This window comes from Procambarus clarkii, chromosome 22 (genome assembly GCF_040958095.1).
Source record: "Procambarus clarkii isolate CNS0578487 chromosome 22, FALCON_Pclarkii_2.0, whole genome shotgun sequence".
Lineage (NCBI taxonomy): Eukaryota > Metazoa > Arthropoda > Malacostraca > Decapoda > Cambaridae > Procambarus > Procambarus clarkii.
Genome location: NC_091171.1, coordinates 35,249,461 through 35,306,322, shown reverse-complemented (window position 1 = coordinate 35,306,322; position 56,862 = coordinate 35,249,461). Strand labels below are relative to the sequence as shown.

The window sequence follows — 56,862 nt, the reverse complement described above, 5'->3', positions numbered from 1 at the left end:
GCCTATTTCCTATCAGATCTACTTTTACAATTATGAATGAATCTACAACCTGCTCATTTTGTCAATTCCCCTTTTCCCCTCTATTCTTACCTGTTGTTGTTGTTGTTTTAGATTTAGCTACTCGGAACGAAATGCCCATGTATCACGGGCTATGGTGAGCCCGTAATTCTTACCTATAAGTTCTTGCCTATGAGTGACTGTTGGGAAGTGAGGTGTAGCTCTTATTTGCCCCGTCTTCCAGCCCTGTTGTACCTGATGCATTATTTGTTTATTTGTTTATTTGTGTATTTGTATTGTTTATTTGTAATCAATTGATTTATTTTTTCATACAAGAGTTCTTATATACATTCGTGTACAGCCACTAGCACGCAGTAGCGTTTCGGGCAGGTCCTTAATCCTAATTTTTCACACATACCTCGAGGGAAGCAGCCCGTTGCAGCTGTCTAACTCCCAGGTACCTATTTACTGCTTAGGTGAACAGGGCCATCAGGGTGAAAGGAAACTCTGCCCATTTGCTTCCGCCTCCTTCGGGGATCGAACCCGAACCCTTAGGACTACGAAACCCCAAACGCTGTCCACTCAGCCGTCAGGTCCCCAAATTTATAATTAAGTTATAATTTAAAGGTATAATGTTAGAATTTAGGCCCCAAAGTTATAATTTAACTATTCTGATGTACGATTTTTTTTCCGATTCTGGAGTTGTGGGGAGAGGTGGCTTCCACGACTTCTTCTCTCTGTATGTTGTCTTATGCAATGAATCTCGACCTATTTTTCTGAATCATATCTATGTCTATAAAAGAGTTTGCCTGTTTGTGTCTATCTGTCTGTCTGTCTGTCTGTCTGTCTGTCTGTCTGTCTGTCTGTCTGTCTGTCTGTCTGTCTGTCTGTCTGTCTGTCTGTCTGTCTGTCTGTCTGTCTGTCTGTCCTTGGAGGCCAGATGCCTCATCCAACTTTCTCAAGATGCATCGTGGGGTTTATGGGAGTGTCACAGTCGGGGTCCGCCCGAGTGCCACAGTAAGAAATATCGACATCAATAGAAATCCTTTCAATTTTCATGAATTCAAATAAAATCAGGAGTTATGTTTTCTGTAGTTTTAAATGCACACAACCGCTATTTACCTGTGCCGCCTTTCCATGGTTTACTCGAAAACGCATGACCGTGATCTCATTGGCGTTCCATCATTATATTTTCGGAGACAGAAGAGGAGGGGTGGAGAGAGAGAGAGAGAGAGAGAGAGAGAGAGAGAGAGAGAGAGAGAGAGAGAGAGAGAGAGAGAGAGAGAGAGAGAGAGAGAGAGAGAGAGATAGAGAGAGAGAGAGAGAGAGAGAGATAGAGAGAGAGAGAGAGAGAGAGAGAGAGAGAGAGAGAGAGAGAGAGAGAGAGAGAGAGAGAGAGAGAGAGAGAGAGAGAGAGAGAGAGAGAGAGAGATAGAGAGAGAGAGATAGAGAGAGAGAGAGAGAGAGAGAGAGAGAGAGAGAGAGAGAGAGAGAGAGAGAGAGAGAGAGAGAGAGAGAGAGAGAGAGAGAGAGAGAGAGAGAGAGAGAGAGAGAGAGAGAGAGAGAGAGAGAGAGAGAGAGAGAGAGAGAGAGAGAGAGAGAGAGAGAGTGTGTGTGTGTGTGTGTGAGAGAGAGAGAAAATGGGAAGAGAGCGGGGATGCGGAGGGAGATGGATGGAGAGATGGGAGCAGCGGAAGGGGAAGAAAGGTGAGAGGAGGAAGAGGTGGAGGAGATTGGGAAGATATGGGGAGGAATACACTCACGGGCGCCCCCACGTACTGCTATATTTTACACATACGCACACACACCCCTAAGATACAACCCACAACAGCTGTATAACCCCCCATGTACCTATATTATTATTATTGGATTAAAAAAAAGGCATCAGGTGAAAAGAATTTGCCCAAACGTTTCCGTCCTGCCGCGGGAATGACCCCTGCGATCGTCGGTTGTCAGCCGACGACTCAGCCCACTGGTCCACAGGACGTGCGGGTGTTGGTCACATCGTGTCTGGGTGGGAACCGGCGTAGGCTCATTTCTGCTTCTCAATTACATACTTCCAGTAGGCCTTTTCCTTGTAAACAAGGTGGCTTGAATTGATGTTCGGGTGGGTGGGGGGGGGGGAGGGGTCGGGGGAGTTCAGCCATATGTAAGGCGAGTAAATGATCACAGATGTTCACATTGAGGCCGACATGTTCATACTGATTTTCGTGACAATGGTTCATTTACGTTTGCCTCGGATAGTCAACTAATATGAAGGTTATTTACATGGGGCTTCAGTCCGTACTCTTATAAGGGTTCTCAAACTGGCCAATTTAGTGTGCATACTGTCGAAGGTGTGTCATATACTTTAATGTGTATGACACTGTTGACTAGAACAACCTCAACAGTGTTATACTGCACGGATTGCAGTACTGTGCAGTAGAACAACATTGCATCAATACAGCAACATACACCCCGGATGGCTCTAGAATGACACAAGACAGATGGATTCCTTCCCATATTCCTTCTAATGCATGACAGAACTGATGAGTTTGGTAAAGCATACACTCTTAAAGATGGATATGATCAACTTTGAGCATGCTGAGGGCAGCAATATAACAGGAACTGCAACAGGGCTCTTGTAGGTTTATAGCAAAGTGAAATTCACACCACTTATTCTATCCGTCAACATTCTAGTATGTAGTTCGAGCCACACGTCTATGGATCATTCATTAAGGTCAGCAGACTTCAAGACATGACTGCTGCAAGGCTCAGGGTCGGCTGCAAGTGCTGCTGGCAGTCTGCACCACCTGCTGCTGAAGTAGATGAGACCAAGTGTAAACTGTCAGTAGAACTATTCACACGTGTAATTGAACGTGGGCAAAAATATTGCAGCATTCTGAGCTAAATGTAACGAATGTTTAAAAAATATGTACGTGCTTCTCTCAAAAAAAGATCCACTGCCAGGAATCTCAGCCTTAGCCAGACTTCATAGTTTACAGTTACTCGGGAATATTGATTTCAACGTTTTATGCTGAATTTGAAATGATATTTTAGATTACTCATTATAATGAAGATAACAGTGACAGTTAACTGTTGATGTAGACTGTAATGGTTCTGTAACGTGGTCTAATTAAGGCATAACTTAATTCCTCGTTCTTGTGACTGTTTTGTCTCCCTGTTAGACCTTCGAATGCTAGAATGAATTCATTTTTGGTCTAGCTTCACGCAGGTCGGCGTTCAATCCCCGACCATCCAAGTTATTGGGCATAAATCCGTTTCCCCGTCCCATCCCGAATCCTTATCCTGACCCCCATCCAAGGGGGGTATATAGTCGTAATTGCTTGGCGCTTTCCCCTGATAATTCCCTTCCCTCCCCTTCCTCAGTATTGCCGTCGTAAAGTGGCTCGGATGTCACGCCACAACAAACTGTTGTCAGCGCTGTCATTCTTACTCTTCAAAAACCACCAGGAAGCCGGATTTTCTTGGCCTTTACGGCGCTGAACATTGTGGTGTTATTCTCCTCTCTCTCTATGCTGAGATGACAATAAAGGAAACTAGAATTTTTCACTTTTCAAAAGCATAGGAAACCATGAAAAATACGGACCCGATGTTGTAAATATTAACGAATGATAATTTGATAAAAAAAAACATCTGGTGTTTAGTTGAAATTCAAATTGGCTATTGTTTTTGTAACTTATTCATAACATTATATTTTAATTTTTTTATCATCGTAACTGTCAGAGCACATCTGATTATTTTATAGCTTATAGAGAACATCTGACATTTATGTAACTCATTAATAACGTTCAGAGGGTCATCTTTTTTTTTTTTTTTGCTTGGATATTCCTGCGCGGGCTCTAAGCCTATGGCTGGCCCACTAATTCTGATAATTTTTGCAGATGTCAAAAAACATTAATTTTTGCAACTGTCATAGAGCAAGATTGGAGTGTGTCCTTTTGTCTCTAGCTCTCCAGCATCGAGAACCTCACTGAACATTAAAAGGTGAGAGAGACGGTGATGCTGGATCCTCTCAGAGGGGGCAGTGGCAGCTGGACCGTCTCCTCCACCTGGCGCCCGTCCACCACCATCTGGAAGGTGACCAAGTCGTACTTCTGCTGGGGATCTGCCAGGGTGACCTGTGCTGTGACTCCGTCGGCCGTGTGGGAGGTGATGGTGACCAGAACGAGGCAGGGAATGTCAACACGCAGCTCCAGGGGACCCACGTCCCCGCACGAGGCTATGGTGGCACCTCCGCCAGATACCAGAGCCGCTCCTACAGTCTGTTGACGTCAACACATCCACCAGTCATATGAGCAACCAAGATATATATATTATCAACAAAGATTCTTCAAAGTAAGAATCAAAAGAAGGCTCCAAGCCTCGAAAACAATTTAGAAAGCCTTTTAAGTCTGACAGGAAAAAAAAAAACATTCATCTCTGCATATCAAAGAAAACCTGGAATATATTATGATAAATTAATTTTTGAGTATTCATCAATATTTATGAATTGCATTGCATCTATCCCAGGTTGGAGGTCATATTCTTGGGGCTAGCATCACCTAGTTTCCCACCGTGGTGGCCGGGTCGGCACTGAAACGAGTGCAGCGTGGCAGAGTGCCACAGCCGCCCATGTGAACCTGGAAATTCTTTTACTGACTTCACCTTTAAAACAGTTTTATGAAATTATTTTTCATATTACCATATAATAAAACATTAACACTAATTTCCTAAAAAAAAGAAAACAAAATTAAATTAACCTTTTCCCATAACAGGCAAATATATGTGATTATGATGTCATTAATCCAGGTCCTCCACCATCAATCCCGGCAAAGTGAGAAAGAGACAAAGAGACTAAACAGCAGACATAATGAGAGAGAGAAACAAACCAGGGCGACCTGGGCACTGCCGGATGCCTATTCCACTTATACTGCATTTTAATTATTTTATTGCAAATTAAAATAGCAATTTAACACTAATATTCACCGAGCAGGCTCCGATCACAGCCGTATACCAGATTTATCATATTAAACTAGTATATTAGTGTACTGCAGTTTATGTTGAGATATAGTTCTTGGGGCCCAGGTACTCGTGGAAGGAAGGAGGGTTGAAGGGTAAGGGGGAGAGACACAGAGACAGAGACAGAGAGAGGGTGGGGCGGTGTTCACTGTATTGTCACCGTTTATAGTGTATTCAAATAAGAATCACGTGGAGGTAAGGGAACCACAAGGAGGTAAAGGAGGGGGCACCACGCGTTACCTTGGAAGGGTGATGACAGACGACATGCAGGTCACTCGTCTGGGACATGATCTCGACGTCGGGGTCAGCAGCGAAGGCCTTGGTCCTGTTGAGGTCAGCGGCCGGTAACACAGCGTAGGCCAGAGTGTCCTGTGCTGGAGCAGGCCCGTGGTCCAGCCACGCCCTGGCAACCCACACAACTGCTTAGACTCGGAGGTGTGTACATACACGCATATTTTCACTGGCAGGAGCGAGCTTTAGCTCTTGGATGCCGCCTTTCCATCAATCAGTTGTCAAATGCAACAACTCTTTTACTTATTTCTCGATTATATCTGAGTGTATGTGTGTATTTAACTAGTTGAAGTTCTTGCAAGGGTCGAATTCCGGCTCTTTGGTCCCGCCTCAGTCAACTTTACTTTTTTGTTAAATGAACTTAAAAACTGTGTATACACTCTGTGTCTACCACATCACTTCCAAGTACATTCCATTTGTTAATAACTGCTCTGACACTGAACAAAATGGCCTCATTTAGGTATTCGGCATTTCCACCCCTTGTTCCCTTGTGCGTGTACCACCTGTGTTAAATAGTCTGTCTTTACACTATCAATTCCACTTCGAAATGTATGTATGTGTGTGTATTCACATAGTTGTATTCACCTAGTTGTGTTTGCGGGGGTTGAGCTCTGCTCTTTCGGCCCGCCTCTCAACTGCCAATCAATCAACTATTACTAACTACAAACTAACTACTTTTTTCACACACACACACACACACACACACACACACACACACACACACACACACACACACACACACACACACACACACATGGTGGTGGAGGCCAAGACCGTCAGTAGTTTCAAAGCGTTATATGACAAAGAGTGCTGGGAAGACGGGACACCACGAGCGTAGCTCTCATCCTGTAACTACACTTAGGTAATTACACTTAGGTAATTACACACACACACACACACACACACACACACACACACACACACACACACACACACCCAGGAAGCAGCCCGTAACAGCTGTCTAACTTTTGTTTCTGCCAGCGCCGGAATCGATCCAGAACCCTAGGATTACGAGTCCAGAGCGCTGTCCATTCAGCCCAGGTCCCTCGTGTTCTCTTGTTTTTGAAGTTGCTGGTTTCAGGAATTCCTCTTTGTCAACTTGGTCGATTACTGTTATTATTTTGTATGTGGTGATCATATCACCTCTTTTTCTTCTATCTTCTAATTTTGGCATGTTTCTAGTCTCTAGCCTCTCCTCGTAACTCTTGTGTTTCAGTTCCGGAAGCCAATTTGCAGCATGCATTTGCATGTGTGTGTGTGTACTCACCTAATTTTACTTACAGGGGTTGAGCTTCGGCTCTTTGATTCCGCCTTTCAACCGTCAATCAACTGGTGTACAGATTCCTGAGCCTAATAGGCGCTATCATATCTACATTTGAAACTGTGTATGGAGTCTGCCTCTTCCACATCACTGCCTAATGCATTCCATGTGTTAACTACTCTGACACTGAAAACATTCTTTCTTATGTCTCTGTGGTTCATTTAGGTACTCAGTTTCCCTTTATCTTCTAGTACCCCCCCCCCCCTGTATTAAATAAACGCTCTCTACCTGCCCTATCAATTCCTCTGAGAATCTTGTATGCGGTGATCATGTGTTTCTCAGCTAACTTTCCTGTTAGAAAGCTGATGCTAGTTTTTCCATCAGTAGAAAGTTAGGAAAGTTTCACTAACCAAACCTATCCTAACCTAAGCGATGTGAGGTTCAGCTCACGTAGTCTCTCCTCATAGCTCATACCCCTCAGCTCGGGTGGTGGCATACCTCTGACGTTTCTCCAGATTAGTCTTGTGTTTGACTTGATACGGACTCCATGATGGAGCTTCATATTCCAAGATTTATCTGACATGTGGTTTACAAATTTCTGAATGTTTCCTTACTCGAGTAAGTTCTTATGTTGGCCAACCTGGCAAATGCCGCTGATGAGATCCTCTTGATGTGGGCTTCAGGGGATAGGTCTGGCGTGATATCAACCCCCAGGTTTTTATCACTCTGATTTTTTAAGGATTTCAGCTCCCAAATGGTACCTTGTATCTGGTCTTCTGCTCCCTACACCTATCTCCATTACTTTACATTTGTTCAGGTTAAACTCTAATTGCCATTTGTTGGACCATTCCTTCAGTTTGTCCAGGTCATCTTGAAGCCTCATGCTGTCCCCCTCTGTCCTAATCCCCTCTCATAATTTTGGCATCATCACGAAACTTTGAGAGGAATTAGTCTATAACATCTGGAAGATCATTTACGTATATAAGAAACAGGATAGGTCCAAATACAGAGCCCTGTGGGCCTCACTGTTGACATCTCGCCATTACAGGTCTCGCCTGTCACAGTAGCTCTCTACATCCGGTTATTTAGGTACTTATCTAGTAGAGCACCCTACCAGTTACTCCTGCCTGTTTCCCTAATTTATGCTCCAACCTGTTACGGAGTACTGTGCCAAAGGGTTTCTAACAGTCCAAGAAAATGCAGTCTACGCACCCTTCTCTTTCTTCTTTAATCTTTGTCATCTGATCGTAGACCTACCAGTGTGTGTGTGTTTCCGCATATCTGAAGATAGCTTCAGCTACAAGATAGCTCCCAACCTGAGCTCCAGTTTAGCGTGAAACACTTACGTGAAGATGTTAATGTTGACATTCTTATTGGTGCGGGTCTCAGCGGAGGTGAGGAGGCTGTAGTGATCTTCGAGGAAGACGTAGCCGACGCTACGGTGGAAGAGCCAGGCCGGGGCGTCCTCCTGATGCTGGCCCTGCAGGAAGGTCTCCATCCCGCCGTCCTCACGCCCAATAACGTACTCCCCTGCGAAGCCCACCTGAGGGAACGACCGAGACCCAGAGGAGCTGTTAGACAAGATATGGAGAACCAAGTGAGGGGACGAAAATGGAAACCAGACTCAATACAATACCCCTCGGCACAGGTACACGTTATCTCCTCCTTGGCACGGAACCTGTCCTACCTCGGCATATGCTTTACCTGAGAGACTTTCAATAGGGAGAAACTGGTTGTTAGTACCCTTTAGTTTGAACAAGAAAACAGCGTGGTTACCCCGAATCAAATTATGCTAACCAAACTAGGTTAGTTTGGAACGTAATCAAAATGTATGTAGCACCATAAGACTTACTGGGCAGGTCAGGTTGTGCAAACTCTTAATCACATCTAGTCCAACCACTTGGGCTGGTTGGTAAAGCGACGGTCTCGCTTCGTGCAGGTCGGCGTTCAATCCCCGACCGTCCAAGTGGTTGGGCATCATTCCTTCCCCTACCGTCCCATCCCAAATCCTTATGGTGATCCCTTCCAAGTGCTATATAGGCATAATGGCTTGGAGCTTTCCCCTGATAGTTCAATTCAATTCAATTAATCACATCTACGTAAGCTAAACATTGTAGAAACACCACCACGGGCTCCTTGATAGTCCTCCGCGCTACCTTAACCCGTCAACACCTGGGCCGAGGTAAAGCAGGCATAACTAACCCAGCCTTAACCTCACCTGGGTCAAGGTGGTGATGACACTCTCCCCAGTAGCGTCCTCAGGGGTTAGTGTGAGAGCCGAGCCAACCACCACAACGACGTCTTCGAAGAAGAACCAAGACTTGAGCCAGTTAAGAGAGACGTGTGGACGGTCGTATACCATAGTGGTCAGCCCGACCCGCCCGTCCGTCACTCCTCCGGCAAACGTCGCGTTGTTGAAGAACCTCTCCGCATAGGAGACTTCCAATCTGTACTGTGACAAGCATATATGATTTCAATTTCACGACGAAACTTGAGACAAAATCAGAAAGTAGATGAATTGAGAATGGCAAACAAAAGGAAACAAAAGTATAAAGACCAATATAGACATTGTAAAAAAAATATTCTGATATTGACATTAGTGGAATTGAAATTTCCGACATTTCTGCATTGTTTGACCAAAGGTTAAAACTTAAAACAGACGCAGATTAAAAATCTAATTTGTAGGCATCAGTGAAATAGTTCATATAAATACATAACATTTTTGTAGATTCTATGTATGATTCTCCTATAGAAGCTGTATACATATGTGGAGCTATGCACCACACAGAGCCACACCTCACACCCAGCCACACCTCACACCCAGCCACACCTCACACCCAGCCACACCTCACATCCAGCCCCACCTCACATCTAGCCCAACCTCACACCCAGCCACACCTCACACCCAGCCACACCTCACACCCAGCCACACCTCACATCCAGCCACACCTCACACCCAGCCACACCTCACACCCAGCCACACCTCACACCCAGCCACACCTCACACCCAGCCACACCTCACACCAGCCACACCTCACACCAGCCCCACCTCACACCAGCCACACCTCACACCAGCCACACCTCACACCCAGCCACCTCACACCCAGCCACACCTCACACCCAGCCACACCTCACACCCAGCCACACCTCACACCAGCCACACCTCACACCCAGCCACACCTCACACACCAGCCACACCTCACACCAGCCACACCTCACACCCAGCCACACCTCACACCCTACCTGTGGTATATCAGTGGTGTAGAGGTTGGTAACGCCAGGGACCTTGGCCCAGTCATAAACAAGGAAGACTTCCTGATTCTTGGAGCCATATTCTTCGCTGTCCACGAGGACCGTCATGAACCCATCACCCTGTCAAAGACGTTTCATGACAGTTATGGTAACAGTTAAATGACTAATTAGGACTGAGGTTGATAAATGAGTTATAGGTTACTTAGCAAGCACAGGCTTTAAGAACGCATTCTAACGTATACGTGTATGTGCATATATATCAGACAACTAAGTACATATTTTGTATAACTTATCAATGGTCCAGCAGAGCCGCCACCAGTATTATTCAGTTTTCTTTGTTCATGGGATGAGGAGTGAATTTAGGACAAATGGTCTGGCCCTATAGGACCAGACTTGACTTTGATAGCTTGGTCCAACAAGCTGTTGCTTAGAACGGCCCGCAGGTCCTCATGTTCACAACAACCTGATTGGTCTAAGACTTCCAGCAGAAACTTAAATGTCTAATTGAGTCTTGAACAACTCTACAGTCGTTCTGGCAATGTTTCTTATCTTGGCTGGTAATATTCACAAAATATTAATTGATTGTGCCTATGACACCTCTACTCCTCAGTGGTTCTATTCTGAATTTTTTACCACATTGTTTGCTGCAGAATGTCATTTTCCTGTGGAAATTTGTTCTCTGGTCATCCAGTATATGTATATATTATGTATATATGTATATATTATGTGATACCTCTTTGCTTCCTTTCCAGAATACACGTTGAGAGCTCTGAGACGGTCCCAGTAGTTTTGGTGGTTTATCGTGTCTCTACTTATCTTATATGTTCTCTGCATTCCCTCTGTTTCAAAGATCTCTTATGCTCTGAAAGGAGAATTGAGTACAGAACAGTACTCAAGCACAAGTGATTTGAATAGTAGGAACATTTTGGTGGAATACCTCTGGGCTTGAAGGTTTTCATAATCCACACTTTTATCTTCTTGGCTGATGCTATATTTGCCGTGCTATATGTTCGTTAAACGATAGGTCGTCTGACTTGATTCCCAGAGCCTTTACACCTTCTTCTCCTTCACTGAGGAGGTCTGCATCTCGTTTAAGGTCTTTATTTGTACAATACCTAAGTATCTGGAACTTATCACTGTTAAACATCATGTTATTTTCTGTTGGCCAGTCGAAGACTGTTGATATCACCTTTAAGTTTTTCAATGTTTTCAGCAGAAGTAATGTTCAAGCTCATTCCTGCATCGTCTGGAAGAGATAACATGAAGCTTCGACGTATTTTGTTTATAACTGAGATAAGAATGAGAAAAACCAGTGAAGCAAGGACTGTGCCTTGAGATACAGAACTTTTCACTGTGATTGGCCTTAATTTTGTTTGTCTGATTGTTACATTTAGAACTGCGAGTTTGCAAGAGAAATATATAGTAGATATGATAGACACACTAGGTCGAGAGTCAGTACATTAGACAACCAACGTCTAGAAAGGCGAAGCCCAAGAGCTAATAGCTCAATTCTTCAGGTACAATAGTAAAATACTCCATTGTTTCATTTAATTAGGACGTGTATGTCCTTCTAGCCATTTGTCACCACTTTTTAAAGCATTGAAACAATCATTCATTTCCATCATTAGAAATTCGAACTCAAGTCTCAAAAGTGCGGGACTGTTGTCCTGCCAACCAGGTCCATGGGTGCTCAAACTAAAGAAGGATCTTAGAAGTACTTAACTGGTACCGAACAGATTTAAAACTTTCCTGGAGCACCATAACATATCTGGAGGTATTTCACCCATTCTTCCACGTCACACATAATTACCAACGCTGTTGTGGATTCCCTTTTTTATGTTTCATTCTGTTATCGTTCTTCAGAGAAAAGGACCCCCTGTTCTTTAGCTAAAATGTCTTTGTCTCGTGACCTTCCTGCTCTGACGCTAGAAAATAATGTGATTTACCTGAAGTAGCCATTGATATTCGAACCATCCAACCAAGTTTCTGGTCTAACTGTGCGGTTGGAGAGGATCCTGACGGAGGCCATAAAGTCCCTCCGCTGGTGCACCGTCAGGTCCGAGCTGGAAGGGAAAGGTTGGGATCGTAATTGAGCAGTGAAAAGACACTAAATTGTTATATATTCAATCCAAGGATCTCAAAAGCTCAACCGCCTAAACATACATCGGATAATACTAGTTTGTTTCTGGCGCTCACTTGAAGAAGTACTTGTGGCCGGAGAGGGCGTATGCCGGGTCCGGGATTGGGTGACTGTAGCGGTGAAGGACGGCCTGCACCTCCTGCTGGTGGCGTCCCAGCTCCAGCAGCAGGCTCCCCGTCTCCTCCACACCACCTTCCGTGGCGGCACTTGTCACCTCGTAGCCTCGGGGTTAATTTAATGATTATGTAATTAGCCGGAACTCGTGACACTTCAAGGTAAATGCATCACTAATACTACTGCACCCAGCAATTTCAGAACGTCGCAACGAAGTTACTATGACGTTACAACGTAAAAAAAATGTCTGGTTACTGCTGGTTCTTGGGTGAAGGGGTTTATAAATGTAATAATTTTACTTCCGAAAAAAAGTTTTTGTTCATACAGTACACACAAAAGCATACATAAAAGAAAATACTTTTTGTTATCCACTTGTCAAGCAGTAATGGAAATGGGTTTTGGAAATTATGTATATACACTGAGGCCGTATCCGGGATTTATGCATAACACAAAAAATAAGTAATTTTAAATAGTAGAAACTTTGACAAAGGACTGTTAACACTTTCTGAAATAATGGAGATATTTAAAATTAAAAACAAAAATTAAATTAAGAAGTAGGTATAAGCCGAAGACGGGTATACACACTCCTCCATCCATGAAGGACAGAAGAAAATTTATATATGTTGGTTAGCATTGTAAATGTGTGGCCACGTCTGTGGTAGAAAACAAAATCTCCACCACTGACCAGCATCAACACTTGAGTGAGAGGTGTTACCATTAGTGATGAAGCGGCCGAGGGTGGTGGGCTCGAAGGTGCTCCCCCTGAAGAGCCACTGCTCACACTCCAGGAAGGCGGCGAAGATTCCCTCGACAGTGTCGTCGTCGAAGTCCAGATCAGTCCCCGTGTACCAGGACATCAGCCGTGCGTCGTACTGTTGGGAGAGGAGACAGTGATGGAGGGAGATGTCATGCCAGTGATTGATAGAGAGGCCTTGGCAATGATTGATGGAGCAAGACTAGTAACTGTGTTACTCACCATAGACGTAAAATGCCTTGTATAGTGACTGTTGTGGTGCTTAGCTCAACAAACTATGAGGTTGAGTTCCGGAACCCATAATGTGCCTCTGTAACCCTTTCCACCACCACCCACGGGATGGATATGGGATGCATAATAAAGAAAGAAATTGAATTCGTGTTTGAGCCCTTACCCTGAGCATCTCTTTGCCGTAGTGACCGTTGTAGATGTTCCACAGAGTATGGTCGAGGTACCCGTTTTCTGTGGTGTGATTCCCCTTCTGGTTGTGTTGGTTGAGGCAACCGTCTGGTCTGAGGAGATATGAGATAGACTAAGAGCTGGAATATGAGGACTAAGGAACGGTACTAACTACATGTGGACCATCGGAGATCGAACGCCGACCCTCCAAGTAGTGAGGCCGTCGCTGTAAAGTAGTGGGCCTGGGGCACCTCAGGGCGAGAATCCTCATTATTAGTTAAGGATTTAACGATTTGTTGCTCGATTGATTACCTAACATTATTTTATGTTTGATTTATTGTTCCATTTGCTAACTTAGTGATGTAATGAATAGTCAATTGACTGATTGCATAGATAATGAATTGACTTAAAAGTTGATTACATGATTGATGAATTACATGATTGATTGATTACATGATTACATGATTGATGAATTACATGATTGATTGATTACATGATTACATGATCGCTACGCGTACTAGTAGCTGAACAAGAATGTAACAACTCTTGTATATATCTTAAAAAAAAAAAAGAATGAACGGTGAATGAAAAATGGGCCGATATATTGATTGAGTTGCCGAATAACTGGCTACAGGTATTCATGGCACGTTTCCCATTGTCGGGGGTTAGGCTTATCGAGGTTTCTCAGGCCTAGGCCAATCATTTTTCTTTCAAGAAACTACCCACAAGAGCCTGGCCTCACTTCCAGGTACCTGTTAACTGCTAGGTTCACCTCCTGAGCCCATTGCGTAATTCCAACATTTTCCACTACACAGCATGAAAGTTGCACAGCAGGTAGGAAGAGCAGGTAAAAAAGCTAATCAAACAATTGGAATAATCAAGTGTACCTTCGATTTCAAGGGAAAAACAATTTAGTGATTCAATTGTATAAATCTCTGGTGCTTCATGAACTAGAAGTAGTACATGAAACATTTAGATTACTGTATACAAGCTTGGAGACCTCATCTTCAGACAGATTTAACTTCTCTGGAGAAAGTGTAACACCGGGAAACTAAAATCATTCCAGGGCTAAGTCAACTCACGTATGAGGAACGTTTGAGGGCCACAGAGCTAACAACACTACAGGGCGGATTTTATTGAAAGGTTTAAGATACTGAACAAATTGGAGGATGTTGATCCGGAAAATTTCTTCGGAAGGTCAGATGTAACGCAAACAAGGAGCAACGGTTTCAAGCTCAACAGGAGGGGGTCCACTACAGTAGGGGTCGTAGGGGTCCAGGATGGGTATGGGGTCCACTACAACTAACAGGATGTGTATGGAGGCTACTACAACCCACAGGATGGGTATGGGGTCCACTACCCCCCCCACAGGATGGGTATGGGGTCCACTACCCCCCCACAGGATGTGTATGGGGGCTACTACAACCCACAGGATGGGTATGGGGTCCACTACCCCCCCCCCCCCCCCCCCACAGGATGGGTATGGGGTCCACAACTGCATAAGTGAGCTAAATTATCTCTAGTACATGAAGCAAACTCAAGAAAGTAAGCACCAGGCTACGGAACACTACACGGGGGGGCTTTGAGCCTACCTGAGACCCTCTTCATTCCAAGGCTGTCTGAGGGCCAGCTCACGGTGAAGGGCCTCAGACACCAGCTGGTGGACTTGAAGATACGTGCCCCGCAGGAGGCCCTCGACCTCGGCCAGCATCGCTCGCATGGCCAAGTTTCCTCCTGTAGAGACAAACAGGAACATGTTCACCTATTACAAATAAGAAATGACCAGGTAACATTATAGACGCGAGAATGATAGATTGTTTCAAGTATAAAAATGAGTTTCGGTGGATACATGTAGCCTCGTATGGGCCAATAGACCTTCTGCAAGAGTCTTCATATCTATGTTCTTATGCAAGTACTTATCTTATCTGTCTTTCAGATGCAATCCGATGAAGGTTTTCCGTTTAACTAGTTGAACTAAACCTTCCAACATCCCCCTCCCCCTCTCACCTCTGTCACGAACTCCCGCAACCCAACACACACATACACACATCATTATAAGCACGTCAACAAATTGGAAAAGGTACAAAGACATGCAACTAAATGGCTCCCAGAAGTGAAGGACAAGAGCTACGAGGAGAGGAAAGAGGGATTAAATATGTCAAAACTAGATGATAGAAGAAAAAGAGGCGATATGATCACTACGTACAAAATAGTAACGGGAATCGATAAAATTGATAAGGACAAATTCGTGAGACCTGGAATTTCAAGAACAAGAAGTCATAGATTTAAAGTAACTAAACAAAGCTGCCGAGGAAATGTAAGACAATTCACTTCAGCAAACAGAGTGGTAGACAGTTGGAACAAGTTAAGCGAGAACCGTCAGTAGTTTCAAAGCGTTAAACGACAAAGCGTATTGGGAAGACGGAACACCACTGGCGTAGCTCTCATCCTGTAACTACACTTTGGTAATTTCACACACACACACAGGAATTCATTAGGAACTGATATGATGGAGGCAGATTCCATACACAGTTTCAAATTTAGATACGATAGAGCCTAATAGGCTCGGGAACCTCTACACCAGTTGATTGACAGATGAGAGGTGGGACCAAAGAGCAGGAGCTCAACCTCAGCAAGCACAACTATGTAAGCACAACTAAGCGAATACACACAGACAGAAGGAAGCTTGAGAATCAGATGAGTCAGATGGATAAGTTTAGATTTAGGAAAGACTTAGGTAAAAACTGGTTCGGTAAACTGATTGTTGATTTGTGGAACCAATTACCGCGTAACATGGTGAAGGTGGGGTCCCTCCATTGTTTCAAGCGCGGGTTGGACATGTATATGAGTGGGATTTGGTGGTTATAGATAGGATCTGCCTCGCATGGGCCAATAGGCCTTCTGCAGTTACCTTTGTTCATATGTTCTAATGTTCTTATGTTAGAAAGTTTTCATGTAGCATAAGAGTAGTGGGGAAACGGAATGAACTAAAGAAGCAGGTTGTGGAAGCACACTACATTCATAATTTTACAAGTAGATATGATAGGGAAATAGCTGAGGAGTCATTGCTTCATACAACCGGCGGCTTGAAAGGCGGGATTCAAGAGCTAAAACTCGATTTTGCAGGCACAAACAGGCGAGTACACAAACAGACGCTGATATCCTGGCGAGACAAACACATGGGCAGAGTTTCGTTCACCTGATGCCCTTGCTCACCAAGCTGTGAATATGTTACTGTACGAGAGAGAAATATGGGGAAGATCAGGTGTCAGTACCTTGGACAGCCGACAATTAGAAAAGCGGGGTCCCCAGACAACAGCTGGAACCTCTAGGCAGGGTCCCGGTAGTACAGTCGGGTTCGTTCTTGACTCACAATCGAGAATTCCGGGTTCGAATCCTGGGAGGGACAAAAATGGTTGGGCACATTTCCTTTCACCTAATGCAACTGTTCATCTATCAGTGATATGGTTCTCAGGAGTTAGTCAGCTTCTTGTGGGGTTGCATCCTGGGCTGGGTCAGTAATTTGACCATGGGGGGGGCGGAACCTCGATAAAAGCTAAACGTGAATGAATACACTCTGGCTTCCTGTCCCCCGACACAGTGAATTATTGAAGTATAAATAAATACATAGCCACTTCAAGGAAAAATGGTGCCAGAATATTTATTACAGTCTACCAGAAAACATTTGACACATTTTCTTAAAGAAGACGTATGTATATAGAAAATGAAATAAGTTGCATGGGTAGCTACACAACTTTGCTTTACTCCCAGTTTTATTATTATAATAATTATAATAATAATAATAATAATAATTTTTATTTAGGCAAAGGTACATACATAAAGAGATTTTACAAAGTTTGTTGGCTTTATAGATAAGAGCTAGTACATACAATGCCTAAAGCCACTATTACGCAAAGCGTTTCGGGCAGAATTAATTCATTGTGTCGGGGAACAGGCAGCCAGAGTGTATTTATACACGTTAGGCTTATACCGATGTGCCCCTCTCCTTTCCCCTCCAAGGAGGTATTACTGACCCCGCACAGGAGTCAGTAATACCTAACCCACAACAAGCTGATTAACTCCTGAGTACCTACTTACAGCTAGGTGAACAGAGCAACAGGAAAATGATTGGAAATGATAGGAAATCCCCCCAAATTATTAGGCGATATGAAATGCCCCCAACCACTTCTGTCTCGCCCGGGATTCGAAAACGGAATTCTGGATTGTGAGTCGAGAACAAACCGAACTGACTGTACTACCGGAGAACTTCTGTTGACCAAGATAATCTTTTATTTAAAGAATTAATTTTAATTTTCAAACAATTAATCAAACGTTTTGCCACTCAATCACAGAGCAGTGTTGCACCACTTATTTCACTATACAGTTTAAGGAATACATTTAGATAACCCAATTGCCAGATAAAACAATGAACACAGAATGTTGTCGCTGGTGGCAATGATCAAGTCTTTCTTTTTGTCAGGAACAGGGAACCTGTTTGGTTCCTACAGGTCCCACTAGGCTAACTGGCCGACCTTAACCCCCAGGATGCAACCCACAACAGTTGACTAACTCTCAAATACGTATATTTATTTCTAGGGGAGTGGAGGCATCGGGTGAAAGGAAACGTGCCCAAACACCTTTGTCTTGCATCGGGAATTGAACGAGCTTTCGCTGAACCACTGTTAAAGGTATGCCTTTACCTACATAGTTTTTTCCTGGAACACGACCAGAAAAAACTATAGGTTAGTTTGTCCCCAGTTATTGCTGGGTGAACAAGGGGAGAGGAGCTATAACAGTTAAGGACTGGCACCCAGTCAATCCTTCCAATACAGGGTACGAACTCAGACGAAAGCACTCGCAAGGAGTCTGTCCAATGAAATAATTTTGTTGACCAAGATAATTATCCAGAAGAATACACAAATTGGTTAATTGCAAATAAAAATCACAAACAAATCTAAACAAATCACAGAACACGACCAAACAAATCACAAAACAACAAGTCAAGTGTCGTGCTGTGTATGTCATAGACACGGGTCTTACCTGCCATTTTCCCTGTGTGGTCACCAGCATCCCACACTGGTCCTGCTTGAGTATTGACCCAATATCTGAAAGGAGTTTTGTAGTTCACTTCCTGAGCCCACTGTGTACCCCTGTTACCTCTTCCACTCTCACCCACAGGATGGGTATGGGGTCCACTGTCACACACAGGATGGGTATGGGGTCCACTGTCACACACAGGATGGGTATGGGGTCCACTGTCACACACAGGATGGGTATGGGGTCCACTATCACACACAGGATGGGTATGGGGTCCACTATCACACACAGGATGGGTATGGGGTCCACGATCACACACAGGATGGGTATGGGGTCCACTGTCACACACAGGATGGGTATGGGGTCCACTATCACACACAGGATGGGTATGGGGTCCACTGTCACACACAGGATGGGTATGGGGCCCACTATCACACACAGGATGGGTATGGGGTCCACTATCATACACAGGATGGGTATGGGGTCCACTATCATACACAGGATGGGTATGGGGTCCACTATCACACTCAGGATGGGTATGGGGTCCACTATCATACACAGGATGGGTATGGGGTCCACTATCACACTCAGGATGGGTATGGGGTCCACTCTCACCCACAGGATGGGTATGGGGTCCACTGTCACACACAGGATGGGTATGGGGTCCACTATCACACACAGGATGGGTATGGGGTCCGCTATCACACACAGGATGGGTATGGGGTCCACTATCACACACAGGATGGGTATGGGGTCCTCTATCACACACAGGATGGGTATGGGGTCCGCTATCACACACAGGATGGGTATGGGGTCCGCTATCACACACAGGATGGGTATGGGGTCCACTATCACCCACAGGATGGGTATGGGGTCCGCTATCACACACAGGATGGGTATGGGGTCCACTATCACCCACAGGATGGGTATGGGGTCCACTGTCACACACAGGATGGGTATGGGGTCCACTATCACACACAGGATGGGTATGGGGTCCGCTATCACACACAGGATGGGTATGGGGTCCGCTATCACACACAGGATGGGTATGGGGTCCACTATCACCCACAGGATGGGTACGAGGTGCCTAATAAATGAACTAAGCTTACCTGAAAAACTATGTTTTTACTTTGTTGTCTCAAATTGATAAAAATGAAACGTTTCCTCAGTGGATAATAATCCTTTAGTATAATTCGTGCATTTTATAATATTTAACATCTGAATAATTACTTATAGTAGCTATTATTATTAACGTACAATAACGTACATGCGAATGTTATTATTGTTATTTATACATTGTGCAATTTATTAGTAATATATGCATACAAGTATACATCCACAAATATCCATAGATACATGCATTCACTCATCTTCAAAAGTGAGTTGAGAGGTGAAGGGAGTGTGATTGTCAGGAGGAAGAAAGTTGCAACAAGTCACAGGTATGTTTACTGACACTCCTGCTGGTACGGTGTCAAGGCTGACTGATCAGACACCTGTGCTGCTTGCCAGCGCTGACCGAACATCAGACACCTGTGCTGCTTGCCAGCGCTGACCGAACATCAGACACCTGTGCTGCTTGCCAGCGCTGACCGAACATCAGGCACCTGTCCTGTATGGCAGCTTATAAATGTTTAAATGGCTCCCCATCATGATGTCTCAACGAGGTCCTTCTCTTCCGTCCATCTTGCAGGGATTAATGTCGCTCATAATTACGAATCGAGATATATCCCTTCTTGCATATGTGATGCAGTCATATATCCATGACGTATTGGGTTCCCCTCATTTGCTCTTGGGCTCGAAGCCCTCCTGGCAGACACTTGAAAGATCTATGGAAGAAAAAAATTGAAAATCCTCAGGATGTCCCTGAGACACTAACCTGTCGAGGAAGGCGATGAGCAGGTCTGGGGGGAGGATGTCTCTGGCCAGCACCGCGCCCTCCCACATGTAGTCCGGCGTCCCTATCACATGACCCCACCAGTTGCTGTCTGAGGGAGACTGATGGTTAAGGCAGTGTTGGATAACACATCAGACGACGAATAGGGCAGTGTTGGATAACTGATCAGACAATGAATGAGGTAGTGTTGTATAACTGATTAGACGATGAGTAAAGTAGTGTTGTATAATTGGAGTGGTAATCCACGAGCTATTTACATTGCTCATACTTTTCTTCTTTTGTAAATACTTATTTACACCAGTGAATTACACCAGCGAGTATTGAAGTAAATACTTATTTACTCCAGTACACTGACCTGTGTTGGGAGGAGCGTCGTAGGTAATGAACGAGAAGCAGCTGATGACTTGGTCAGCGAGGTCCTCTCCTCGGAGGTATCGGTAGGCGAGGGCTCCCTGTCGACGACCGTGGGTCCTGAAGGAGTCCGAGGCGTCCTCCCCATACTGTAGGACACCACCCGGAACGTCACGGAGGGGGGCGGGAAGGTGTATGGGACGCGGGGAGAAGAGACGTCATGGCGTGACAGTCATGACGTGACAGTCATGACGTGACAGACATGACGTGACAGTCATCGCGTGACAGTCATCACACACACACATCATATATATACATATGGAAGAGAGCATGTCTGATTTTTCGAGACTGGAGGACAGACGGTTGAGGGTAGACTCACGTAACTTTCCATGGTGACTTGTGAGTGTACGACGAGTGTCATAGGGAGGGTGGAGGTCGATCCCCATACTAGGTTTTAAGTAGGACTGGTCAAGTATGTTTTCCTGTGACAAATTTTAAGTACGTTCTTTGGCGTCGATCCTCTCCGCCCTACCATTTTCAACACGCATTCCTTTCGTTGTTGATAATCACTCTTGCAATTGCGACCTGTACTATTGAAGTTTAAGAATAATGAGCGCCTTGAAGTTTTTTAACATGTGATTTTTGCAAATTCTCAATAACCATCGAGGCTTAATTATGAAAATCTTGTCAGTTTTATACTATTATTTTTATAATCACATTAAAACTCACTAAATTTATAGATCAAACGCCTTTATGAACATCATTGGGACACTGTTGACCGAGACTCCCTAAACACCTGTTGACCGAGACTCCCCAAACACCTGTTGACCGAGACTCCCCAAACACCTGTTGACCGAGACTCCCCAAACACCAGTCACACATACACACACACACACACACACACACACACACACACACACACACACACACACACACACACACACACACACACACACACACACACACACACAAGTCTAAAGTAAACAGATCAACGACTTTTGAATCTCCCGCCAAGACATACAGGAAATGTCATTGGAATGATAAGAGAAGCTTTCAAGATAAAATTTTACAAGATTGCCCTATATAACTTTTGCTCCAAAAATACTGTCAAAATGACTGAAGTTTCAAATTACGGAAAGATACGCCAAGAGGAGCGTGCGTAAAAGTTTGGGGGACGAACATGGAGGTCGGAGAAGGAGCCATCAGGCTGGAGGAGCGGAAGCAGACTGGCGGAACTAGCGTGACTGGTCTTGTTCATCGCTGAGTCAAACACGCGGCTCATCACTATTTCCACGTCGTCGCGGACTCCGCCTCCTGCAGCTACACACACCTGAAGGAGACAAGTGACACTCTTCAGGGGCCAGATTCACGAATCAGTTACGCAAGCACTTACGAACCTGTACATCTTTTCCCGATCTTTGGCGGTTTTGTTTACCCAAATTAAACAGTTAATGAGCTCCGAAGCACCAGGAGGCTGTTTATAATAATAACAACAGTTGATTGGGAAGTTTTCATGCTTGTAAACTGTTTAATAAATGTAACCAAAGCCGTCAAAGATTGAGGAAAGATGTACACGTTCGTAAGTACTTGCGTAACTGTTTCGTGAATCTGGCCCCAGGTTCTTTCTCAGGATGTGAGAAGCGTTAAACTTGAAGCCAAGCTTTTCCCTAATCAGAAGCGTTCGTCTGTATGCAGTTGTCTAGCTCAGAGGCTCTTGCCTAAATGCCCCGGGCAAAACTTTCCAAATGACGTTGATGCAACAGTGAAAAACAGTTCCAACGTTCTTAAGATGTTGTTTTTCTATGTATTGCCAGCAGGAAATATTTTTGTACACACTGGCCATTCAGTGCGTTTCCAACGTCAAGAATCAGTCGTACTAGAATGCCTTATCTTAACCTTCCACAGGACCCACGAACAGAAAACGGGACACAATGTCAGCTTCGCGAGCTACTACCAATTTTCTAGTACGACAGTATTCGGCCTTAGATAAAGTGTACGTCAGAATGCGACGTGCTATTAAGAGGACGGGTTGGCCCACTTGTGGTCGCGCACTTGAAACGTGACCATATTTTTTATTAATTTTTATTTTTTTATTAATTGGAGTCATTAAACGGCAAATAATACTCATTCCAAGTCATACTAAATAATATACTCTAGTTCAACTAAGAATCATCCTGCATATTATTTTCTGAATGACAATTAGAGGAAGGTGTCATTAGTGAAAATGGTCACAGGGATGAAAGGGTTAGGTACGAGAGGGAAGGTGGTGGAGAGGGAAGGTGGTGGAGAGGGAAGGTGGTGGAGAGGGAAGGTGGTGGAGAGGGAAGGTGGTGGAAAGGGAAGGTGGTGGAGAGGGAAGGTGGTGGAGAGGGAAGGTGGTGGAGAGGGAAGGTGGTGGAGAGGAAAGGTGGTGGAGAGGGAAGGTGGTGGAGAGGGAAGGTGGTGGAGAGGGAAGGTGGTGGAGAGGGAAGGTGGTGGAGAGGGAAGGTGGTGGAAAGGGAAGGTGGTGGAGAGGGAAGATAGGGGACCCACAGGTGCCCGCCTGGTGACGATGGTTACATAAATGAAGACTATTCAGTGAAGATAGTTACAGTGGTGCAGGTTGTGTGAAGTAAAGATGATGGCAATAATGCTGGTAGTTGGAGGTGAAGATAGTGATGATGGGTTTGTTATGAAGATATTTACAGTGATGAGGACAGTGTGTAGTGAAGATGGCCGTCCATCACCCGTGCACCACCGGGTACCCCTTCTAGTTTATTTATAAACTGAAGTCAACACAAGCTGAAGCGGCCATTAATATAACCAAAAATTACGATGTAATCAGTGTTGTCTATAGAAACCAGAGATGAGAATACAAACAACTAAGGCTTTAAACTAAGCTGAATACCTAAACTTACCTAGAGTTATAATACCTAGAGTTAATGACTTTCCACGTCATTAACTCTATCTTTGCAGTCCAGTTTCCTAAAGTCTGACCTTAATTCCATCTCCTTTGTGGGGGGTATTTGTGAATTTAACTAATTGGCAGTTGTCACCTTCAAGCAAACACCGGTCGAGCACCAGGTCATGTGTCTCAAACGTCAATCCTCGATCAATACCCTGAGCAAGAATATTCAGATTGTAAACTCTGTGACAAACCTTTAATGCATTCAATAGAACACTATATTCTTGAATGTGAAACCGTGAAAGATTTTAGACCTCCTGGCCTCTTGTACCACCAACTGTGTAGCTATTACATTGAATCTGGTGTACTGGACGACATCCTAACAATTGATCCAAATTTTGCTTGTCCATTTTAAAGAATGAAGAACAATTTTAGTTATATTATTTTTAAGCTGCGTCTCTTACGAATCCATCCCTGCCCTTGTGCACAATAGAAAGTTGTATTTACATATTCGTTCATTGAAACATTGATTACAACCATGATATATATTTGCTTCAGCCTACAATTCAGACCTATTGTCTTGTGTATGACCCTCTGTCCTGTGTGACAATGAATACCAGCATTATCCTCACTCTAATAAAACCTAATTGAATTCCTCAGATTAGGCGAAATTGTAATTAAATTTTGTCAATAAAGATGTTAATAATAATTAAGTACATTAGTATCGATGTACTAATAACAAAAACAGGAACCTCTTTAAGCACCAGCGTATACACTAAACCTACCAACATAGGACTATGCCTGAACGGTAAGAGTGAGTGCCCCCCAAAGATACAAAACCAGTGTTCTCAATCCCTGTATCGCTGTCTTCCAGGAGTAACTCCATTTTTCGGACATAGTCATCCTTATTCATAATAACTAGTGCATTTGACTTATCAGCCTTGTTAATATGAAATCAGTTATCATTTTTTAGATTTTTGAACGCATTTTATATAATGTTCAAGGGAGTGCATGTTTTCTCTTTCTCAAAGTTGACACATTGTGTGTGTATATTCGACATTCCGGTTTTGAGAGAGCTGCCAGAATCTATATCCCAGGCGCATTCTGGTCACTATAACATCACATTGACGAGTTTTTGTTCTATTAGTTCCATATATCAACGTCTCTTCACGATGTTTATCAGAACTGAAAGATTCTTGTATCGATCCCCGGACAGGTGGAAACATTCAGAAACTTTTTTTTACACCTTGATACCTCTGTTCACCTAGCAGTAAGTAGTCACCTGGGAGCCCTAGGTAACTGTTGTAGGTCCCATCCTGGGGAACGTCAATTAGCGACCCTAGCCCTAGGGAGACCTAGATAAGGTTAACAGGCATCCTGTCCCAGATAAAATGACACCAGATATATCGAAGATATTCACTATTGAGTGGCCAACTTTTCCTTAACAAAAAAATATTAAATTTGAGGGGGAAAAGTGCTAATGGAAAGCGGAACCAACGTACTGTATATGGCTTTACCCATCTCTTCACAGTCACAGGGGACACATCCCACTTACCAAAATAACGGCGTGTAAGCAGGTTAAGCTAGCTGTTCTCTGCGTCAGCCGCCCCATGTTGCCTGTGTGGCCGCACGCTCCAGTGTGTGTGGGGGGGTGTGGCGTGTGGAACACCTGCAGGAGATATGGTGAGCGAGTCGAGGAAGGTGGTGTTATCTGCCTGTCACCAGCTGGCTCGGTTCCTATGGTACAGAGTGCGTGCGTCTCCCTAGTCAAGGCTATCTTCAGTGGTTGAAGATGGGTGGTGGTGGTGAGGTGGTGAGGGGGGGGACAGGGAGGTTTGTGTGGGGGGGGGGGGGCTGGGAGATCTGTGGTAGAGGCTGAGAGGGGGGTGGGACTTGGGGCTATTCTGGGACCTGGAAGGGGGGTAAGTGAAGGGGGTTTGTGGTTTATCTGTACTTCAAAAAAAAAAAAAAATACATAGTTTTACATTATTTTACTTGTCACAAATTTTTGTTTAATATGAACTAGTGGTGATAGAGTTTACCGCCAATCCTCACGAAGCAGCAGTTGGGCTCCACGTGTCACCGATACAGTCATTTGGAGAGTATTTTTTTTTTACCTGCAGACATTAGTTACAGTTGAGTAAATAGTGATTAAGGGGAATGTCTATTTGATCGTCAAGGTCGCCATTCGGAGGCAGAGAGGGGCGGGTGGTGTTAATTTATGTTTTAGTTTATAATCTCTCTCTCTAATATATATATATATATATATATATATATATATATATATATATATATATATATATATATATATTAGAGAGAGAGCCCAGACAGCCAGGAGCACTATGCACCATGGCGTACCTGGTTCCTTAACCACCCGACCACCGTGACTGTACAAAAATCATTGGTAGCCGAGGATATATCCTCAACGACCCGACAGCACTTGGTGGTAAGCTTGGGCATAGATATTTCATCAAATTACCTTATATATATATATATATATATATATATATATATATATATATATATATATATATATATATATATATATATATTAGTATATTTTGGTAGCTGTCTTTCCTGTAGACATATATTATTAAATATGACCGAAAAAGTAAGATTAATAATTCTAACACGAATTTTCTCAATCTTTCGTACATTTCTTTTCACTGTTGGAGGTAAATCAAAAATCAATTCTCCAAAATTCATTTTTATTTCTAGTCTGACGCGACACGAGCGCGTTTCGTAAAACTTATTACATTTTCAAAGACTTTAGTTCACAAATACACAACTGAATAGAACTTACGCATCTCCGATTTTATATCTACATTTGAGTGAGGTGGAAGGGGTGATGTGGCATTAACACAAGACAGAACAAGAGGTGGCATTAATAGGGTATTAATTTCATCAACACAAGACAGAACAAGAGGTGGTATTAATAGGGTATTAATTTCATCAACACAAGACAGAACACGAAACAATGGGTATTGAACAGAAGTGTTTGTAGAAAGCCTATTGGTCCATATTTCTTGATGCTTCTATATTGGAGCGGAGTCTAGAGGAGTATATATTTTTGATTTACCTCCAACAGTGAAAAGAAATGTACGAAAGATTGAGAAAATTCGTGTTAGAATTATTAATCTTACTTTTTCGGTCATATTTAATAAAATATATATATATATATATATATATATATATATATATATATATATATATATATATATATATATATAAATATATATATATATATATATATATATATATATATATATATATATATATATATATATATATATATATACATATATAAACTGTAAACTCCACATCCCAGAAGGATTCGAACCCAGACAGCCAGGAGCACTATGCACCATGGCGTACCTGGTTCCTTAACCACTCGACCACCGTGACTGTACAAAAATCATTGGTAGCCGAGGATATATCCCCAACGACCCGATAGCACTTGGTGGTAAGCTTGGGCATAGATATTTCATCAAATTACCTTACTTTGTGGGGCCACGTGAAAAACACAAATGCGAACAAGCTTGAATAAGATTGTGATGCTCACGTAGCCCCACAAAGTGAGGTGATTTGATGAAATATATATGCCAAAAATAATCAACAGGTGCTGCAAACAATGGGAGGAACGATTCTAACCCCTCTGGGAGATCATTTACATATATCAGAAACAGTATAGGTCCAAGGACTGAACCCTGCGGGACTCCACTGGTGGCGTCTCACCAATCTGAGACCTCACCCCTCACAGTGACTCGCTGTCTACTGTTGCTTAGGTACTCCCTTATCCAATAGAGTACCTTCCCTTTCAGCTTTTTCACTAGCCTTTTGTGTAGTACTGTATCAAAGGCTTTCTGGCAATCCAGAAATATGCAGTTTGCCCACCCCTGTCTTTCTTGCCTGAGTTTTGTTGCCTGGTCGTAGAATTCAATTAATCCTGTAAGGCAGGACTTGCCATCCCTGAACCCATGTTGATGCTGTGTTGTAAAGTTCCTTCGCTCCAGATGTTCCACTAGCTTTTTTTGCATAATCTTCTCCATCAGCTTGCACGGTATGCAGGTTAGGGACACTGGCCTGTAGTTCAGTGCCACCTGTCTATCCCCCTTCTTGTATATCGGGACTACATTAGCCGTTTTCCATTTTTTTGGCAGTTCACTGTTGCCAGTGATTTATTATACACTATGGAGAGTGGCAGGCACAGTTCTTCTGCTCCTTTCTTTAGTATCCAAGAGGAGATTCCATCTGGGCCTATAGCCTTTGTCACATCCAACTCTAGTAAACTCTTCCTTACTTCCCCGCTGGTAATCTCAAACTCTTCCAGTGGTTCCTGGTTAACTACTACCTCTCTTATCTCTGGAACTTCTCTTTGCTCTCTCCACACACTTTTTTTTTGTGTGTACTCACCTAGTTGTACTCACCTAGTTGTACGCACCTAGTTGTGCTTGCGGGTGTTGAGCTCTAGCTCTTTGGTCCCGCCTCTCAACCGTCAATCAACAGGTGTACAGATTCCTGAGCCTATTGGGCTCTATCATATCTACACTTGAAACTGTGTATGGAGTCAGCCTCCACCACATCACTTCCTAATGCATTCCATTTGTCAACCACTCTGACACTAAAAAAGTTCTTTCTAATATCTCTGTGCGTGTTCCCCTTGTGTTAAATAGACTGTCTATATCTACCCTATCAATTCCCTTGAGAATCTTGAATGTGGTGATCATGTCCCCCACACACGCATGTGTGTGCGTGTGTGTGTTCACCTAGTTGTGTTTTGTGGGGGTTGAGCTTTGCTCTTTCGGCCCGCCTCTCAACTGTCAATGAACTGTTTTTTACTAATTACTTTTTTTTCCACACCACACACACACACACACACACACACCAGGAAGCAGCCCGTGACAGCTGACTAACTCCCAGGTACCTATTTACTGCTAGGTAAGAGGGGCATTCAGGGTGAAAGAAACTTTGCCCATTTGTTTCTGCCTCGTGCGGGAATCGAACCCGCGGCACAGAATTACGAGTCCTGCGTGCTATCCACCAGGCTGTGTGTGCGTGTGTGAGCGCGCGCGCGTATTTTATTGTAAAGTTCAATTCAGGAGTTAAATTTTAAAGGATGTTGATCATCACAGCCAACTCTTTACTCATTCTTGTAAATTAAAATTCTCAACTCCATCTCCAGCTCACGTTATGAAGATTAATCTCTATGTGATCCTTTGTTAGTCAGTTCTGACATCAAACAAAAACCAAATATGTGACTTCTCTATCATTATTTTAATGAAAAATTGTATTTTAACAGCACGAAGTTACCAACTCGATAGGCGCTGCTCGCAGGGGGTCCCACAGGCACTGCCTCGTAGGGGCCCCAACAGGCACTGCCTCGTAGAGGCCCCAACAGGCACTGCCTCGTAGGGGCCCCACAGGCCTTCCGTAGCTCACAATATTCTTAATATTGTAGTTTGTAATCGTTTAAGGCCATACCGCTGGGATGTATGGACAGTGATTTATCCCGCTTCTCGGTGTATATACCCAGTATACTGTAGTGCTGAATTATCCTTAGAACGGAGTAGCTGATACAGCTGGTTACATCCCAGTTTAATCCCAGATTTGTCTATAAATACAAAGCCAGTTTGACTAAATATATAAATTCGTGGAATGCAGCGCGGCATTTTTATTGCAATAAGTCATGCAGCGATTAATTTAATTAACGATTATAAAAACAGCAACATTTAATTAAATCGTTATCAGGCGACAAAAGGTCGCTGGTAACAGATTATGACAAAGCCTCTGCTGTTCTTAGCCGTTAGCTGGATATTTATTTGTATATACTCTAAACTTTATTGCTAACCTACCCCCACCCCTCCCTCCTCTCTCCTCAACCAACCAACGCTCACACACTTATTGGCAGCAGCAGCGATAAAGTTCGTGGGCCAACATTGTCTTGGGACCCACAAGTAAGTAATAACGAACCGCAAGAACGGTTCTGATATTCACAACTGAGCGAATATGTGTCTCTCTCTCTCTCTCTCTCTCTCTCTCTCTCTCTCTCTCTCTCTCTCTCTCTCTCTCTCTCTCTCTCTCTCTCTCTCTCTCTCTCTCTCTCTCTCTCTCTCTCTCTCTCTCTCTCTCTCTCTCTCTCCCTCTCTCTCTCTCTCTCTCTCTCTCATTCCTACCCAAATATACCTTCCTAATAATGTTTCACCATTCACTGATAATTCTTAAATACCATCACAGAAAATGTAACTATCGCACCTCTAACTCAAGGAAAAACAAAATCGTTCAGAACCTTCATTATAGAATATCAGTCGTAAGGTGTGAAGCACGGCAATGTTTTCTTGTATGCATTTATTCCTGATTTTTTATTAAAAGGTGAGGCTTCCAGACGCAGGGACGAGGTTTCCATGCGCAGGGACGAGGCTTCCATATGCAGGGACGAGGCTTCCAGACGCAGGGACGAGGCTTCCATACGCAGGGACGAGACTTCCATACGCAGGGACGAGGCTTCCAGACGCAGGGACGAGGCTTCCATACGCAGGGACGAGGCTTCCATACGCAGGGACGAGGCTTCCATATGCAGGGACGAGGCTTCCAGACGCAGGGACGAGGCTTCCATACACAGGGACGAGGCTTCCATATGCAGGGACGAGGCTTCCATACGCAGGGACGAGGCTTCCATACGCAGGGACGAGGCTTCCATACGCAGGGACGAGGCTTCCAGACGCAGAGACGAGGCTTCCAGACGCAGGGACGAGGCTTCCAGACGCAGGGGCGAGGCTTTCATTTAACAATTTAAAAGTTTTTGTTCCTGGATAATAAATGTTACTTTGCTAATTGCTTATGCCTAAAAAATACATGACTTGGCTGTTATTCGCCTCAAACGTGAGAAAACAAAAATATATAAAGCCGGACATTAACCGAGTCAGAAAACACACGAATCAAAACTAACAAGTATTACTAAAGTCATACACAATGATCACAAAACATATAGAAATGAGTAATTTTTAAAGATTTTCAATTATACTGTAAAATGCTTTCACGAGTGATGCCCCGAAGTGAATAGTCTTCCACCAGCTTCTTCGCTATACTGCCCTCGGGAGCGGCTTCCTCAGAGTTGAGTATACCCTGGTGGAAGACTCCTTCGGGCACGCTCTAGGTTCTCCTGGAATTGATCAAGATGATCATCAATGGTATGGGTTCCTCACCAGTCTCTCGACCTGATCTACATAGTTTCCAATCTTGTCATTGCTCGGTGAAGCCCCGAACCGCCGCAACGAAGACCTTCTACGCTACTTTCTCCTTTTTAGTGAGCTTCTTGGAGAAATTCCTTCCATTCCATGATCATCTTTTTTATCTGTCATCTGACAAAGACAAAGGTTTTGACCTTTACCTCAGAAAACTTTGGGAAGAAGTCTGGATTGAACTTGAAGGCTGCCGACTAGTTATCTAGAGCTGTGACAGAGTGTTAATATGGCCCAATTTCATGTACACTGAAAAGTGCATGAGCACTTTTCAGTGGCTCACCAGTGGCCTGTGGCTCCAACTTAACGTTGTTCCTTTCTACAGAGAACTCGGTCCACTGTGCCGGTCCGCCTGTGGTAGTGCGTCCCCGCTGCTGTCCCTGAAGCAACGGTAATAGGGAGACATGGTAATATCTCTTGAAGACCCATCACGATGCCACCATTTTCAAGTTTTCAATGACCTCCCAGCCAAACTCATCACACTCTAAGGCCTCCAACAAGGTCTCGATGCTTTTGTAATCCTCTTTGAGGCAAAGGCTTCTCGATGTGCTCTCAGTAAAGAGACGCCGCCCGTCAAAGTTTACAGGCGATTCCGACAGGCATCCAACAGACTGGTCACATTGTGGTAGAAGCACAGTCCAAGCTGACGGGTGACGGAGCCACAAAGAAAGCTTTGCGACTTCCTTTGATCTGCGACTTTCACACTTTCATCCAATAAGTGCCGCTGCTTGACACCCTAGACACCAAACACTCAGCACTGGATCTGGGGAGACCAAGATCATGTCTTTGAGGGAGTTTCGATTCGGAACAATGATCACAGTAGCAAAGTTTATGGGGAATAATAACCATTTTCAATGCTCTAGAGGCATTTAGGACACACTTGCTACCCAGGAAAACATACAAATAAATTATTGTGACAGGGTACACCCTTGGGCCTGAAGACTCCAGGCCCAAGGGTGAGGATTCCAAAAAGCGTGTACGAAGCCTCCACCCATGGTGACGAAGCCTCCACGCATGGTGACGAAGCCTCAACTCATGGTGACGAAGCCTTCATGCAATGTGACGAAGCCTCCATGCATGGTGACGAAACCTCCATGCATAGTGACGAAGCCTCCATGCATGGTGACGAAACCTCCATGCATGGTGACGAAACCTCCAGAGACGGCTAAGGTCAGTTTAAACTAACTAACTCACTCTACTCCCTCGATGAAAATATAAATTAAACTAACACGAAATTCAAGGACATGTTCCCCCCGTACTCCGAACACTTGACAACCCTGATAAAATATTGACCATTTAATGACGAAATATCGGTATTATTCATTAAATTTATATACCGCTTGGTGTAGACACATATAAACTTCTGTTAACTCTGCAGAATGTACCATTTTCTACAAGTGTTTTTGAGTTAATGCTCTACGTTAGTTATATAGAGGACTGAACAGTCTCACAGTAGTGGGTTCGAACCTTTACCAAGAACGGTGCTCTGGAGGGCTCTCCCAGCAGCCACCGTGACACGTCTGGCATGGTCAGGTATGGATAATTTATGAGGTGAAATTTGGTATAGTGATGTTGTGAATTAGAATTAGTACCAATTATGTGAATTACGGTGAATAAGATAAATTATTATGAACTGTGTAATGATGACAGTTAGTGCAACACTGTGCGAATAGTTAGTGAAGTAATGTGAATACCTGTACTGTGAACTGTGGGGGCCGTGTCACTTGCTAACTCACTACAGTAATAGTTTGCGAAACGCTGTGAATTATTAGGTTGCGAACTGCTAAACTGTTGTAAGTTGGTGACGAGTTGGTGACGATTGTGGCAATATAAATGTGAGTGAAGACTCCATAACTGACAACTGACAATACCCGTGATAGGGTGCACAGTGAATGACGACATAAATGAACTCACTTGTCGGCAAAACCTTTGAGAACAGTGACGTTTAAGTGTAGCGCTGCGCAAATACACTGTTGCAAAATCGAAACTGTATTTACCAGTTAAATGTACATATTGCAGGACCTATTGTTATTGTTGCAGTGCAAATACAAATGCAAATACGCAGTGCAAATACACTGTTGCAAAATCGAAAGTGTATTTACCAGTTAAATGTACATATTGCAGGACCTATTGTTATTGTTGCAACATTGACTTGAGGTTGAGTTTTAAAGTAAGACAAAATATACCCGACTGGAGTGTGTAGAGAAAATCTAATAACACGTTTAATCTTTTTGACCCCCACGCGCTTATTCAACACCAAAAAAAGTACCTTGATGAATTAAGAATTTTTTTTTTTTGTCTTGAAGTGGGTAATAGTATCGTGAGGGATGGAAGTTGAGTAAGAGTGCCTCAGAAACTAGGCCAGGTGCATCTGAAAAGAGTATATAGGAGGAAGATATTTGCTCTGTGTTATGCGAGTTGCTGTTTTTCTTTGTTTGGAAATTTGCAACTTTTTGTTGGCCGACTTTAAATTTTTCGTTTTATAATTAGTTTTGTCGCTGGTCAGGCAGCCTGTTTATATGTCTACCGTAGGCTTGTATCGTGGTCCTCCCCTCTAGGTCGAGCAACTAACCCTTTCCCCGGATGCAACTTCACAACAGTTACCTAAATCTCCGGTACCTCTTTACTGCTGGGTAAACTGGTGCATTAGATGAAAGGAAACGTGCCCAGTCATTTCTGTCTCACCCCAGATTCGATCCCAGGATTACCGATTTTTAGTTGTCTTTTATGGGGCAATATGTAGAATTTTTGGTCGATTTTAGTCCCTATGAACAGAGATAATGTATACTGAACCCTACATTCATACTGAACATTGAGAGAAGCACCCTCGATGAGATCGAAATCAAATGACAATTGTGCCGTGAAAACCACAAAATAATTCGGATTACGATGTGGCCAATAGCAACACTGGTGATGGAAACTGCACCATTGGTCGAGTACCACGCTGGGCTTCGATACTACAAGCGTAGCCAATGGGATTGTTTAATGAGTACTAGTTTTATGTTTTTTTTTGTGTGTGGGGGGGGGGGGGAGGGGGGTGGGGGGAGAAGAGGCTGTTATTTTTTGGGGTGAGGGGGGGGAGGCTATTACTTTTGTTCTGGCTGGACTATTTATATTTTTTCTTTGCCCAACAAAACAACAATACACATCGCCAAACAAAACACTACAAGTCGCCAACGTTGTGTTTTGATTGCAGATTGTTAATTAGTTTGACGATTTTAAATGTCTTATATAGCAAATTTTATATTTTTATCCCTGCAAGATTAATAAGCTTTCAGAAACGTACCTTCGATGAGATTAAGACAATTTTATGTGTGTGAAAATAGAAAATAGTAAACCTAACTTAGCAATCACGCAACAATACTTATTTTAAAACGAAATTTTACTGAAACAACTTCGCAGTTTTGTTCTAGTAATTCTTTAGTGCAGTTTGAGTGGAAATTAAGACACTATATCGTTTAAGAGGATTATGTATGGTATTTATGCCACTCTCACGACCGCATTACCCCACAACCATCCCGAGGGAGGTAGTGGTTACACAGGCACATAATGCCCTCAGACCCTGAGGCCCATGATGGCTAAGCCCCTGGGTACCCCAGGAGCGCGAGGCCAGCCCCAGTGCCCTGGTTCGTCTTCACTGGGAGGATATGCCACACCACCAGTGACTTCTGCTTTATTTCGCTCCCAGCAAGCAAAATATACCAGAAGGATGAAATATATTTCTTCCCATCAAGCAAACGTAAACCAGTAATTTGGAAGAGGTGACTAATGCTGTCCAAAATGACTTTACTTGCTGCAGCTGTATGTGTTGTCCAACAGCGCCAGGGTGGGTTGGCCAACTGCCCACAGTCTCCATCAACAAGTGTAAAGTGCCTAGAGCAACAGCACAGAATTCAGAGTGAATCCTCCCCGATTATAGGTCGTGTCTGACTCAGCCTGGTGAGGCAGGGAGTCACAGAATCGGTTCCATCAAAGTTTGCTGATGAGTGCTGGTATAATTGGGATCCCATTAATGGGGACGACAGATTTATATACGCGGGGAAGATTTACTAATTCAACATGTATCTCTCAGGCAGACGACGAGTCACAATATCGCGGCTGAAGAGATGACGGCCAGGATGTATTACTACCACAACACGACACCTGATTGGGGTACCTGTGGGTTTCCGAGTCGTCGCCGGGAGTGTTCGAAGAGGCGCCTCCTCAGCCGTTGGAAGGTCTGAACGTCAGGGCGTGACCGCTTGCTACCTGCCTCAGCTTCTGGCAAAACGACGTCATATCATATGTATAACCAGACGTCGTATGTATAACCCGACGTCGTATGTATAACCCGACGTCGTATGTATAACCCGACGTCGTATGTATGACCCGACGTCGTATGTATAGCTGAGAGACTACCAGGCACTCAGAGGCCACAAGGGGTAAATCACGAATTCCTCCCCCTCTACCATGCTAAATATTCCAGGCTGGCATTTAGTTAGCAGTGCAAAGAGGCGCTCCTGGATGATAAAAGATCACCCTCGCGAATTTCCTAATACTATAGAGTTATGCATTAGCCATTCCTACGTCATGCATTTCTGCCGCATGAACTAGCCATACATCTACGATCACGCACATCTCCTGTGCCAGATTAGTACGGCGGGCTCACCATAGCCCGTGCTGCTAGGAACATTTTGTTCCAAGCAGCTGAATCTAAAACAACATCATCCACGATTCCAGAGGCCATCACAAAACAGTTTCCGCCTTTCTGAAAGGTAGCGAGGACCATATCACATATCGACTATGGACCCTATTTTCTTAGGCACCTCGTCTAAGCTACCCCGAGTATCTTTACCAGTAATGCTATCTCAATACTTTGGTTACAGCCGAACACTTTGTCTCATCTACCTGTGAGTTAAATGGCTGTCAGAACAGAACACAGGAATGCCGTTTAAAAACAACACTTCCTCCTGGCAGGGGAAGGGGGGGGGGGGGGTAAAATTGGGATCCACAGCTTCCAAGTGGAAGTGCTCTAGATATTAGCAAGTGGGTGTGACCTCCGGTGATAAGTGTGTTACCAAGTCACACTCAGAAACACCTCACCCAGTGCTGAGAATGTCCCAGTGGTTAGTGCAACTAACGATAAACTAATTTTTCTTAACAGGAATTAGCAAACACATTCAGGAGCTCATTCAAACTAATAATTCTTAGTCACGACGAATTGGTAAACATTAATCTGCTGGTCCAACAACAGCTGAAAAGCTGTAGCATTAATGACTCGTTTTACACTTACGCAAAATTGCTTGCCATTTGCGGACATTTATATTCACGAAATTAATTAATGGACAATACGTTTTACGAGGAATGTTCACGTCCAGTGTTGAGGCGCTGTACGGTGGTGACTGCGAGTGATGTCCCGTGACTTCAGGACCCTCGCTCATTGAGCACAAAACACCACCCGAACTCTCAGCTCATGCAGCACGTACAATGTATGTCTGAAGTAGCTTGTAATATTAAATGGAATAAAACTTTTGCCAATGATAATAACTATTGTATCAAATTTGTGTGGATCCTATCCCATGTTTGAGTTGGAAAACATGACTTTGTAGATCGATTGGCCAATGAGGCTTGCAGGAAAGAAAACATTGATTATGACTATGGACTATCTAATGCAATTATTAGAAACATGAATTAAAATAAATTACTTCAGATTTAGAAGAACTAAGAAATGCCCAGAGACCTGAAAGCTGCAGTATTAAAAGTTATGACAACTTTTGTAATAATAGGTATTTGTATGGTCAGCACAGTAACAGGACCAGACCATGTGATGTAGTCATTGGGTGAATTCGCCTTGGCTATAGGCACATCTGGCAAGTTAGTGAGGCTGAGCCACTACCAGAATATTCAGATTGCAAACTCTGTGACAAACCTTTAATGGTAAAGCTTTAAACCGCTAGAACAATTTATAATATTGCTGAATGTGAAATCGTAAAAAAATTTAGACCTCCTTTCCTATTGTACCACCAATTGTGTAACTATTTTATTGAATCTGGTGTACTGGACGACATCCTAACAACTTATCTAAAACTTGCTTGTCCATTTTAAAGAATGAAGAACAATTTTATTTATATTACTTCTAAGCTGCATCTCTTATGAACCCTTCCCTGCCCTTGTGTGGCAGTGCACAATATAAAGTTGTTTTTACAGATTCTTTCATTAAAATATTGATTGTAACCATGATATGTATGTGCTTCAGCCTACAATTTAGATCTATTGTCTTGTGTATGACCCTCTGTCCTGTGTGACAGTGAATACCAGTATTATCCTCATTTTAATAAGACAATTAAAATCCACAGATTAGGAAAAATTGTAATTAAATTTTGTCAGTTAAGATGTTAATAAAATAATAATAAACGATGGTTCACGTGAAGTCGGTATCTTGACATGCTCAACGAAATCTAATATGTAAACATGTTAGCCACAAGAGTGGCTACTTGTATTGCCAGCAGTCTCAGATCATATGTAGTGCACATGCAAGGTGTCATCAAATGGGAAAAGACCTCTCTTCCGAAAACAGCGCGAAGCTCCAAAACCATTGTTACGGGTTTATTTTTATGCTACATACTAGCTTGGGTGTCATCAGCTAGACAAAACTGGTGATTGCTCTTAAATATCTGGGGAAGAACACTATGTCAATTTTAATTCGTCAAGCGTCACACATATCAGAATCAGTAGACTTGTGGTATTGACAACGGCCTCACCCATAACGCTGTGATCGGATCAATTGTACGTTAATTAGTGATCATTTTACCAGCTTCACTTCATTCGCCATAAATGTCAAACTGCAACGCTTTGAACGTAGCATAATCAATTTCCTTGAACAGTAGCAGGTCAGGTACATCTCCGACTCACGCCATAAGAACTCTGCTGAATTTTTACCATCATTGTTGCTCAAGCCTCTCGTGTTCTTAATTAATTAATTTAAGAATATCCTCATAATGCACCCAAAGGCTGCCAGTGCAAGCTACTGATCACATGTCCCTGTATGACTAACCAGCTTGCGAGATGGGCAATTCTTAATACAATATTTTAGTATCACTACATATAATCTATGGCAGCTGCGTAAATGCAGATGTATTAAAATACCGCAAATAAAAAATAATAAAAAGTGGAATACGAGGTAGTAATCGCCTGTAGCTAGAATTATAAAAATGATATTTTTGCCCAGTGATGACTTGGACAAAGGCCATATTAGAGAGATTAGCCTATCTACTGATAGCTTTGAAGCCTTTTGTCTAACATTTAGGACATTATTTGCAGGTCTCTCTCAACTCTTTAGTACCCAATCACTTGGGCTGGGCGGTAGAGCCACGGTCTCGCTTCATGCAGGTCGGCGTTCAATCACCGACCGTTCAAGTGGTTGGGCACCATTCCTCTCCCTTCCCCGTCCCATCCCAAATCCTTATCCTGCCCCTTCCCAGTACTATATAGTCGTAATGGCTTGGCGCTCTCCCCCTGATAGTTCCCTTCCCCTCAACCCTTTAGTCTAGTCGTCATATATAGACCTGCAAATGCTACAACTAAGATTCTCATATATTGACGAGATTGTGTTGTGGTTCTCAGCCTGTTGTGAAATCTAGTTCAGTAATTTTCACTCATCTTTCAAGTACAAGAGATCATTTATAAGGGCACAGTTTTTCCTTGTAGGGAGGTAGGTATTGCATCGAAAACTGTCAGCATTATAGCTATTACTATAGTTTTTTAGTTTAATTTTTATTTGCTCAGTATAAGGTATATGTAACTTGACATATGCTCAGTATAAGGTATATGTAACTTGACATTTGCTCAGTATAAGGCATATGTAACTTGACATTTACTCAGTATAAGGTATATGTAACTGACATTTGCTCAGTATAAAGTATATGTAACTTGACATTTACTCAGTATAAGGTATATGTAACTTGACATTTGCTCAGTATAAGGTATATGTAACTTGACATTTGCTCAGTATAAAGTATATGTAACTTGACATTTACTCAGTATAAGGTATATGTAACTTGACATTTGCTTAATATAAGGTATATGTAACTTGATATTTGCTCAATGTAAGGTATATGTAACTTGACATTTGCTCAATATAAGGTATATGTAACTTGACATTTGCTCAGTATAAGGTATATATATAACTTGACATTTGCTCAGTATTAGGTATATGTAACTTGACATTTGCTCAGTATTAGGTATATGTAACTTGACATATGGTGTTATATTTCTAACTGCAATGAACTGAGTTTTATCATCGTTAATGTGTGCAATTGGCTTATGTATAAATACTTATGTACTTTAATAATTAGCGGAGCTAACAAAATATACAAGATAATAAATACATTATAATAAATTATATCTATAATTCTTTCGTTTACCCTTCAGATTACTGAGCCTTTAACCTCCTGCGATAATTTTCCAAAGAAAACCGAACTTGAGCAGCTTGTGGGAGACTACTATATATTGTGTTCTCTTCTTCAACTGATACATATTTATAAAAAAAATGTCAAAATTAGAGTAATTCGACCGACATATGAAATGAAACTGACAGGATGATTCATCAAGCATTTACACAATTAGTTACGAAACCCTCCGTCAATCATAGCGGCATTATTACAGTTATTAAGTAGTTAATGAGCGTAGAAACATCACAACCCAAAGCTAATGTTGTTAAAAAATAATTAACTGGGCCTCTAACCTTCAGGTGGAACTATTTACCTTGCTGCTTGCACTGAAATGTGTACAAGTCTACAGACTTGTACACATTAATTGTAAGTGACTCTTGATCATCCTTAATTGCTCTCAACTCTTGATCATACTTAATTGCTCTCTTTAAGACATAACTGTAACATGCTCGTGTCTAAAGCTGGACACAAATACAACAAAAATTATTAATGATGGTAACAGAGTCCATTTCATGTAGTCTCCATCTCATGTTGGCCTAAAAATGCCGATAGAGCTGATGAGTTTGCCAAAGAATCTGCCTTTAGAGAATAAATTGAGTATAACCTTGGATTGTCAATAAGTAGTCTGAGAGCAATAGTTCACCAAGAACTTCAACAAAATCTTCAAATTCAAAGATCTAAGGCAAAGTGAATTTGACACCAGTAATTCCATCTATCATCATACTATCATGCAAGAGGAGCCACACATCTATGTATCATGCAATAAATTCAGCAGACTTCTAGATGTTACTACTGCTCGGCTTAGACTCGGTTACAAGTATCTCTGGAAATTCACATTATCTGTTGATGTAGACCTGACCAAATGTAAACTGTGTCAACAAAATTATCCGCAAACCCTCCTTCACTATGTGATGGAGTGCGAATAGATACGTGAATTCAGAGACAATTCTATAACTAATGTTCCAAGGATGTGTAAATATTTAATTCAAAATGATCTGCTGCCAGAAGTCTTGGCCAAATATCCCCAGTTTGCTAACTGTAGGTAGTAACTTAGTGATTGTAACCTATCCATCACTGCCCACTGGATGGGGGGCGGTGTGCAGGACAAACATATCAATTGTGACACTAGCTCTCCACATATGTCAGCTGCTTAATTTAGAAACAGTACGATCTCGAGCCCATTGATAAGGTAACGATGTGTATTGAATTTTGTAATTACCCCATTAAGACTGTAACTTGCTTCGCTAAATGAATTGTGGGGTTCAGTCCCCGAGGCAATTATGTGCCACTGTAACCCTTTCCACTACAGCCCACAAGAGAGGAATGGGGTGCATAATAAATTAACTAAACTAAAAACTAAAAAACAACCTCCTGCTGCTTCAGGAGCCCATAAACTATTTAGTAAATGTTTGAGGAATGATGTACATGTTTCGTAAGTGGTAGCGCAAAATGCTTGACGAATTCTGACTTGACGCACGACGGACTAAAAACGTCGATGTCACTTTCACGTCACATACGAGGATTCGTTTGTCACAGCCACGTTAGTGACTTCAACTCCGCCATAACTAGAGATGGACACGACACAAGATTGTTCGACCGCACAGGAGAAATATGAACGACAACAATCTGGCAACCCCCCGGAGCCCGCGGGGGTGGAGCCCTGCACATATATACCCGCGCGCCCACAGCTTGGACGGTCAGTGTCTCTAACCTGTGCCTGGCTGACAGTGGTCCGTGTGCTGCTCTCTATGTCCGGGGGGATTACTTGGCCAAGTTTTATATTTGGATTTACATTAGAAATAAAAATCTGAACTTCCTGCGAATAATACCATATGCAGTACAGACATAGGCAAGAAAATGTGGATTTTTTAAAACACTCTATCAAGGTAATGCTAGATTATATATATATATATATATATATATATATATATATATATATATATATATATATATATATATATATATATATATATATATATAGTGTGTGTAAGAGGGTAAGGAGATGAAAATCCAATTTAAGTTTAAAAATATTAAAAAAGTGATTATATACTCTGGTGGTTTAATATTGGTGCGAAATTATTTTAATTTTTAGGGAAAATTTTCACAATAAAATAAGTTAATTGGCTAATGGAGAAACTGAGTGACTTTGCCAGTACCAAATTATTATTAGAGTAAATAATAAAGCATCCTGTCATAGCTTACCAACGGTGGGGGACCAGGAGCTGAAATTTGCCCTGTAACTACATATAGGTGAGTATATTGCCTGAGGTAAACTCACATTCAAAAAACTTGTGTGAAAAATGAATATAATCACGACTCGGAACGACTTAAATACTTTCTTAGCATGGGACCAAACTTGCTCAAACAAATTTAATAAACAAGTCATGTACAGAGGCGTGTTGCATAGGCTTGTAGGCTGAACCCAGTATCCTTAGGTCGTACTGGCTTACAGATTAAACCCAGCATCGTCAGGTCGTACCGGCTTACAGTTTAAACCCAGCATCATCAAGTCGTACCGGCTTACAGATCAAACCCAGTATCATCAGGTCGTACAGGTTTACAGATTAAACCCAGCATCATCAGGTCGTACAGGTTTACAGATTAAACCCAGCATCATCAGGTCGTACAGGTTTACAGATTAAACCCAGCATCATCAGGTCGTAGCGGCTTACAGATCAAACCCAGCATCATCAGGTCGTACCAGCTTACAGATCAAACCCAGCATCATCAGGTCGTACCGGCTTACAGATCAAACCCATCATCATCAGGTCGTACCGGCTTAAACATCAAACCCAGCATCATCAAGTCGTACCGGCTTACAGATCAAACCCAGCATCATCAGGTCGTACCGGCTTACAGATTAAACCCAGCATCAATAGGTCGTACCAGCTTACAGATCAAACCCAGCATCATCAGGTCGTACCGGCTTAGAGATCAAACCCATCATCATCAGGTCGTACCGGCTTAAACATCAAACCCAGCATCATCAGGTCGTACCGGCTTAAACATCAAACTCAGCATCATCAAGTCGTACCGGCTTACAGATCAAACCCAGCATCATCAGGTCGTACCGGCTTACAGATCAAACCCAGCATCATCAGGTCGTACCGGCTTACAGATTAAACCCAGCATCATCAGGTCGTACCGGCTTAAACATCAAACCCAGCATCATCAGGTCGTACCGGCTTAAACATCAAACCCAGCATCATCAAGTCGTACCGGCTTACAGATCAAACCCAGCATCATCAGGTCGTACCGGCTTACAGATTAAACCCAGCATCATCAGGTCGTACCGGCTTACTGATCAAACCTAGCATCATCAGGTCGTACCGGCTTACTGATCAAACCCAGCATCATCAGGTCGTACCGGCTTAGAGATCAAACCCATCATCATCAGGTCGTACCGGCTTAAACATCAAACCCAGCATCATCAAGTCGTACCGGCTTACAGATCAAACCCAGCATCATCAGGTCGTACCGGCTTACAGATCAAACCCAGTATCATCAGGTCGTACCGGCTTAAACATCAAACCCAGCATCATCAGGCTTACAGATCAAACCCAGCATCATCAGGTCGTACCGGCTTACAGATCAAACCATCATTTGGTGGCACAGGCTTACAAATAACCACATTAATAGGTATACTTGAATTTATCGCTCTCAAATGGTAAATACGTGGAATAATTATATTGGCGAGAATCCTGTAGGGAATCTTTGCTAACCTGATTAGTCGTCGAATTCAAGATCTTTGTTCCTCAGCCTGCCTGTCTTAGCCGAACCACTCGGCTTCCACACGCTGTTAAAATGCTATGTATATTTATAATCTGATTGATAGATATACCAGTTTAAAAAAGGTGTTGGGAGCATAGCAACAATGTGGACTTTTCGTATATAAGTAAAAAAAAAAAGCTGAATTAAATTCATTAATGATAATAATAATAATATTACGATCAGGTTAATTTGAAATATTATTTTTTTATAGTATACCGGAGAAAGTTAACAAAGCTACAACACCCTGGTTTAGAACAAGTGAGCATCAGACTCCCTCTTTGTCGTTATTTGAACAACATCTGTCCAAAGTTAAAATCTTTGCTTATACAATAATCAGAATTACGACTGCTCCCAGTTAAGCAATTTATTTAAAGACTCATTTAAAGAGTTTAAGCTCGATGTTGGTTTGCTTCGTGTTTTTCATATGATAGTAGTATACCCCCCATGATGTATATATATATATATATATATATATATATATATATATATATATATATATATATATATATATATATATATATATATATTATATATATCATTGAATATGACCGCATATTCTGTGTTTATTATTTTCTGGTTTAGGGCTTCTATCCCTCTAACTATTTTCTTAGCATCAGGGCTTAATGGAAATAGGAGTTCTCCAAAACTCATTTTCGTACTTTTGAGGTGAAGAAAAGAAGTGATTTACTATAGAGTGTATTACACTTATTTATATAATTTGCACAACGTTTCGAACCTCCATGGTTCATTCTCAAGTGAACAGATCTTACAATACTAGTTGATTTTATACCCGCACTGGGTCAGGTGATAATACAATAAAGGTGAAAACATGGGTGGATACATAAGGGATAAATGTGAGGTGAAACATAGAGGCTGCAGAAGGCTTATTGGCTTTTGGGCCAATAAGCCTTCTGCAGCCTCTATGTTTCCTGCCCAGACAGGTACAAGAGGAGTGTTGTTAACGCATATGTCGACCGTGCTCTCAGCCACAGCTCAGAATGGAAGCAAGTCGACGAAGAACTCTGTAGGGTAAGGCAGGTCCTAGTCAACAACGGCTTCTCCAATGGTTTCGTCGAAGACATCATAAGAAGGAAAGTGAAACGCCATGCAACCTCTGAAGAGACAACTAACACAACACCTATACCCCCTATTAGACTATTTTACAGGAACTTCTTTTCCACAGCTCATAAAACGGAGGAAAGGGTCCTGAAAGATATTGTTAATAGAAACGTTATCCCTACAGACAAAAATCAGAGGATTCAACTGACGATTTACTATAAAACCAGAAAAACGGCCAGCCTACTCATGAGAAACTCTCCAGACACAAAACAGAACGCTTTAAAAGAGACTAACGTCGTCTATGCCTTCAAATGCCCTCTTGGGGACTGTAAGCTCCAAAAAACCCAGTATATAGGCAAGACAACAACATCTCTTTCTAGGCGTTTAACGATGCATAAGCAACAGGGCTCCATTAAGGAACATATAATCTCTTCCCACAACCAAACCATCGCCAGAGAAATCCTAGTAAACAACAAAGAAATCATCGATAGATACAGCGATAGCAGGCGGCTTGACGTTTGCGAGGCACTACACATCAGGAAGTCAACACCAGCAATCAACAGCCAATTAATGCACAACTATATTCTACCCACCTCAAGACTCCGCTCCAATATAGAAGCATCAAGAAATATGGACCAATAGGCTTTCTACAATCACTTCTATTCAATACCCATTGTTTCGTGTTCTGTCTTGTGTTGATGAAATTAATACCCTATTAATGCCACCTCTTGTTCTGTCTTGTGTTGATGAAATTAATACCCTATTAATGCCACCTCACCCCATCCACCTCACTCAAATGTAGATATAAACGAAATCGGAGATGCGTAAGTTCTATTCAGTTGTGTATTTGTAAACTAAAGTCTTTGAAAATGGAATAAGTTTTACGAAACGCGCTCGTGTCGCGTCAGACTAGAAATAAAAATGAATTTTGGAGTACTGATTTTTGATTTACCTCCAACAGTGAAAAGAAATGTACGAAAGATTGAGAAAATTCGTGTTAGAATTATTAATCTTACTTTTTCGGTCATATTTAATAATATATGTCTACAGGAAAGACTGCTACCAAAATATACTAATATATAATATATATATATATATATATATATATATATATATATATATATATATATATATATATATATATATATATATATATATATATTACTTGCAATTATTAGACATATGCATAGTTATTCTTTCCCGTCACTCCCTGCAAACTGAAACGGAACAACAGCATTCAAAACATGAAATCGACACTTTATAGGCACATTAGTTACAAAGTTACAAAGAAAGGAGAGCAGTAATATACTCCAAGGATAATACCCACAAATCCTTTAACCATTGGCTTCAACTTTAAGACCAGAGATTTTTCTTCGGATGTTTCTATATCGCTTTATTAAAGCACTTCCCAAAATCTTAAACGGTGTATTATTTATTTTTAGACCAAATTAGTGGTTTTAAAAAAAGCATTAAAAACAAAGGAACAAATAAAGTATCTGATATAATATCCCTCGTTTTCTTACATAGCATTTTATTCTATTCGGAGCATAATATGGCTGACAATATCTTTTAATATAGCTTATCCTCTTATAGCTTATATAAGATAGCTTATCTTATCCTGATCCTAAGATAGAGACCATGCACCTCACACCTACAGGAAAAGAGCAGCTGAAATGGCCAGCCTTAAACAACATATACGGAAAAAATCAAATATAATTTATTATAAATTTTAATTTATTTTTAAATTTATTATAAATTTATAAATTTAAAATGTATAAATTTATTAAAACTTGTTGATTTTTTGAGGGAGATAATGATGACGCTTTTAATGGTGGTAATATGAATAATTTAATATTAAAGAAAATATCTAAAGGCAAGAACAATTATTATTAGCTATGATACGCTGTCCCACTCGCGGCTGAGTGGACAGCGCTCGGGAGTCGTAATCCAAAGGGCCTGGGTTCGATCACACACACGCTGGACACCTGTGTAGGAGATGAGGGAGGACGGCAGGTGGGAGGAGACCCGAGTGTGACCGGATGAGCGGTCGAGGGGGAGTCTGAGGGACGTGGAGAGAAGTCTGAGGGACGTGGAGAGAAGTCTGAGGGACGTGGAGAGAAGTCTGAGGGACGTGGAGAGAAGTCTGAGGGACGTGGAGAGGGAGTCTGAGGGACGTGGAGAGAAGTCTGGGGGACGTGGAGAGAAGTCTGAGGGACGTGGAGAGAAGTCTGAGGGACGTAGAGAGAAGTCTGAGGGACGTGGAGAGAAGTCTGAGGGACGTGGAGAGAAGTCTGAGGGACGTGGAGAGAAGTCTGAGGGACGTGGAGAGGGAGTCTGAGGGACGTGGAGAGAAGTCTGAGGGACGTGGAAAGAAGTCTGAGGGACGTGGAGAGAAGTCTGAGGGACGTGGAGAGAAGTGTGAGGGACGTGGAGAGAAGTCTGAGGGACGTGGAGAGAAGTCTGAGGGACGTGGAGAGAAGTCTGAGGGACGTGGAGAGAAGTCTGAGGGACGTGGAGAGAAGTCTGAGGGACGTGGAGAGAAGTCTGAGGGACGTGGAGAGAAGTCTGAGGGACGTTGAGAGGGAGTCTGAGGGACGTGGAGAGAAGTCTGAGGGACGTGGAGAGAAGTCTGAGGGACGTGGAGAGAAGTCTGAGGGACGTGGAGAGAAGTCTGAGGGACGTTGAGAGGGAGTCTGAGGGACGTGGAGAGAAGTCTGAGGGACGTGGAGAGAAGTCTGAGGGACGTGGAGAGAAGTCTGAGGGACGTGGAGAGAAGTCTGAGGGACGTGGAGAGAAGTCTGAGGGACGTGGAGAGAAGTCTGAGGGACGTGGAGAGAAGTCTGGGGGACGTGGAGAGAAGTCTGAGGGACGTGGAGAGAAGTCTGAGGGACGTGGAGAGAAGTCTGGGGGACGTGGAGAGAAGTCTGAGGGACGTGGAGAGAAGTCTGAGGGACGTGGAGAGAAGTCTGAGGGACGTGGAGAGAAGTCTGAGGGACGTGGAGAGAAGTCTGAGGGACGTGGAGAGAAGTCTGAGGGACGTTGAGAGGGAGTCTGAGGGACGTGGAGAGAAGTCTGAGGGACGTGGAGAGAAGTCTGAGGGACGTGGAGAGAAGTCTGAGGGACGTGGAGAGAAGTCTGAGGGACGTGGAGAGAAGTCTGAGGGACGTGGAGAGAAGTCTGAGGGACGTGGAGAGAAGTCTGAGGGACGTGGAGAGAAGTCTGAGGGACGTGGAGAGAAGTGTGAGGGACGTGGAGAGAAGTCTGAGGGACGTGGAGAGAAGTCTGAGGGACGTGGAGAGAAGTCTGAGGGACATGGAGAGAAGTCTGAGGGACGTGGAGAGAAGTCTGAGGGACGTGGAGAGAAGTCTGAGGGACGTGGAGAGAAGTCTGAGGGACGTGGAGAGAAGTCTGAGGGACGTGGAGAGAAGTGTGAGGGACGTGGAGAGAAGTCTGAGGGACGTGGAGAGAAGTGTGAGGGACGTGGAGAGAAGTCTGAGGGACGTGGAGAGAAGTCTGAGGGACGTGGAGAGAAGTCTGAGGGACGTGGAGAGAAGTCTGAGGGACGTGGAGAGAAGTCTGAGGGACGTGGAGAGAAGTCTGAGGGACGTGGAGAGAAGTCTGAGGGACGTGGAGAGAAGTCTGAGGGACGTGGAGAGAAGTCTGAGGGACGTTGAGAGGAAGTCTGAGGGACGTGGAGAGAAGTCTGAGGGACGTGGAGAGAAGTCTGAGGGACGTGGAGAGAAGTCTGAGGGACGTGGAGAGAAGTCTGAGGGACGTGGAGAGAAGTCTGAGGGACGTGGAGAGAAGTCTGAGGGACGTGGAGAGAAGTCTGAGGGACGTGGAGAGAAGTCTGAGGGACGTGGAGAGAAGTCTGAGGGACGTGGAGAGAAGTCTGAGGACGTGGAGAGAAGTCTGAGGGACGTGGAGAGAAGCCTGAGGGACGTGGAGAGAAGTCTGAGGGACGTGGAGAGAAGTCTGAGGGACGTGGAGAGAAGTCTGAGGGACGTGGAGAGAAGTCTGAGGGACGTGGAGTCATTATCTCATTAATTTAGTTCAGAAATCTTATTTGTTTTGCAGTTTGATTTTTTCGCTTACGAGTGTGTATGTGTACTCACCTAGTTGTACTCACCTAGTTGTACTCATCTAGTTGTACTCACCTAGTTGTACTCATCTAGTTGTACTCACCTAGTTGTACTCACCTAGTTGTACTCACCTAGTTGTACTCACCTAGTTGTACTCACCTAGTTGTACTCACCTAGTTGTACTCACCTAGTTGTACTCACCTAGTTGTACTCACCTAGTTGTACTCACCTAGTTGTACTCACCTAGTTGTACTCACCTAGTTGTACTCATCTAGTTGTACTCACCTAGTTGTACTCACCTAGTTGTACTCACCTAGTTGTACTCACCTAGTTGTACTCACCTAGTTGTACTCACCTAGTTGTACTCACCTAGTTGTACTCATCTAGTTGTACTCATCTAGTTGTACTCACCTAGTTGTACTCACCTAGTTGTACTCACCTAGTTGTACTCACCTAGTTGTACTCACCTAGTTGTACTCACCTAGTTGTACTCACCTAGTTGTACTCACCTAGTTGTACTCATCTAGTTGTACTCACCTAGTTGTACTCATCTAGTTGTACTCACCTAGTTGTACTCACCTAGTTGTACTCACCTAGTTGTACTCATCTAGTTGTACTCACCTAGTTGTACTCACCTAGTTGTACTCATCTAGTTGTACTCACCTAGTTGTACTCACCTAGTTGTACTCATCTAGTTGTACTCACCTAGTTGTACTCACCTAGTTGTACTCATCTAGTTGTACTCACCTAGTTGTACTCATCTAGTTGTACTCACCTAGTTGTACTCATCTAGTTGTACGCACCTAGTTGTACTCATCTAGTTGTACTCACCTAGTTGTACTCATTTAGTTGTACTCACCTAGTTGTACTCATCTAGTTGTACTCACCTAGTTGTACTCATCTAGTTGTACTCACCTAGTTGTACTCATCTAGTTGTACTCATCTAGTTGTGCTCATCTAGTTGTGTTTGCGGGGGTTGAGCTCTGGCTCTTTCGTTCCTCCCCCCCCCCCCAAAAAAAATAGCCCAGATGTACTAAAAATCACAGAGGATCATAAAATTGAGGTAATATCCCGATTTCTGTTCGTGGGTCCTTTGTTAGGTTAGGTTCGGGCAGCTTAATACATCAATTTAGTGACATTGGGAATGATTGAAATGATTTTGAAATGGTTATCGATTGTTGGGGATGGGAAGCCTGCTTGGATTATCGTGAGCACTCTAGGTCTCCGGCCGACCTTTCCTCGAATGCAACCCACAACAGTTTTGTAAATCTAAGGAACATATTTACTAGACGTACTCGCCCAAATGCATCGTCGTGCTCAGGGATCGTACCAGAGACCATTCAGTTGTCAAGTCGACCACGCTGACCACTACACTATGTAGCAGATACACACACTGCAAAACACCCAAAGTCTTGAGAGGTCACCCCAAGACGCTGGGGCGACCTGTTATACTCAAATTCTGTCAGTTGAAATGTAACCAATCACAGGCAAGTAGGCCTCTGACGTCATGCCAGACAGAGGAGCATCAAGCATGCTCCCAGCAGCCTCAGTTATCCTCACAGACCCAGAGTAGGTGGACCTCGGCTGGCCAGTTATACACCTGTTTGCCTCACTCAATAAATATATACAGAAGCGACTACTGTGTCTACATTCAACCCGAACAAGGCAAACGAATACTGGTAGCAGCAGTGGGATCCAGAAATTTTTTTCTGGAAGCAAAAGTTCCAGTACCCAGCATCGCCTCGTGTTCCAGCCAAAACCGCCGCCACCGCCACCGCCATAAGCCGCCATCCTGCCACCCACGCATCAAATATTGTGCCAGACCGGGGTCCTGCCATCAACCACTACTCCAGGCTAACGTTTTAGAAGTAAGGGTCAATATTTTCCTGTGAGAACGCTCACTCATCAGTGAGGAGGAAGGAAGCTTCCCGCGCCAGCCATTTTTGAACCTCGCGCCACCACGTGGGAACCACCTATTACACCCACCACCACCACCACCGCCACCCAAGCTGACAGTATCAAGCTTCGTGAGGGTGCAAGCTACTGCAATCGTCGTCAGCCATCGTCGCAAGTATCAACTGGTTATTCCATCGTCGCAATATTGTCGTCGTCAGAATTTATCTTCGTGCCTCTAGCCTGAACAGTGTGGGGTCCCTGAGTCTCGCGCCACCGCCGCCAGGAGCGCTGCCGTCGCATCCAGTTTGTAAACACGCCTCACATGGGCCTCTTCCGATCTTCACGACGCTTCTCCTACTTTGGCTACTGGTGATCCTCATAAATTACAACCCTGAGATAAGTAATTGCTAGTTGAGAACAACGTGCCAAGTGTTAAAAAGTGACTTATGTAATAATTCCCATAATATCCTGTGAATTAACCATTCAGTGACTTGTTAAATATTGGAGCCGGTTTAGTACTCCAGAGGCCCACAGTTTCTCTGAGACATTTCAATATTCCCTGCATATGATTCCATTATTCATTAATTGTTACTAGTGTCATTACTGAATTCAAAGGTGAGAGAAGTAAGAAATAATTGTTCTAGCAGTTTATTTTTGCATAAAAGAAATTTGTTTTTGAGATTTCCATAGACAATAGAACATAGAAATTTTTTTTTATATTTCTCCAGACCTAACTTGAAATTTATCCTTTAAGCATTTTATTTTAAACTTTTACCATAGGAGTTATATACATTCCTGTGTCCAGTTTATGTGCTACATCCATATTTCTTGCATTGCCACTTGTTGTGTTGAATCTTTTTAATGAAATTTTGCAATTGCATTTCCCAGTTTTTATTCTAAATTGCTGTGCTTAGTCTGGTTTAATTAATTTACATACATCTAATTCCAGTCATTTTTTAATGAAAGATTGCTAAATTTAGTTTACAATTTGCTTGTTCTTAATTATTTTCTTGCCTAGCCCAATTTAATAATTTTATTTCTGCCATTTTTACTTTAGCCAAGTTGATATTTTTTTGTGTTTATTTTTGTGTATACTATTTCTGATGCCAGGTGCACTTAATTATAATCTGCGTTCAAATATTACTTCCACGGCTGTGACAATGCCTACCACTGTTGAAACCCCTTCAGAATCAATGGGAACAGTTGCTCGTCCCAATGGCCAGAGATCAGCTCAGGAAATGGCTATTCCTCTTTTTGCTGGGGAATCGCGTTTATTAGAATCATGGTTTAGTAAGGTTGAAGCGAAAACAGTTGCACGTTTTTCTAAGCCTACTGATGCCGAATACTTAGCAATTGCACGGTCAGCCGTGGACACAACCAAAGGTGATGCACGTTTTGTTGTTGATGAGAAAGCCATTGTTAGCCTCCAGTCTTGGCCTGAATTTAAGGATTTCTTTCGCCGTCGCTTTGTTAATAAAGGAGACCTTGACCCATATAGGTTAGTCAAGAAAATTGCCAATGCCACCATGCAGCCTGGTGAATCGTTTAATGCGTTTACTAGCCGTCTCGATCAGTATCTGTATGCCTTAGTTTCTGCTATGAATAATTCAACTTGGTTAGATAAAGACAATAATCTGTCCCCTGAGGCTATGGCCAAAATGATAGCATTTGGTACTTTAATGCATTTTGCCCCCGAGCATACAAAACCAATCGTTGAGCAACAAAATTTTGGTGTTAAACATGAAATTGGTGAAGTATTTGAGGCTATTAACAATGCCGCAGATAAACTAGCTCCCCGAAGTGCTCAACTGTTGCCACCCTCTGATGCTGTAAATGTAGTTACAAGTTCTCAGCATCCTCCCACAAATTCTCAAAACTCTTGGTCGCAGAAGCGTACCCATGCTCGTAGCCCCAGTCAAATTCGCCGCCTCATAAAATGCCGAAACGCCATAGTCCACAACTATCCACTCCCTCATGTTGGCATTGTGGTAAGAGTAACCACCTTGCAAGGGACTGTTGGTCCGCCCCTAGATCATCACCTCCTAGACAATTCTCTCGGCCCCCTCATCAATCTAATCATTCTAGGCTTCCATATTGCACGTACCATAAACAAGTTGGTCACCACACTGCGGATTGTAGAGCTAGGCAAAGGACATCTCCACCTCGTAACTCCCATGGTCAGTCTTGGCGAGGCTCACAGCGTCCAAGACATTATCAGAACTCTCGTAATTACAACTCCCAGCCCAGCTATAATGCAACTTCAAATTATAATGCTCAGTCACAGAATGCTGGAGCTCAGAATGTTCACTCCATGTCGTCGGGAAACCCCCAAGGCCATCCGCTAACCAATTCAAGCTAGCCAATCCTAGTGCCCTCCCTGTGTATTCAGTAGCTACCCAAAATAGATTTGGACACTTGACAGAGGAGGACACTGACTCTAGACCAGTTGTAGATGTTGACGGATCCACAGTAAATTTGACACAAACAAGACACAGATATCCCAGACAACATAAGTCAAAAATAGTAACTTGTCCAGTCTCAAGTGATGGTCCCCTTGTATCAGCCATTGTACATGGTAGAGTAGTGAAGCTAGGGACAGCCCCGAGGAAATGTTGTCAGTTAGTTGTTCCAGCTGTCTTGGTACCAACTGTGTTAAAAATTATCCATGATGCTCCTGCAAGTGCACATCCAGGAAAGGATCGTACACTCCAACAAGGTCGATTGAAATATTTTTGGCCAAAAATGGCTAAGGAGATTGCTCATTATGTTGACAGATGTTTAACTTGTTTACAGCACAAGGGACATGTTTCAGGACCTAATCCAATTCAGGTGTACCCAGCAACTAAAGCTCCTTGGGAACGAATATCGATGGATTTATTGACAAATTTTGCGGAAACAGAGAAAGGGAACAAACATTTGCTTGTAATGGTCGATAATTTTTCACGGTTTTGCGAACTAGTTCCTATCCCGAACAAAACAGCAGAAACCATAGCCAGCGCATTCCATGACCAAATAATTTGTAGATATAGTATGCCTAAAGTAATCCTTTCAGATAATGGTCCAGAATTCAGTAATAGTATTCTAACTAGCTTGTGTGATTTATATAACATCAAAAAATGTAGCATCATGCCTTATCATCCGGCAAGTAATGGACTAGCTGAACGTACTAACAGGAAAGTGTTAGATGCCTTGAGAGTCACGTTGAATTTTGATAACAACAATTGGGATGATTTTATACCCTTAATTCAGTGTGCTATAAATTCTTCAATTAATGTTTCTACTGGTGACACACCTCACGCTATTCTTTATGGTACAGATAAGATCCTCCCTAATGAATTGATTAACGTACCTCCTACTCCCTTATATAACGTAGATGATTTTGTTCAAGTGAAGCGTAGACAAATGCAATTAGTATTCAAGAAAATACGAGAACAACTGTCCAAAGCAACAGCCGAGTTCACTCTAGCAAGGAATGCACGAGCTAAACCCAATAAAATAACTATTGGATCTGTAGTAATGATACTTAACCAACACAGGTCTGGTCCTATGTACAAGTTAACTAAGAAATTTTTGGGTCCATATAAGGTAATCGAGCTTATTAAAGGTAACAAATACAGACTTAAGAACTTGTTAACAGGAGAGTATATAAATGAACATTTAGACCACATGAAGTTAGCTAAAATGACTGTTGACGAGACTGATGAGGAAGATGACAATGAACTTACCCAGACAGATACTCCTACTCGGACACCACCTTCTGTGGTTGACAGACCACTTGATGTTCAGCAACCCCATACTAGCAATTATAATCTTAGATCTAGACCTCTCGTTTCAACCGTGCACTCACCACACGTCCATTGGCTAGATGTTAACGAGGATATCTCTCAAGATGATAGTTTGTCACATGAAGTTTCATCTGTTCCGGACCTTCAGTCAGAGCCAGAGTTGTATAGTGCTCTGGATGAGCTAGGTGTAGATATCCGCAGAATTTATAATTGAATGCACTCTGTAGTTATTCTGTTTGTTTTGAAAAAAAAAAAAAAAAAAACTCAATTGCAGTATTTCTACCACATGTGTCTTATTATTACCATTATATATAATGTATAGTTTTTCTCAACTTTATTTTGTTATGAATTAGATGCCATTGTTAAGTCTACTACCATTTGTATTTTTACAGTGCTTGTCATAAGAGTTATTATTGTTCTAGCAACCACATTGAGGCCAGTGAATCCTGACTGCTATCACGCAGATGTTAGTCTTCTTGATCCAGGTCTTGTATATGCTTGTAAATATATTGCACATTATATATATTGTACATTGGTCTTGTAAATATATTGTATATTTCGAAAAAAAAAAAAAAAAAAAAATTATCTATCTTGAAATTCAATTGTGGTTGTTAGGTCAGAACTTTGTTCCATTAATGTAATAATTGTTTAATTTTGTATGGTTTTCAAGCACATGCCATTGACACATGTTAATAATTTTGTTTAGGCAATACCTTGAGTTGTATTGTTCATATCTGATCAGTAGACATACACATGTTCTTAATACTCTGGTTTAATCAAAGAATTGTTACCATGATTTTCACCTATTATGATGAATTTTTTTTTTGGTGCATATATGCCGAGTTGTTTGTATTACGCACACCTGATCTTCTTTCAATGTTTTATTATGCAAATTTCACATGTAAGCCATTATTGAATGCCACCGAGGTCCTTTCAGTATTATTGTAACTATATAGCTAGCCAGAGCTTGTCGACAAGGGACGTCGACTTGGTAGCGTGTCCGAGCGGTGTTATACTCAAATTCTGTCAGTTGAAATGTAACCAATCACAGGCAAGTAGGCCTCTGACGTCATGCCAGACAGAGGAGCATCAAGCATGCTCCCAGCAGCCTCAGTTATCCTCACAGACCCAGAGTAGGTGGACCTCGGCTGGCCAGTTATACACCTGTTTGCCTCACTCAATAAATATATACAGAAGCGACTACTGTGTCTACATTCAACCCGAACAAGGCAAACGAATAGACCTCCCATTACATATAGCATATCGTGGTCCAGTGGGTTAAGGTGCGGGTCTGGGGTGATCCAGGACGATCGATCGATCCCAATCCTACTCCAATGATTTACGCTTAGACATAGGAGTTTGGGCGGAAATGTATAGGAACCGCCAGTATGAGGCGGCTCCAATACAGCTCCTCGCATTGGCGGCTCCTATACAGCTCCTCGTTTTGGTGGCTCCTATATTATATATATATATATATATATATATATAGATAGAGAGAGAGAGAGAGAGAGAGAGAGAGAGAGAGAGAGAGAGATAGAGAGAGAGAGAGAGAGAAAGAGAGAGAGATATTTATAAGATAAGGAGAAATCCTTTAACCATGATGACTGTGTAGCAGTATCTATAACAGAATTATTATGATGATTTTTTGCCGGTTTGTAAACTTGAAATATGTAGTTATTTAGTCATGTTAGCTTGTGGACCTGTAGTCACCTATTTGTACTCACCTGTTTGTGCTTGCAGGATCGAGCATTGACTCTTGGATCCCGCCTTTCCAGCCATCGATTGTTTACAGCAATGACTCCTGTCCCATTTCCCTATCATAACTAATTTTAAAAGTATGAATAGAGTTTGCTTCCACAACCTGTTCCCCAAGTGCATTCCATTTTTCCACTACTCTCACGCTAAAAGAAAACTTCCTAACATCTCTGTGACTCATCTGAGTTTTCCAGCTTCCACCCATTCTCCTCGTTCTGTTATTATTACGTGTGAACATTTCATCTATTTCCACTTTGTCAATTCCCCTGAGTATTTTATATGTCACTATCATATTTCCTCTCTCCCTTCTTTTCTCTAGTGTCGTAAGGTTCAGTTCCTTCAGACGCTCTTCATATCCCATCCCTCGTAACTCTGGGAAAAGCCTCGTCGCAAACCTCTGAACCTTCTCCAGTTTCCTTATGTGTTTCTTCAGGTGGGGGCTCCATGATGGTGCGGCTGTGTACTCACCTAATTGTACTCACCTAATTGTGCTTGCGGGGGTTGAGCTCTGGCTCTTTGGTCCCGCCTCTCAACCGTCAATCAACTGGTGTACAGATTCCTGAGCCTATTGGGCTCTATCATATCTACATTTGAAACTGTGAATGGAGTCAGCCTCCACCACATCACTTCCTAATGCATTCCATTTGCTAACTACTCTGACACTGAAAAAGTTCTTTCTAACGTCTCTGTGGCTCATTTGGGTACTCAGCTTCCACCTGTGTCCCCTTGTTCGCGTCCCACCAGTGTTGAAAAGTTCATCCTTGTTTACCCGGTCGATTCCCCTGAGGATTTTGTAGGTTGTGATCATGTCCCCCCTTACTCTTCTGTCTTCCAGTGTCGTGAGGTGCATTTCCCGCAGCCTTTCCTCATAACTCATGCCTCTTAGTTCTGGGACTAGTCTAGTAGCATACCTTTGGACTTTTTCCAGCTTCGTCTTGTGCTTGACAAGGTACGGGCTCCATGCTGGGGCCGCATACTCCAGGATTGGTCTTACATATGTGGTGCACAAGATTCTGAATGATTCCTTACACAGGTTCCTGAACGCCGTTCTGATGTTAGCCAGCCTCGCATATGCCGCAGACGTTATTCTCTTTATGTGGGCTTCAGGAGACAGGTTTGGTGTGATATCAACTCCTAGATCTTTCTCTCTGTCTGTTTCATTAAGTACTTCATCTCCTATTCTGTATCCTGTGCCTGACCTCCTGTTTCCACTGCCTAGTTTCATTACTTTGCATTTACTCGGGTTGAACTTCAACAGCCATTTGTTGGACCATTCACTCAGTCTATCCAGGTCATCTTGTAGCCTCCTACTATCATCCTCTGTTTCAATCCTCCTCATAATTTTTGCATCGTCGGCAAACATTGAGAGGAACGAATCTATACCCTCTGGGAGATCATTTACATATACCAGAAACAGTATAGGTCCAAGGACTGACCCCTGCGGGACTCCACTTGTGACGTCTCGCCAATCT

At 42.8% G+C, this 56,862-nt stretch overlaps 2 protein-coding genes across 2 annotated transcripts; both read right to left on the bottom strand.

The window, feature by feature from the left end:
• Positions 1 to 3,634: 3,634 nt before the first annotated feature.
• Positions 3,635 to 25,086, bottom strand: LOC123758806 (chondroitinase-AC). Its single transcript, XM_069328839.1, has 15 exons — positions 24,931 to 25,086; positions 21,672 to 21,821; positions 20,496 to 20,640; positions 20,123 to 20,231; positions 18,250 to 18,314; positions 14,802 to 14,943; positions 13,205 to 13,322; positions 12,772 to 12,928; positions 11,999 to 12,164; positions 11,751 to 11,865; positions 9,794 to 9,925; positions 8,769 to 9,002; positions 7,897 to 8,093; positions 5,239 to 5,401; positions 3,635 to 4,262 (listed from the first exon to the last, which is right to left on the bottom strand). The coding sequence occupies exons 1-15, from the start codon at positions 24,985 to 24,987 to the stop codon at positions 3,978 to 3,980; spliced, it is 2,235 nt and encodes a 744-aa protein (XP_069184940.1). The 5' UTR covers positions 24,988 to 25,086; the 3' UTR covers positions 3,635 to 3,977.
• A 4,590-nt stretch (positions 25,087 to 29,676) lies between these two features.
• LOC138367507 (uncharacterized protein C17orf100-like) lies at positions 29,677 to 30,156 on the bottom strand. The gene has a single exon (XM_069329184.1). It carries the CDS (start codon positions 30,154 to 30,156, stop codon positions 29,677 to 29,679), a length of 480 nt encoding a protein of 159 aa, XP_069185285.1.
• Between the last annotated feature and the right edge of the window lie 26,706 nt (positions 30,157 to 56,862).

Excerpts from the sequence above, each read along its gene's own strand:
- LOC123758806 (XM_069328839.1), bottom strand. The coding sequence starts at position 24,987 with ATGGGGCGGCTGACGCAGAGAACAGCTAGCTTAACCTGCTTACACGCC. Across the intron at positions 20,641-21,671 it reads GCTCCTTCTCCGACCTCCAT|TATGGGGAGGACGCCTCGGA; the intron begins GTTCGTCCCCCA and ends GGTGTCCTACAG. Across the intron at positions 8,094-8,768 it reads TCATCACCACCTTGACCCAG|GTGGGCTTCGCAGGGGAGTA; the intron begins GTGAGGTTAAGG and ends TCGTTCCCTCAG.
- LOC138367507 (XM_069329184.1), bottom strand. The coding sequence starts at position 30,156 with ATGAAAGCCTCGCCCCTGCGTCTGGAAGCCTCGTCCCTGCGTCTGGAA.